The 72,089-nt window shown below is 35.4% G+C and overlaps 3 protein-coding genes across 4 annotated transcripts in view; 2 read left to right on the top strand and 1 right to left on the bottom strand.

The window, feature by feature from the left end:
• Nucleotides 1-7,161, top strand: part of LOC110447242 (activated RNA polymerase II transcriptional coactivator p15-like) — a 9,694-nt gene extending 2,533 nt beyond the window's left edge. The window contains exons 2-5 of the mRNA XM_021492796.1: nucleotides 462-523; nucleotides 1,450-1,566; nucleotides 2,095-2,200; nucleotides 3,792-7,161. Of these exons, the coding sequence (XP_021348471.1) occupies nucleotides 473-523; nucleotides 1,450-1,566; nucleotides 2,095-2,200; nucleotides 3,792-3,871 (354 nt within the window). The 5' untranslated portion in view covers nucleotides 462-472 and the 3' untranslated portion in view covers nucleotides 3,872-7,161. The remainder of the gene's footprint in view (nucleotides 1-461; nucleotides 524-1,449; nucleotides 1,567-2,094; nucleotides 2,201-3,791) is intronic.
• Nucleotides 7,162-24,565: 17,404 nt separating this feature from the next.
• Nucleotides 24,566-52,431, top strand: LOC110447207 (acid-sensing ion channel 1-like). Of its 2 annotated transcripts, XM_021492747.1 has the most exons (12): nucleotides 24,566-24,619; nucleotides 30,045-30,214; nucleotides 35,116-35,600; nucleotides 37,461-37,824; nucleotides 43,956-44,062; nucleotides 45,758-45,921; nucleotides 47,378-47,594; nucleotides 48,171-48,237; nucleotides 48,991-49,048; nucleotides 50,096-50,163; nucleotides 50,625-50,703; nucleotides 50,862-52,431. In XM_021492747.1, the coding sequence occupies exons 2-12, from the start codon at nucleotides 30,183-30,185 to the stop codon at nucleotides 51,096-51,098; spliced, it is 1,878 nt and encodes a 625-aa protein (XP_021348422.1). In that variant the 5' UTR covers nucleotides 24,566-24,619; nucleotides 30,045-30,182; the 3' UTR covers nucleotides 51,099-52,431. The 2 variants fall into 2 exon arrangements, with proteins under 2 accessions (XP_021348422.1, XP_021348423.1); XM_021492748.1 differs by lacking the exons at nucleotides 24,566-24,619; nucleotides 30,045-30,214 and adding an exon at nucleotides 30,614-30,651.
• Nucleotides 52,432-53,569: 1,138 nt separating this feature from the next.
• LOC110447206 lies at nucleotides 53,570-61,918 on the bottom strand. Its single transcript, XM_021492746.1, has 7 exons — nucleotides 61,913-61,918; nucleotides 60,353-60,476; nucleotides 57,712-57,861; nucleotides 57,294-57,384; nucleotides 56,368-56,512; nucleotides 55,302-55,480; nucleotides 53,570-54,434 (listed from the first exon to the last, which is right to left on the bottom strand). The coding sequence occupies exons 2-7, from the start codon at nucleotides 60,452-60,454 to the stop codon at nucleotides 54,370-54,372; spliced, it is 732 nt and encodes a 243-aa protein (XP_021348421.1). The 5' UTR covers nucleotides 60,455-60,476; nucleotides 61,913-61,918; the 3' UTR covers nucleotides 53,570-54,369.
• Nucleotides 61,919-72,089: the final 10,171 nt, after the last annotated feature.

Genomic DNA, 72,089 nt, shown 5'->3' with positions numbered 1-72,089 from the left:
ATACACAATAGTGACATTACATGGTCAGTGTTTTATACTTTTTGTTAAATATACGACCTTCCTTGAGGTTTACGTAATCACAATGAAACACAACCAAGGTACTTTAAAAAAAAAATAGACTCGTATTGATACTGTCCAGGTTTCAGACCCTGTACCTTCAGACTCTAAAGAAATGGTCCCCAGTGGTTAATGAAATAAAACTAAATAGGTGATGATGGTTCTTCCCTTTTGCTATTAATTCAAATGTTTAATTTGGATATCAGTTTCTTGTTTGCAGTATAAAGCTTTGAAATTCAGGTAAATTGAATTGCAACTTCAACTTTAGATTAACTGTTCAAAAATTGCAATGTTTCATGAAGTTGTTGAAAAATGTTTTGTATTAAAATGTATATTTCAGGGTGTTTTTGTTTATTTTGGAAAGGGCCTTTTTTGTCATTAATATCTTTCTTTTCCTTTGATAGCTACTGGAAAGATGCCGAAATCTAAAGAATTTATTTCGTCATCAGAATCAGAAACAGATGAGGTGAGTTTGTGTTCTGATTATTAGTGTTTAGTGTTATTTATCGGTTACAAGACCAAGAGGTCCAAATGATATTTTCAACGCTGCAGCATCTATTTAAATTGTCTTTCATTAAAGTTTAAATTTATAAGACTACTACATGTATTCCTTAACCGTTGAAGATTTTTTGGACTTAATTTAGTATAGAGCATCCTTAGGCTAAGGTAATTTAGTTGAATGAGGCCCAAAGTCATTTTTCTGAATGGATTTAAGATGTAAAATTTGGGGGTACACCAGAAAGTTTTTCAAGATTCTGTACCTCCAGGTCCTTTGTTAATTTGTTAATTAAACAGTCTTTTAAAATAGTCGGTACAATAAACTATTTTGAGGTAATAAAAAAAACTCATTTAAGGGTTTTAGGGAACATTGAAAATGGGAATAAATATATATATTTAAAAGACTACTCCTTAATACATAAAAAGGGATTCAAAGCTTAATGTTTTTGGATCATTTATCCTAGGCCATGGAATGCAAAGTCGTATAAATGAAGTATCTGGCCTTCCTATGGTCAATTAGTGTCCAAAAAGGCAAACAGAGGGGTGCTAAGTCTTTTAAAAGTCTTATTCTGTTTAGGGATCTTTATATACATATATGTATCCTTTTGTAAGGATTATCCCTAAACCAAGGAAAGGACTAGGGGAGTTAAGGGCCATTTCTGGCTCTGTCCTAGTGTGGCATCCATTGTCTTCTCTCTGACTGCTGAACTACTGAACTTGAATATCTAAAAGTGGTGGAGATCAAAAGTTGAAGGAGGCTGTAAGGGGAGGAGTCAAAAGGGGGTACTTTGGCCATATTACTGTGACTTCTGCTGTGGAGCTATGCTACGTGACTTCTGCAGTGGAGCTATGCTACGTGTGTGACAAATACATCTTTGATACATTTCTTTACAGCCAAAGCCGAAGAAGAAGAAAGAAGCTAAAAAGCCTAAAAATAAAGAAGAAAAAACAGAGAACAATTCTAAAGTGGTGCCAAAAAAAACAGGAGCCGCAGGAGAACAGATGTTTCAGGTTCATTCTTTTCCTTTTGATAATCATGACAGAAGATCTTCTATTATTATTATTATTAGTCTAGACTTATTCCGTCTTTGCGTATTGCAGAGCTATCTTCTCTTGTGAGCAGGTATTGATTGTTACGTCATTTGTTTGTGTGAGAATATTCGTCGTTTTCTCAAAAACTGATGACGTTACTCTCACAAACAAATGACATAACAATCAATACCTGCTCACAAGAGAAGATAACTCTGCAATACGCAAAGACGGATTAGGGAGTTGTGTGATGATTTTTAGACATCTGTACATACTCTCTCTTACCTTTTCTAAATACTAGACAATTTTTGCTTCAGTGTTAAAAGTAGGGTAATGACCACTATTATAAACTGCATTCATATAAATAATTCTTATCTAATAATTATTGTAAATGTAAATATTATTATAAATTTTTATTGCAAATAAGACGTATTCGTTATCTTGACATGTTTTTGTATGTGGTTTAAAAAAAGACTTGTTTTTAAGTCAATGTTATTTAAAATCTTTCAGCTTTCAAAAATGCGGTTTGTTAGTGTCAGTGAGTTCCGTGGAAAGGTCTTGGTTGGAATAAGGGAGTACTATGAAGCTGATGGAGACCTTCGACCAGGCAAAAAAGGTAGGAGACATATTCATAAATAATTAAAAAAAACAATCGGTGTCTGTCTTTTGTTTGTTGACTTTTGATTGAGTAGGCAACTCCTTACAGAGCGTATATATATTTTAGCTCACCTGGCCCAAAGTGATCGGCATCTGTTATCTCTCTGGTGCCAACTTTTTTCTTTAAACCACTTATTCTCAATAACCAAATCTATAGGGTGGTGATATTAGGCCAATAACATGCTGACATGTTTGAAATATAATATACATAGACAAAAGAGTCTCAATATACTACATTGTATGAGGATTTAATATACCAGGGGAGGTAACTTAATGTTAAATGTTTGTAATACTAATCAGTTATCTTTCATTGTATGGTTAAAGGGGCTTTTTAGTCAAATGACACTCTAAAAGTCAAGTATATACTAAAAAGATATATCTCCTAACGAAAGTTTACATAGTTAATAATGACAAGACCTGAAGCCAACATCCAGTGTGGTCAGTTTCATTCTTTGGGAAAGCCGGTGATAAATATAGCTATGACCGAAATAGCGCAATATCCAGGCCTTTCAGTGAGAAGAAAACATGTAAAGTACTAAGCTTTCGACCGACAACACTGTCAGTTATGAGTCTGAGTTCACACATAACACGTTCTTGAATTTACACAAATATATCGCGAGTAAAAATTATAAGTATCATAATATATACCTCTAATCAGATATTTCTGTTCACATTTGGATTTGAATAAAAACAAACAGGTTCACTGAGAGGGTGCTGCAGGGAGAATGTCAAACCGCGGAAAGTATGATATCAATGATTTAAACGGAAACTATATCACTCATTTATAACGATGTTTGAGATGCCATTGGAAGATGAATAAATGCATGTACTTGTATTCTAGAGACGCTAGATAAATAAAGTGAGAAGTTACCATATCTCTCCTTGCCTGCAATGACATTTTTGTTTGCTAGAAATTCACCGACAGCTGCCGCTAAAACGTATGGCTGTACAGTTAAGGATTTCTCCTTTACTGATTAAAAACGCCAAGAAAACATAGTCTCTTATCAATTTCTCGACATGAATTGTTCATAAGCAGTATCAAACTATATAATCATGTACTTATAGAATTTTGTGACAAGGTTATAAAAAAACTTACTTCACTAAATTATCGCTTTAAGAGATAACTAGATCATGCTGTTAACTATTTTGGATGTACTTTTGTATGTAATTATGATCAAAATCAAAATGATGAAACATAGTATTAGTTCTGTGCATTTTGTTATGTTGATTCCCTAATTATATTAAAGTGGGGATCTGCTCTGTTGCTGCCTTTCTATATTGTCTTTCAACATGGTCGTCATCATATGACTTGAACATGTTACTTGAATCCCTACACACATATTCAAGGGACTGAAGTCCAAGTATCTTTTATTGTAACACCTCATTTTTTGGTATTACAAAAATAAATACAAAATAAAAGATTGCAAATTATAACGGGATTATTAGGATTTCGTGTTGAAATGCAGTTCACAATTAATATTTCACTTGCTGACTTGATGATGTAAGCCTCTTGGAATAATACTTAATTAGTGTGTCACATGTTTTCTAAGGTATATCCCTGACATTGGAGCAGTGGAACAGCCTGAAGGATCAGATGGAAGAGATTGACAGAGCAGTCAAAGAAGTCTGAAGTACGGGAAATACCTAAAGTTGGAACATCTGCACAGAGGATCTTGTGAGGAATGCGAAGGTCTGGCCACCATTGAAAAGTGGACAATGAATGGTGATGCAGAATAAGGCAAAATTAAAAAAGGAAACTAAAACATTATATGTGTTTCAGGTGTCCTGACCTTATCTAGTTTTTTCTGCCAACCCTAAAACATTTTATCACTTGCCGTACTTGTATCCAAGATGGATTTATTAGCCAGACAAAGTGCACAGTCACTCATTAAGATGTGCATTCTTCCTGCCTGGCCCCGTACTTGACAACCTAAGGGCAGTTATAATGTGTAGAAATCAAATACATTGTAAAATAGGGTAGAAAGCATTATATTGATCAATGAAAATTAAAAAAAAATCAAAAACATCAAATTATTTGCCAACCAATCCTCCCTTTTTATCTGGCATGGTAGCTGAAACACACATAGTTTTTAGTTTTAAGGAATTTACTCCGTTAAATGTATTTTGATCATGAGTGCTGTATATATAATCTTGAAGATTTAATTATTTTTATCAGTCAGACCGATGAATAAAAGTTGATAACTTGATGAACAGAAATGATATAATTTATTATAAGATTTAAATATAGGATTTAAGTTTTCAAACAAGGTCTGATGTTCTTTTCATTGTTGGAACACCAAAGTTGACAAATGTACATGCATTTAACATGTACCATTTAATATGATAAACCTTACTTTTAAGAAAAAATGTTTTCTTGTCAAAAGCATATTTTGAAAATGTACAACTTTTGTAAAATTATTATTTTATAGCGAAAATACAGTGCTGGTTTTGAAAAAATTGTGCTTTCTGTGTATAACTATTTCAAAAATGGCCAAATAAAAATTATTGTTTGTTTCTGATACCCTAACTACCCTGTTTTTGTGCCGATTCTAAACCTTTTGGGGGCAATTTTCAAGAAAGCTTTGTTAAAGTAAAGACTTCTCTCCTATAAAAACCTGAAAACACGTTTAAAAGGGTAAATTTAAAATCTACCTACCCATTCTATTTTTTTCAGACATGTAACATGAAACTTTGGGGTTTTTTTTGCCAAAAAGAAGTACAGGAACATATGGCTTCAGAGAGGAAAATATAATGATAAAATTATCTGTATATGAGGCATATTATCATATTTTTTTCTCTCAGTCACGATATGTACCGTAAATTTGAGGGTATACCCGAGTGCGCAGGTACATTTTTGGGGTCAGATTTGAAGAGAGAAAAAATTGAAAATAGAAATGATTTTTTTTGTGTGTTACTTGTTAAAGAAGTAGTAACTTCGTTTTGAAAATACAGTGCTGCTTGTTTTGTAAAGCTAAATGTATTATTGTATGGGACTTGATTATTTCAATGATACATTAAACTAGTTTTCAAATTAGGTATCTTTGTTTAAACAGTATGTAAGAAGAGCTAGTGAGTATTTTGTGTATATTTTAACTTAAAGATCCCAGTCCAACTGCTGGCAAAAAATACTAGAACATTCGTCTTTTTCTACATACAGTAGCCTCCCTTTAATTTCTTTTCTCATGTTTACTACCGTTGACCAGGTAGCTCATTGTGTTACTCCAATTGTTTGATAATCAGAACTACAGAGTTCAAATCCTTTTCTGTCTCTATTTCATTTTTACACTCGGAACACTGTTGTCAAATTATTTGCTTTCAATCTTATTATTATTGTTATTTTGCCCCCCATAACAGCTCTGCAGGGTAGGAGTTGCTTTTTACAAATGATTAATCAATGCTGTGGTCATAACTGAATAGAAAATCTTTTGATACTGGTAATTACATTTTCTGGCAGTGGTACAGGGATTCTTAACGTGTTGCTGGGTCCAGGACTGTGAATTCCGGAATAAGATTATTGAAGAGACAGACGAATTATTTTGTTGAATGAATGAAGTCAAACAGTTGTAAGTGTTCACTAAATATACAAAAAAAATAAAAACACTTAGATTAGCTTTACCATTTTGTTTTTGCTTTTGTTCATTAAAAAACACTGCAGAAGTTATATGAATCACCTTTAATTATATAATGAAGTTAGAGATATTAAAATAATCAAACTTTCAGCATTTGATCACAATCACATGCATTTTACTATCCTTGTATTGCATTTATATGACAATATTTACTTCCCAGTTTTTACATCATCCTCGATATTCCAGGGGCTACGCTTACTTTGGTTGTTGCAAAGAGAGATACTAATAGGGTATCGAGGATGATATTGTATTGACATTATGAAAATCATCCTTTTGTGAAAATGATGTATAAAAAATACATAATTAATAATCACTCATCAGTAAATGTCTTACGTTACATAAAAACTAATATTTTGAATCTATTTCCTAATTTATTATGCGATGCATGTACACCTTCAGCCCTGACTTAAACTGACTGATGATCTTAATCACTACTTAAGATATTGAGATATTTTCATAGTACTTTTTAGCATCCATTAGGTATAAGTCGCTTTGCTTCAGTCTGTTACACTCCATTTGGTTTTGGTCTCTGAGGTATCAAGATTTATTATCGATTTCATTTGTTACCTAATTTTATGCATGAACTCGAAATGTTTTGACATCAATAATGTCCAGTAGTGCAAGTTGAACTGTATGTGTAGGAAATTGATGTATGTATGGGGCAAGGAATAATTCCTACAGTACGGTGTACACAATATACAATTGTCTAATGTTGCTATGTCTGAGCACATAGAACAACATAATAATGCTGGTTTGCTGAGAGTTCTAGATTGAAGAGGTTCTATTGGTTAAAGAGTGTCATTGTTGGAGCCAAATTCTCTGGTTGGTTCTGACAAAAAAATCTGAATTTGACAGAGCCAGGTTTAGACAGAGTACATGACTATTGTATTCATTGTCCCGTGAGACAGAAACTTCTTAATAATTCTAAATTAAGGACACTAATTATTATACGATAAGCTGCTACTATTACAGCACACTCTGTACAAACTGGACACCTGTAGAACCACTGTTGGTTGGTTTGCTGATAGTTCTGGATTGTAGATTTTTTGTTGAACGTTTTTGACAAAAATCCGAATTAGATAGTGTTCAGTTTGGATGGTGTTCTGTACTCTTTTTTCCTAAGTTTTGGTTCATTAGTCTTGTAGTTTTCATGTATCATGTATATCATTGCTCATCCATGCAAGCACTAACATTTTTTTGTTAGAAATAATTAAAGATGTCACGTCAGTGTTTAAGCTTGACTAGCTGTTTATAATTGCTTTTTATTTTTCAATAAATACATTGCAATTGGTATAAAGGTGTTCGTTTTTCATAATCTTTATGAGTGATTTTAGCTCACCTACCCGAAAGGCAAGTGAGCTTATGTTATAGTGCGGCGTCCGGCGTCCGTTCGTTGTTCGTCAACTTTTCCTTTAAACAACTTCTTCTGAAGATTTGACTGAAAGCTTCGTTGGTAGGAGCGAGTGTCAAACACTTCGAACAACTTCTTTTAAAGAACTGAAAAGTATAGATTCTTCATATTTGGCTGATGACTTCCTGGGATAGAGCCCGAAACAGTTTGAGAATGAAAATGACCTTGACCTACTTTCAAGGTCACAGCGGTCAAATAAGTCAAACGCTTCAAACAACTTCTTCTGAAGAACTGAGAGGTATACAATCTTCATATTTGGCTGGTGGCTTCCACGGATTGAACCCGACAAAGTTTGAGAATGAAAATGACGTTGACCTACTTTTAAGGTCACAATGGTCAAATATGTCAAAAACATCACAAGACTTTTGAATAATCGAAAGGCATAGAATTATAATATTTGGCTGATGGCTTTGACCCACTTTCAAGGTCACAGGGTTCAAATGTCTTAAAATCTTCAAACGACTTCTTCTCAATAACCAAAAGGCCCAGGGTACTGAAATTGGGCCTGTAGCATGCTGGGATGAAGGGCTACCAAGTTTGTTCAAAATAATGACCTTGACCCACTTTCAAGGTCACAGGGGTCAATTATGTTAAAAACCTGTAATACAACTTGTGAATGACCAAAACGCCTAGGATGATGATGAAAGGACTCACGAGTTTGTCCAAATGAAAAAAAACTTTTAACAAATTCTTCTGAATAATCAAGAGGTATAATGTGATAATATTTTGTCAGTAACATGCTCGGATAAAGGGCTTCCAAGTTTTCTTAAATGAATGACCTTGACTTATATTCAAGGTCACAAGGGTAGGATATGTTAAAAACTTTTAAAAGAACTTCTTTTGAATAACCCAGAGGCCTAGGGTGATGATATTTGGCTAGTAGCATGCTGAGATGAAGGACTACAAAGTTTGTTCAAATGAATGACCTTGATACATATTCAAGGTCGCAGGGGTCAAATATGTTAAAAACCTTTAAACGACTTCTTAATAAGCAAAAGGCAAAGGGTGATGATATTTGGCCATTATCATGCTGGGATGAAGGAATTCCGTCTTTGCGTATTGCAGAGTTATCTTCTCTTGTGAGCAGGTATTGATTCTTACGTCGTTTGCTTGTGAGAGTAACGTCATCAATTTTTGAGAAAACGACATAATTTTCTCAATCAAACCAATGACGTAACAATCAATCCCTGCTCACAAGAGAAGATAACTCTGCAATACGCAAAGACGGAATACCAAGTGAATGACCTTCGCCCATATTCAAGTTCACAGTGGTCAATATATGTTTAAATCTTTAAATGATTTGTTCTCTATAACCAAAAGGTCCAGGGTAACGATATTTTGGCAGAAGCATGCTGGGTTGGAAGACTAGGATTCTTATGAATCAAACACTGATATTCTGCCTGTAGCTGTATTTCTGTCCACTTTTAAGATTACAAGTGTTATATTAATTCCAGGTGAGCGATGCAGGCCTCTTGTTTTTGCAGATATGGTAACTGCCCCCTGACATTGTGCATCCATGTAGTACTTTGCCATTCCAACCCTTTTAAAAGGAGTTATGGCCCTTTGTTGAATAAACCTTTGTCTGCCTCATAAACTACTGGGCCGATTTCAATGAAAGTTTACAGATATTGCAATTATCCCCTGATGTCGTGCATCAGGCTCGTATTTTTTTTAATGTCGACCCTTTTTAAGGAGTCATGACCCTTTGTTAAAAATCTTTGTCTTGATATCTTTTCCTTAACTAATAGGACAATTTTAGCAAAACTGGTTCATCTTGGCTAGCAAGATTTGGTATGTAAGAATGTTTTGGCATGGGGAGGGAGGGAGTACAGGAAGTATGTCAGTGACCAGTATACTGAAATAAGTGTACAACTCACTCAATAAAGAAATCATTACTGGTGGGAGACTGGATTGCTTTGCAATGCTTTGCCTTAATAAGCCATTAGCTTACAGTCCTGGTTTATATAGCAGCCGGGGTATTAGTTAGCCTTTGGCTTACAGTTCTAGTATTTAGCTGGTACATGTTTTATAGGTAAAAAGGAAAAATATATGTAAGTAATAATCGTTAACAGTAAAAAGGAGAATTTCCAGACTTGCTTTTCAAATTTCAAATCGCAAACATACCGATACATTGTCATTAATAACAAAAATATATTCATGTTAGATATATCGATTAATGAATAATCTCACATTGACTAGAACCCACGACTCAATTAAACAGGGCGGATCTGTCCTGAAAACATTTCAAGATTTAATAAGGGAATGCCCAACTGGTATTAATTGTTACAAATTTAGAAACTTACAATGGTTTAGTTATACTCTTTATTTCACAAAAGTGGCGAAGAACACAATAAACGAGACAATATTTACACGCATTATGAATGTAAAACACTTAACGATTATTACATAACTTATATTTATACAAATATGATACTAGGCGAGCATATCCTACATGTAGGGTGTGTGTCCATACAGAATATACTCTATAGCAGTGGTGTTGGAACTGTTAGATACTTGGGCCGTTTTCGTTTAAACGGTCGGACCTCAGTAAAATCTGATGCTGCTTTCAGGCGAGCCTTGATAAAGCCTTGCAATGCCTGCATATACTCGAAATTGTTACCTTTATAAACGGTCACACCGGTTGTTCCGCATAAACGAACAGGCCCCTGGATCCGTGTTTATGAAACCATTCTCATACTCAAGTCGACTTTCTTGTACTGTTACTGTCAACAAGTCAATTTTAAACATTGAAAACGGTATGCGGCTAAAAAGGTTCTACAAAATTCTTTCTTATCATTGACAAAATATGATAATTTTATTTATGTATCACTGGCACACGATATTGGACTTGAGACACAGAATCTGGCTTTGAGCATGATAACCGTTTCAAGGATACGGTCCCTGGACTCGAGTTTCATGAAACCATTCCAATACTCAAGCATGCATTCCGTGCTTAAGGCAACCCTGTAATTCCTTTAAATCATGCTACACATTCATAACTGTAAACATTGAAAACGGTTTTCGGCTTTTATTGTCTCCAAAATTCCTCAAACTCAATAACAAAATGTGATTTAATTATGAATTTATCACGGGAGCAACGAGTAAGGCTTGCGAGAATCCGAGTTGGAGCATGAAAACGGTTTCATGATAAGAAACCCTGTACTTGATTTCAAAGGTTTCTGATTAAAACAGATATGTCCTTTTTATGCAATCTATTCTCATCTGTAAAGTAATTATATTATTGATGAAGAAATGTCTGGGAATCACGTATGAAAGGCATTTTTTAAAGTGTATTTGCTCTACACATTACTCATGGTGTATGGTCGGGTGACATTTATTTATTCAAACCACCAAGAACTCCCATAGGAGCGCCATCCGATACCGTTACACCCAATATAGGATTATCCTAATGAAAGAAGGAAATAATTGTGTTGACATTTGTATTCCCTTCGTTCAATAATGTGTTTATGGTTATATTGAAACGTTTATTATCAGACATAACATCACGGTTTCATGGATGTTATTCAGGAGTGCATGGATACCATTATTTGATGAAGAAGAAGGTAATGAATATAAATGCAAGATCAGAAAGCACGGGTATATTGCGCGGACGAATATATATATATACGTCCGCGCAATAAATGAGTGCTTTCTGATTCGTTAGAAAAACACAAGTGTGTGGTCTTGGTTTTATCACATACCTGCCGTATCTGGTAGAGATCGATACAAAGAGTTTATAAACTTCGATTCTTTTTGCAAATACCGGGAACCTTTCAGGTCACCATGACAAAGGGATTCCCATACAAAGTAGTTCAGGCTACAATACAGAACGTTGTATTACCAAACAAAGATTCAACAGGTATGTGATAAAGGGTTGTATCCCTAACGGAGGGACGATCAAATAAATAGGTTATTGCTTTACACTAGTATTGAAGGTGTAAGGACGACTGAAGGGCGGGCGACTTAATGAAATGGGCTGATTACAACGTAGAATTGTTGCAAAGAAATGCATGAAAAGTAAAAAATAAAATAAAATGTTAGGCCACCATTAAAGACTTGTCTGTTGGCGGTTTAGGAAGGTGCGTAGATCAGAATATTTTGTTTATCTGAAAGGTACACATAGGTCTGCAACATTAGTATTAGGTAATCTGAGAAAGCGTGAAAAACATTAACTTCAATCAACTGTTATAAAAAGAACAATTCAACAGTGGCAGTGCGTCCATTTTTTTAAGCCACATTGACGTAGTCACACAAGTACTTTAAAAAAATACTTTCCATATCTCATTTCTAAAGTGAAAGTTGGGAACAGTAGATATTGTACCTGAATTTAACTTAAAATACATTTTGGTAGAAAATATTGATATGTTTTGTTGTACATGGTCCGGTTTTCCTGGGTCGATCTCATAGCGCCAAACGTACCTAAGTTTTGTTAAGACATTAGCATCGTAGAAAAGGAAGTGAGAAAAGAACAAACCCACAGATCCCAAGCATTGCAATAGGGGCAGCAGATCAATTTTAATTTCTTCACTGTCTTCTTAACAGAAGACAGAAGAAAAAAACCCCCGACTTTACAGGGGTCTACAGTCAGTCGCCTAATATGGCATGGAGTTTGATACAGCTGACACTTTGTTTCCCTGAACCTGCACAGGGCAGAAAGGAACACACTTTCATTTAAACATCATTCCATTATCTTTTGATTTAAGGTGGACGCCGCTTCCCACTGTCCTATCATAAACAGGCTCTCAGAACCTCTAGTCACGTTTTATTCCTAAAAAGTAGAAATAAAAACAGAAACAAGCCCGGAGGAACCACCATGGTTATCTAACAGAAACAAGCCCGGGAGACCATCATGGTTATCTAACAGAAACAAGCCCGGGGGACCACCATAGTTATCTAACAGAAACAAGCCCGGGGGACCACCATAGTTATCTAACAGAAACAAGCCCGGGGGACCATCATAGTTATCTAACAGAAACAAGCCCGGAGGGACCACCATAGTTATCTAACAGAAACAAGCCCGGAGGGACCACCATAGTTATCTAACAGAAACAAGCCCGGGGGACCACCATAGTTATCTAACAGAAACAAGCCCGGGGGACCACCATAGTTATCTAACAGAAACAAGCCCGGAGGACCATCATAGTTATCTAACAGAAACAAGCCCGGAGGGACCACCATAGTTATCTAACAGAAACAAGCCCGGAGGGACCACCATAGTTATCTAACAGAAACAAGCCCGGGGGACCACCGTGGTTATCTAACAGAAACAAGCCCGGAGGGACTACCATAGTCATCTAACAGAAACAGCCAACTCAGATTCGATGGATTTACTCAAAAACTTCGTACAAAGAAAAATGGCCAGGCATGTTAGATGAGACAAGAGCACTGTAAAGCTGACACTGCTGAGACCAGTCGTGGTGTACAGTACCGGTGTGTTACATAAACCACCTGAGAACTTACAAACAAACCTTACAGTTGACGGCTAAGACCGGTAGCCGGTACGTAGCTCACCACCAGTCGTCGTATGGCCACGATTGGTACTTCTCTTAAAGAATCACTGTGAAATAACAGGTAACCCAAGCTATTAGCGAAGAGGAACACTCATAACACCTGTCGTTGTTAATGTTAGCAAATACACGGTTTGTTTCTGTTCAGGGTTTTGTTTCCTCGAAACAGATAATCGGAAATAGTAGAAAGGTTATATAACACAACCAGTAAGTGTTTATGTGTGACGATTCGGTGACTAGTACGATACGTACCCTATCACCTTTTTAATATGACCAGTGAAGCGTATGCACACAAAGGTGTAAATTGAAACATACACGAGTTGGAAATCTATTTTCGGATACGCTATAAGCGTTTGAACACTTGGTTTTTATACATGTGCGAAATAACGATTTTGAAAAGATAAGAGGGAAATTGTATTTAAATCTTCTTTAAACCGTATTGAAGCCAGTAATTTTTCCTTTTTTTCCCCTTTTAAGAAAAGTCTAGACAATCTTCGGAACCCATTGGTACTGCGCGCGATACACGTATCTTCTCTGTACCATCCGATCGGGATATGTTATGAGAAAAAATGATTTTAAGTTAAAAGTATGACCAATCGATAGGCCAGGAGCTACAGCAAACTTTTGAACCTGTCGATTTTATCGTAACGCTGCCGGGCAATTCCTTTGATCTTCGTCGAAGACATTAGGCTATTCTAATAGTAACATCCGCCGTGTAAAGAGCCTTTGTAATTGTTATGGTCGATATTCCGTCTTTGCGTATTGCAGAGTTATCTTCTCTTGGGAGCAGGTATTGATTTTTACGTCACTTGTTTGTGAGAGAAACGTCATCAATTGTTGAGAAAACGACGTAATTTCCTCACACATACCAATGACGTAACAATCAATATCTGCTCCCATGAGAAGATAACTCTGCAATACGCAAAGACGGAATATTCCAAGGGTGCAGAGAAGTACCAAGAACGAAAACCTTTGGATTCAGGGTGGGTATACATATGGATAATGTAACTTGTTTATGTCAAATCATTTGGACCCCACATCAAGCCAGTTTAGGGTTAAAGTGTACTATACATATATACTTTTACATATCTAGAGAAAATTACATAAATTGTTCTCTCTATCGAGCTATTGGCAGCAAAACGTATTTAATGAACTCATCCATATATTACTATTTATACAGCACAGGCTCCTGCTAATTTGTTTCAGCTATATTTTGACTTAAGCTAAGGTGCTCAGAGTAATTTTACACGTTTAAGGTGATTAGATCAACTTTAGGTAAAACTGCCAGCCCAAGTGAGGATATTATATGAGTTTTGGGGTGGCATTTTTACCGAAAGTCGATCTTAACCTCTAAAACGTGTACAATTCTACTGAACGTTCTCCTTCAAGCAAAATATAGCTGTAACAAATTCTCAGGTCCCTGTGTTATACATAACAATTGAAAAAAAAAAAATCCGCTGAAGAAATGTATGTAGAGAGAATACGTTCGAATAGCATATACCAGTATATACTATATATTTCAGTGTATTTCTAATTACAAAATTTATGTTTAACTCATATCATAAAGAGGTATGGCGGAAAACTGCCCGTATTTCCCTAAGTCGGCATTTATGAAAATGGGAAAACAAATTAAGGAATAAAACATTTCGTGTATCAAAAATGCATACAAAAGATATAGAACCAATTGAATATGAATTTTTAAACTGCTGAGAAATGAGTTATTGCTAATATGATACTACAAATATAGCCATATACACTTTATCTATGAAAGTGATGGGGTTTCCCGGACTTAAAAATAGTACTTTCAACACTTTCCCATCTGAGGACCAACTTTGGAATAAAATTTTTGAGACCGTGATGTAATATGCAAAAACAAATCGTATGTAGCCGAATGTGTAACGCAGTTTACTTGTGACTTTTTTTAAAAATAATTTCGTTACTATTTAGTGCGACATGCGGATTATCGCCCGAGACCGGATACATTCTCAGAACTCATTCTGAATGCTACCGAGTTACCGAACGCAGATAGTAGTGATGAAAATTAAATCCGTTTAAAACTGTTTCGTATAGATTGTACAATCTTGTATTACATATAAGCGTATAATTTGTTATAAATCAATATAAAAAAAACGTGAAATAAGCATTGTGTTTAGCCTTTATCGTTAAACACATGTATTAATATCCATGGCCTTAAATTCGTCTGTTTACAATAATCTATTCTTAGACACAGGATTCCGATATAGCTACGTATACCAGCTGTATACAAATACCTGAGGACGCGTCATAACAGTGCACGGTTGGATGCGCGCACTAGCGTAACATAACTTTGGGGAAATGGGCATAGCAACCCGCCATACCTCTTTAAATAAATATAAAAAATCGTTGGTATCAATATTACTTAAAATCAACATTATGGCGCATTATTTTTTAACCACATAACCATATTTGAGAATCGATCGTATAGCTAACTGCATGTTGTCCGATCCCACAATTCTCCACATGATGGAGTACGTAGACGTGCATTACCTCCGAGGTGTAGGTCAATGTTGTCATGTTGTCACGCTAATAGGGCGGTGTAGTTAGGGTAATTACACAGGAAAATACCATTTCAAACTTTCAGAAAAGGAATAGATATCGGATGACAGTTAAATAAAGCTCGTTGTTTAAAAGTCACGATTCCACTTAGCCTAGTCATGCAATAGTAACACAATATACGTAAACATGACTGCCGTGTTTGCTTTCCTCACTACCATGATTGTACTATACCAATAGACTGTGATGCGGTAGTGTGAGGAACTATTGATGTTAGTAGATACAGCGTCACAGCTTTGTCTCGGTCGCGCTGTGTTGTATTTCCCCTATCGTGCTTGATAAAGTACATTTGCGTAACACTCATATTGTTTTAAGATATAGAAGTTGAAAAGAGATTTCATGATTGATGATTCTCAAGCTCGCCTTGAGGCATTTTGCATTGTTTTTATCCATTAATTTTCTTAATATGTTAATGCAAAACATTTCAGAAATACTTTAATATCTATTCTCAGAACTAAACACCTTGTTTTGCATACACTGGACTACCGGATTAAAGATGTGTTTTTTTTCTGTACCAGAGGAAAACAACCTCTGCTGGGGGTCACTGGTCACACGAATCACTGGTCCAAAAGCCGTTGCTTGAGTGTTTAACGTTTGTTAACAAGGCAACTGTTGCTTCGTAACAATCGAAGAGTCAAACCGATAACCTTTTTTAAAGAACAGTGTGCCTGGTTAAAAATGAAACTATTCGCTACAGTATATCTATTTCTATCAATTGTCTCCATTTAAATATTTCCTTTGTTCATATTTTGCCCTACTAGTTTTATCGATTTCGGGTTCTAATTATGTTTTTGTTACACTTTGGTTTTCTCTTGTGTTTTTCAGTAACCAACTACTTGGCGACGTGAACACTAGCCAGTATTTCCTCTAAACAGCATCACATCCCAAATTTATGTTTACGGCATAATCTGTAAACTCCTCCAAGTGTGCAATAAACACAAAATCCTGTTGTAAAACATGGAAAAGACCTAAAACAATTGTAATCCATTTCCTTCTTGACCCCTTATTCAATCGGATGTGGTGGTTTGACCAGGTATCACTTAGTAACAGCCCATTCAACCTCCTGGCATTACTCTGGACCCATGCATTGCTTTTATCTTAAAACTTTTAATTGTCCTTTAACTAAATTGTTTTTGTTTCTGAAGTCCTTCATTTCAAATTGATGTAATTTAAAAAAAAACCTTAACTCTGTTAAGAGATTATTTGCTTCACAGTATCTATTCTTAAACCTAGCATTACTAAAGAGTTACTAGACAAACGCAATCTTCTCTTCTCACGAACGACTTTGTCTCCCAGAAACAGTCTTAAATCGCTTAATACTTTATAGCCGTGATGAAATCATCATTATCCGTTTCCCTAGCAAACACCCCCCGAACGAGTCATGCTTAAATGTTTGGACTTTCCGGGATACCATGAAACTTGAAACCACTCTGAAAACTTTCTTTTCGCTCTTGTGCTATTTCTTTCTCAGGATATAGTTCTAAATATTAATCGAGTACCGTTTTGTTGATCGTGATTGTTTTGAAAGCGACCGTTTCTGCTTGGAAACGAAAAAGTTCCTTTTCAAGAGATATGTCTTTGACCTGTGTTGTGACCCTAAGTGACCTTTTGAACCTTTTTGCGTTCCTGCAGAAGATATTTGTATTTTTTAACAAGAAATCTATGAATACACAGCTCATCATTGCAGGTATTTAAGAATTTATCCACATTATATACTATCACAAACTCTTTTCAAATTGTACTCAAACCTACCCCTACCCCTTGCAGCCAACAAAAGAAAAGTATTAACTACCCAATTAGCTAAATTACACCGCTGCTCAGATCGACAGAAATGAATAAAATCATCCTATGTCACTCAGTATGACTAAATGATTTAAAGACCTTATAATTAACATGTAAATGCATTCCTCAGTGTTTACATGTTTTTGTGTACATTATAAACACATCCACCGCTGCTTCAATTCCATATCTTGTGTTTTGCCGATTTATTTCTCTCTGAAAGCTACGTTCTTCATATCTACTCGATATATACAAGACAACTATATTCAAATTATCGTCTTATGATTTCTTTTCGATACCGAAATATATCGACGAATACTGATTTCGTCTTCTTCCACTGTGACGAAAATTTTCCAAGAAAGGACCACTTCTGGTCATTTGATTCCTTAATGCGATCGAATAGAGGATATGCATTCGAGGTCAGACAATTCCCATTTAATAATTATTCTCAATTAAACCGGTCCACAACTTACAATAACAAACCATCAATTATGATATCTAATTCATTGATCCTCCAACATACAAGTTATATGAGATGAATGAGTTACATTGTTAACGGTTCTAATACCTTTTAGACAAGCAGTGCCATATATATATACTCAATACGCCTCAACTGTGCCGGACGTTTGTTTGTTTTCCTCTCAACCATTGTTGTTATATTGATTCTTTCCTCGTAAGTCTTGGAATTCTTGAGGTTTTGTTTCGATACGAAAATGTACACACTTGACTTAAGATATTTATGTAATCGTCGATATGAGATAATCCTTTTTTTTTTTTTTTTTTTTTACAGTTTCTAAGTTGTTTCATTAGATGGAAGAAAATATCAACAACCTATTAGTCAGTAACACTTATTATTTATATGGGTTGTATTCATACGAGTTTGAATTAATAAAATGGTTATTAAAGAAGGTAGTTATAATACATGTAATAGACCGATTTTTCATATCACATTCAGGTATATTGAGGATGTTTGTTCTTGAATGACAAGAACTTCGACAATTACTTTCAACTCGTTTAATAAAAAATACATGTACATTACTCAAAAACTGCAGGTAAATTACATGTTTCATAGTTTGACTGCTGCGAAAGTATTACATAATTTACACAACACAGAAAAAAACCAAATCTGTTGAAAAGAAATGTGTGCTGTTTTTTCTGTAAAAATGGAGGTAGCTACTTGAGATACAGATTAGCTGTTGATTATATTGAGCGCTTATAATAAATGTGTCTACTTATTACAGAAGTGATCATTTGTAGAATTAGCTAGGCCTATTTATGATTAAAGTGGCTGTTTACAATAAATATCATTTAAATATGTACCTGCTTAGGGGATAATCCTACTGTAATTTAAAATTTGCAGCGGTATGTCTTAGTTATCCTGTGGCAAATTTAATTTTACTGACGACCAATCATATACCGTGTTACATCTCAAAATGTATTAGAATTATAGGTATATAAATAATGAAATGCATTTAAAATTGGCTACGTCAGAAACAAATGTTTGCATGTGATCATAAGGAACTGACTTCCTGCAGTTGAAATCATGAACCCATGACATCATACACGCAAAGTGAAACAGTAGAAATAATGCTCACTGATTCAGAAACACATATGCTGTATAACTTTGAGTGGATTAATGTTAAATCTCTCATTAGTCTGATTTGGGTTTAGTTTACATATTTACATGTTATATTACTATGCATTTGTAATATTATACACAACAATACTAGATCTCTTGTGTGTGTCTGCTTAGATTATATTTCAGTCGTATTTGGCAGCAGATTTTGTTTTAGGCGACCTCTAGTAGGTTCATGTGCTATTGAAGTTTCTCTTTTACTTGAGCTCAGTCAGTAAATGTCCTGTTAAGTGGATCTTTTGATCATGTATTATGCCAGTTTAGATTATGTATCAGTGAAACTTCTAGTACTCTAGTATGTGAAATAGAATATTCTGTTTTTGTGGTTCTCTAGTATGTGCCAGTTTAGACAATATTTTAGCGGTCTTTAAGTACATTTATATATGTCAGTTTAGATTGTGTATAAGTGACACTTCTAGTACTCTAGTATGTGCAATTGAATATACTGGTTGTTTTTTGTGTTCTCTAGTATGTGCCAGTTTAGACACTATTTTAGGGGTCTTTTAGTACATTTATTTGCCAGTTTAGATGCTATTGTATTGGACCTCTATTATGTGCCAGAATATATTTCTTTCACTGAACTCTAGTATGTGCCAGTTTAGGTTATAAGAGTGTTATGAGAAAGTTTAAATTTCAGATCATTCAAGGCGAATTCCGATTGGAGTAAACATTTTTATATCGATACTACTTAAACCCATATTTTATCAAATAGTCCATTTCCGACAATCGATGACGTTCACAGCAAACTGTCTTGTTCAATAATGATCCACGTGACAGACTACGATGACGCACATTACCTCCGAAGTCTATGTCAATGTTATCATGCTAATTGGCACAGTTGAAATGTTGTGTGATTAGCGCCGTTATACAAACAAATACCGTTTTGTAATTTTAAAGAAGGAACGGAAATCAATGACAGTATATTAAAACGCATTGTTTACAAGTCACGACACCTCTTAGTCTAGTCATGCAATGAGCAAGTGTCACGCCTAAATGTTGCTAAACCTTTGTTTGTCTCGTCAACTAGTCATTACCGTAATGTATTGAACTGCATGTCACCTCTTCAAAAGTAAATAGACCATGATACGATCATGTGATAGGCGAAGTTACATAACGAGAGTTTTATTTCAAAAACTAGCTTAGCTTGTTAACGCTGTATGTATGCCCCCCTACTCATTTACATGGTAATGCACATTCAAATGGCGGCTTTAATATAAAGAAGTTGCATGAACTGAGATTTTATGTTTTTTACTAATTTAAGAGTATTTTTTACGCAGAGGCTTTGAACTGTTGAGTTATTCTTTTGATATTGCTATCAATTAGCTAATTTGGTAGAAGCCGTAATATTATCTAAAAGTCGCGGCCTACATTACAATTCACCTATTTCAATTAACCCCATAACAGACGATTGTCTAAGTGCTTCTCTTATATTATTTCAAATCCTTCCTTTTGGATTTGACGAGGTATTCACTGAAACTAAGTTTTGTGGTGACATTCTGCTTTTTAATCTTACCAAAACATTATAAGAAAATATAATTCCGAGATTAATTTCGTCCAAACTGAAACAAATAATCGGAGAACAAAAAAAGAACCCATTAAAAAACAATTAACAAATTTTTGATAGAAAATAATCGCGAGGGACCATTTCAGTGTAATTCGGCGCGTGACTGTACACGGATTCCACATTGAGTGTTACCAATCTGCTACTATGGTAAGTACCACAAACTCGAGGTCGATCAGGTTTGTAAGTGAATTAAAACCATCAAACACCTAGTTGTGAGCCTTTGAGTTTTCTTGACATACTTCAAGAATGCAGCGAAGATATGCGATAAAGTTAGAAGATGCATGTGAGTAAAGAGGAAAAACACCCTCTCTGATATTGTTGGACTAATTAAAAGCGACGAATGCTTGAGTAAATTTATAAAGTGACTTAGGTGATAGCCTATATGGAGACGAGATTTTTCTTTTTGTGAAGGGACTTTATATGTTATATCAGGTATATTATGAACTCTTTATATCTAAACCGTATTTCATTGTCAGTGGTTGATGTATAACATCTCATCTAATTACCGAAGTTATCATATCCACTGCTGGTTATATGGCCTACTGAAATCAATGGAGATGTTTGTTAAACCTTCGATCGTACAAATCGAAGAATGATAAAAGAAATCAATATACGTACTGTAATTTCCATTGATTTTATGAATTAAAAAGGAAACAATGAATTGTAATTGCATTCAAAGATGGTTAGATGAGGCAAACCATTTGCTAAGCGAATAAAAGGCGATGCTGGCTGCCAATCGGTCCACGGTGAGCATAGGTCGTTCAAACTTCCTGTTGGGAAACCGCTTTTGTCATGCAGCTAAACACAGCAACATCAGACACTTCAAAGGTTTTGTTTTATAAAGATTCTGCAAGCAGATTAGCCACATGCATGGCAGAATTCCTGTTTCCGCCTATCTAACCTATATAAATAAGCGTAAAAAGTGTAAACCAAACCGTAAAACGAAATTAAAATAAATAAAATTAGGGCAAATGATGAACAAAGGGAATACTAACGTGGTAGCACAGATCAGGTGTTCCAGAAAGGTGGACGTCATTACTGACACTCGTCATGTAAATCTAGGTTAATTGGTAAATCCATGTTATGTCATTTCCTCAACTGTAACTATCAAGAAAGTGAAATATCTCAACAGGAAAATACAAATCGACACGGTTTTCCTTCGAAGTAAGCCGTTCCTCTTGTTGATGTTGTAAGTGAAGATAGAGAAAAGCTGTCGTAAAGAAGATTATGTAGTGTTCTTGATTTCAAGTTTAAGAAGTTAAATACAATCGGCGTCCTCGATAAATTACTTTTTATTTAAAGAAAGCATTTCGTTGATGTATCGGAAATGAAATAAAAGGAGTATTTTACCAGTCCCGATAAGCTCATCAATACAATTAGCTTAACATGAAAACAAAACAAAGTTGGTCAGAATATTGGCACAGTTTGTTTCTATAAGAATGCCCGTCAGTTTGCTGGGGAATTTTATCACTTAATTCAACAAAGATATTGTCAAGCAGAATATGCTTGAATACGGTTTACGGAAAAAACCTTATTACAACTATTCAAAATCCAAATTCCAGTAAATCAACTTCTGCTTCTACTCATTAAACGGAGGTGAAACAAGCATACCACGCAATGTTGTTGTCTATCTGACGTGTTAAACAGAAGTGAAACAAGCATACCACGCAATGTTGTTGTCTATCTGACGTGTTAAACAGAAGTGATGCAAGCATGGTACACAATGCTGTTGTCTATCTGACGTATTAAACAGAAGTGATATAAGCATGGTACACAACGTTGTTGTCTATTTGACGCATTAAACAGAAGTGATACAAGCATGGTACACAATATTGTTGTCTATCGGACGTATTAAACAGAAGTGATACAAGCATGGTACACAATGTTGTTGTCTATCGGACGTATTAAACAGAAGTGATACAAGCATGGTACACAATGTTGTTGTCTATCGGACGTATTAAACAGAAGTGATACAAGCATGGTACACAATGTTGTTGTCTATCGGACGTATTAAACAGAAGTGATACAAGCATGGTACACAATGTTGTTGTCTATCGGACGTATTAAACAGAAGTGATACAAGCATGGTACACAATGTTGTTGTCTATCGGACGTATTAAACAGAAGTGATACAAGCATGGTACACAATGTTGTTGTCTATCGGACGTATTAAACAGAAGTGATACAAGCATGGTACACAATGTTGTTGTCTATCGGACGTATTAAACAGAAGTGATACAAGCATGGTACACAATGTTGTTGTCTATCGGACGTATTAAACAGAAGTGATACAAGCATGGTACACAATGTTGTTGTCTATCGGACGTATTAAACAGAAGTGATACAAGCATGGTACACAATGTTGTTGTCTATCGGACGTATTAAACAGAAGTGATACAAGCATGGTACACAATGTTGTTGTCTATCGGACGTATTAAACAGAAGTGATACAAGCATGGTACACAATGTTGTTGTCTATCGGACGTATTAAACAGAAGTGATACAAGCATGGTACACAATGTTGTTGTCTATCGGACGTATTAAACAGAAGTGATACAAGCATGGTACACAATGTTGTTGTCTATCGGACGTATTAAACAGAAGTGATACAAGCATGGTACACAATGTTGTTGTCTATCGGACGTATTAAACAGAAGTGATACAAGCATGGTACACAATGTTGTTGTCTATCGGACGTATTAAACAGAAGTGATACAAGCATGGTACACAATGTTGTTGTCTATCGGACGTATTAAACAGAAGTGATACAAGCATGGTACACAATGTTGTTGTCTATCGGACGTATTAAACAGAAGTGATACAAGCATGGTACACAATGTTGTTGTCTATCGGACGTATTAAACAGAAGTGATACAAGCATGGTACACAATGTTGTTGTCTATCGGACGTATTAAACAGAAGTGATACAAGCATGGTACACAATGTTGTTGTCTATCGGACGTATTAAACAGAAGTGATACAAGCATGGTACACAATGTTGTTGTCTATCGGACGTATTAAACAGAAGTGATACAAGCATGGTACACAATGTTGTTGTCTATCGGACGTATTAAACAGAAGTGATACAAGCATGGTACACAATGTTGTTGTCTATCGGACGTATTAAACAGAAGTGATACAAGCATGGTACACAATGTTGTTGTCTATCGGACGTATTAAACAGAAGTGATACAAGCATGGTACACAATGTTGTTGTCTATCGGACGTATTAAACAGAAGTGATACAAGCATGGTACACAATGTTGTTGTCTATCGAACGTATTAAACAGAAGTGATACAAGCATGGTACACAATGTTGTTGTTTATCTGACGCATTAAACAGAAGTGATACAAGCATGGTACACAATGTTGTTGTCTATCTGACGTATTAAACAGAAGTGAAACAAGCATGGTACATAATGTTGTTGTCTATCTGACGCATTAAACAGAAGTGATACAAGCATGGTACATAATGTTGTTGTCTATCTGACCTATTAAAAGAAGTGATGCAAGCATGGTACACAATGCTGTTGTCTATTTGACGTATTAAACAGAAGTGATACAAGCATGGTACAAAATGTTGTTGTCTATTTGACGTATTAAACAGAAGTGATGCAAGCATGGTACATAATGTTGTTGTCTATTTGACATATTAAACAGAAGTGATGCAAGCATGGTACATAATGTTGTTGTCTATCTGACGTATTAAACAGAAGGGATATAATGAAATGTATTTTCAAGTCGTTTTAATGTTTTTACATCAGTTTGAAAACATATATGTGCAGTACATTTGAAAGTGAATGGAGGATGAAGAGAAGGAGGAAGAGGACTGGAGCAGCAGCAGCAGCTAGCAGGAAAAGAATGAGTAGGAAGAGAAAAACGAAAAATAAACAAAATGTAACTTAATTCTAATTTTTTTAATTTTATTTTGTAACACGTTTTGCCTTACAGACACATGAAATACCTAGTTAATTGTAATATGTAATGATTTAATTATTTTGGAATCAACGCTATTGATGTAGAATATAACGATGCAAAGTAACGTTATGTGTGTGTTTATTTATTGTTACTGACGTTGTGGGAACCATAACTTCCCTTTGTGTAAACAACAAAGGACAAATGTCCTAACGCATGGATGATTCTCTAATGCAATACATACACAGCACAAAATCATTTTTTCTAACCATAATTTTCATTTCAACACAACCGGAGTGAAGTCCTACGGACCTGTTCCAGAGCGTCGAGTTGTGTTTTACGATGGTAAGTACATATTCAATATAACAGTTGAGAGTTTTCATTGAAGTAGTATCATGATGGTAAGTATAAAATGTAGTTGTTTTATAACGATAAGTGTATACTGCATACCGGGAAATTTTCGAAGCAGTTTAATTTTCCCGGTATGCAGTATTGTAGAATTTCGTTGTCAATTATATGTAGCAGAAGTCTTACCATTTTTGATATATATTGTAAAAGTATACCAATGGTAAGTATATGCTGTAGAATTACGGTGACAGCGATGTACTGTAATCCAAAGGTTACCCTCAGAGAGTGTAAGTGAGCGTAACATCTGGGGTATCGAGGATGATTATGTGCTAGTGTAACGATGGCTTTAGGCAAGCAGAAGTATTGAATGTCTTATAAATATCTGGTATTTTGAAATACAAACTTCTCTGTTCGATTTAGAACTGTAAGTACAGCTGCAATTGACAACAGGATTTATTGCACATGAAAAGTGAGCAGGTGATAAAATTGATAAGTGATAGTAGAAAATCATTGGACACTGAGTACTGAATACTGACCAAATAATACACACAGTTGTCTGCCGAAGAAATAAATCCAGTTCATGTTTTACAACTTTGAGATCTAAAAATGTATTGCTAAGATTTTTGAGTCACACCCTTTTCTCTTGTATGCTAATTCGCTCTATTACAGCTGATTGTCGTTGGTTATTGGCATCTTTTCTGGTAATGAACTGAAAATGAATAGATAAACTAATGGTACATGTAGTTAAACACATGACTCAATGACTCAATACAAAACCTTATCTCGATTGGTGGTAAGCTCTAACCTTCAAAACCTTATCTCGATTGGTGGTAAGCTCTAACCTTCAAAACCTTATCTCGATTGGTGATAAGCTCTAACCTTCAAAACCTTATCTCGATTGGTGGTAAGCTCTAACCATCAAAACCTTATCTCGATTGGTGGTAAGCTCTAACCTGCAGATTGTACGACTAGTCAACTTCCGAATTCATGAAGCACAATCAGTAACTTATTTGTTCGCATGAAAATCATGACAGATACATGAATTTGACTAAAAAGTTAATTTGATTACGGTATAGTATAAATAAATAAGTCTTATCACGGATTCAAGTTAAAATATCAAGCTTTATCAAGGATTCAGGGTAATTCAAGCGTCCTATCTTTTCAATACCTAAACAGGTATATATATATATATATATATATATAAAATAGAACAAAAGACAGAGATAGCGTCTCTAGGCCTTTCTCGGGTTGTTTCCCCGTTCATCAGGACAGGAGACTGTTACGGAGTCTCCTGATGAACGGGGAATCAACCCGAGAAAGGCCTAGAGACGCTATCTCTGTCTTTTGTTCTATTTTTTATATTTAATTCCAACACAAGAACTTCTCAATGTTTTATATATATATATATATATATATTTCACAGTTTTTGCTATTAACTAAATTAAATCAAATTGTCTCCCGACTTTATCACCTCATAACCGTCATTATCGTGTAGAGTTTTTTTTTATTCACACAATTTCAAAAGTAATACGGCAGAAAATACCACACATACGTCTTTTTCTAAAATGTTATATTAAGAAAGATGATGTACTTGGTCCAATTTGATATAATATAACATTATCTGTTTTCATGTTGTAGCAATTTTGTATTTATATTAATCACAGTTATGTTCTCCGATTCATTCAAGTTATATCATGCGGTAAATAAAGTACGATTTAAAATGAATAGCGATATTGAAAAAAGCAATTAACGCCCAACTTATACTTAATTGTCATAGCAACGCTGATATTGATGATGCGTGTTTGGAAACATTCGAACGTGATAGCATATACACTCTGATGTTTCTGGGGCGTTTATGGTTAAGTATTGAGGAATCATTGCTGCAAAATTGGTACCGAGGGATATGGATATGTACAATTAACACATATGTTTGAAATACTGGAACTAAGCAAACATTTATTTCCTTCGTAACGCCACTGGAACAATGTACTGACCTTTATAGCGGTTTTTTGTAATGAAAAAGACACCCTCTCACGAACACAAAGTATGTCTGTTTAAACACAATATAATTCCCTAGGATAAATGAAGAAAATTCAACTTCTGTTTTAGAAAAAAATGACAACGAATTATATATATATATATATAAATGCAAACCATTGCTTTAACCAATGGACATCATCATTTATATGTGAAAGTGATTTAGTTAAATGTCTAAGAGAGAAATATATACCAAAATATTATTTCACTTATCCAAGTCAAATACAAATGCAAGGGTTGTTTAATATATTTAATGTAAAAATGTACACAAAAGTTTGTAGATTCCTAGAAAAGCTTGAAAAAATATTAACTTTATTTCTGTACAAGGTTGTGCTCCTTCTGTATGTAACTATGCTATATACAATGTTGTAATTGTGTACATCACACGCCATGTATCATATTTACTATATGTATGTGACCTCTTGTTACACACGTAAGTGTGTCGGAGTGAATAGATAAAACAATAAGATCGTCGTCATTCTTCAAGAATTGGCATTCCGAACGAAACACCCTCCAAAATGATATCTCAATGTAACATTTCATGGATAATTATTCTACACGAGAAACTTAAAATGATAAAAACATAACATTTTCAGTTAAAATAATCCTTATATATACTTTATAAAGCATATAGTAAAAAATGTACAGTTTCTTGCCCTGGGACAATTACTGAATGTTGAGGATATTAAGCAATTACTATGTGTATATGGTTTTATCATGTCATTTTTTATATCGTTTACAGAGAATTAATTTTACACAATTTCAGCATTTATTAAATTGATATACATTAATGCAACACTAATATATGTCAGTATCCTTTTTAATGACTTTATTTTGTAAAAATATTGTGTCTTTCATTTTTTTTTCAAAATTCACTCCTTTTTACATAAATTTCCATTCAAAATCATATATTTTTTTTGTGGCAGAAAATTTTCTTTACTTTAAAGCAACATAACTACAAAATTTGAAGAAATTCTACTGAGAAATGGTGACACAATCCTATTACCTTAAGAGTGAACTGAACATTCTCAACGTTTAAACTAATGCCATTAATATCCTAAGAATAAATTCATGTGTACAAAATCTGTTCCTCGTTGTTGGTGGACTGACAGCTAGTGAATTTTTGTCAAAAGATCTGGTGTGCAGCAGCTTTGCTGCACTTTCTTGTTGAAGCTACATTATTAAAAACACAACAGCAATTTAATAACAAGTGATATATTTATCTCCAAGAAGAAGGAGTGGACTGTAAGGATAGAATCTGGGCTCAAACCCAGACTCTGTGTTTCATACACACGGGCTCTGAGTGTATAACTAGGGTTGTAGCCTACACCACACTTCTCAGATTGATACCACCGTACTAATTAGTATAGAGATGAGATGCTTATTTATCGCTGAAGAGGAACCAAGAACTTAATAGAAAGTATTGTCATACTTATTAACCCTTCTTGTGTATGCTATTGATGTTGGCGAAAGTAATACTAACGCTACTGTCTCCTTGTGTAACGAAAATGAACGATGTGCTATACTTTAATAACTGTTTTAGTCTTGTAGATGCCATGCTTTTAACTATCGACACAGCTAGAAAGCTGCAAAATAAGGAAGAATTCGTTATTTAAAAAAGGGAAAATTAAATAAATCATAGTTTCAAATCTATGAAGTAGTACCTGTTCTTCTCAACATTTCTTATAAATGTACTTATGTGTTATGTTCAAAACATATTAAAAGGCTAGGGGAATAACTCCGAGATATCAGTTCATTTAAAGGAAAAGTGTTTTGTTACCCATACATGGAACCACTGTAATGTAGAATTTTGATTACCCTAACAAAAATTTAGTACAGTTTGAAATTTTGAATATATTTTTTAAGATTCATATGCTTTATCATTGAAGCAGTAATGCAGCCATAAAGTCATTTCAATGTTTCTTTCACTTCTGTCAATAAAAGGGGTATATACAATTTTGGAAAGGGCTTTCTATTCCCAAAATGTTTTTCTCTCTTTCAAAAAGGTATTCGAGATGTTAATTCGTAAGATATAGAGAAACCCATCTACTAAATAAACAAATATTTGGAAAAAAAAAATGTCCTCACTGAAACCATTAACCTTTCTACGTCAAGTTGGAAGTTTTATCGCAGATTCCTGTCTAATATGCCTGATTAATTCAAAATGATCGAGTCCAGCCCACGCATTCAATACGTCAATACTTATTATTGAGCGTAGCGCAAGGTGTAATTACATAACTCCAAAACAAATATTGGCTATTAGATCTTCGTGCATGAATGTATTTTCCGTATAGATATGCTCTTTTTTTGCTATCCACAATTGAGCATTAAATTACTTTTCATTTCCCCAATGAGTAGAACATTCTTCTTACCCAACCTAGCGTTACGAAAGCATCAATCATCACATTTTTCTTATCAGACGACTTTACAATTCAACAAGAAATCAAACAATACAGGCTTCAACTGAGTAATGGAACGCCCAGGTACTTTAGGTAAGGCAAAGCAATACACAGGTGATTTAGTTGAGAAATCAACAAAGGCCATATTACGTAAGCTATTGATTAAGAGCTTCGTCTCAATGTATTGATAAGCACATGAACAATATTTCTTTTTCGAAAATTTTCCCAGAATTTTATTTAAATTAAAAGAGGTAGTGACGTAGTGATGGTAATAAAAATAAAATACAATAAATAATAAAAAAGAAATGAAAAAAAACAGAAAAAAAAAGAAAAAAACCACTTTTTTCTCTTCCCGCAATGAATGGCTTGTTTGCGCATGAATTCAATACGATGATATGTGATCGACCAATATACCAGTCCCTTTGTACATGTAGAAATATATTAAGGTGATTCGGATGTAGTTGATTATGTTACCAACTCCTAAATATATTATTATTTGGTTTGTTAGTGTACTGATCACCGTATGATAGCGAACTGTGGTTGATCGGTTAACCAAGGCATACAAAACAGTTTAATTTGGTTAATTAATTTACCAATCCCAATATACAATTGCGTTGTATTTTGTTATTTCGACAATCCCTACTTTTGTTTCCTTTGTAACGACTGCTATATACAACAGTACACGAGAACCCACAATTTCTTCTCAAAGTCTTCAAATAAGACTACAGGTACATTTGTATCACTTGCGTAATTAAATATGGCAATCGAAAGCGTACCGGAGGATAATTAGCGAGTCTTTTCAAATATGAATGGTTTGTGATTATCAAGAAACCAAAGGTTTGACATAATGACAAAGAGATTATATTATTTATCAAAGGAACATCTTAATTGATTCTTTGTGTTGTATTTAATTGGAAAATGAGCGTATTGAATAAATAAGTGATTATCTGTTTACTAATGGAGGCTATACATTGATTTTCCTTTAGATGACTGGCCCGATCATAAGAGAGAGTAAATAAACTTATTTACAGTTGGTGCTCAGAAGAGATGTAGAAACGCGTTTGGCTGGTATCATGTCAAATCTTTAATGGTCCATCAGTGAAGACTTATACGGTGGAGACAAAATGACCGTTACCATCAACAAAAACCGCATAAGGTAAGACAATGGTGTTGCATATATTCTTTCGTGTAGTCCATCTTCTGAATTTGTGACCTTGACTGTTAAATGTCATATAATAGACCAGAGCATATGGTTAAACTATAAGTTCATGAACCAAGGAGCAAACTTACTGTTATTTTTTATCTATATTAAAAAATGATTAGCGGCAGTACGCTTGTTTCCGATAAAATATATAACAATATGTATAAACTGCAATAAGTTTGTTTCCTATCATATGTATCATAATGTATCAGCGGAAGCACGTTCTCTTTCTTTTGCGTGAATAATAATGTATTAGCGTCAGCATGCTTGATTAATAGCATGCTGTGTTTCCTATACTATGTATCACAGTGTAATAGCGGCAGCACGCTTTGTTTATCATAATATTTATCACAATGTATTTGAGGTAGAACACTTTTTTTTCTTAAGTACATGTATGTATCACCATGTTTTAGAAGTAGAACACTTTGTTTGCTGTAATATGTACTACAATGTATTAGCAGCAGTAATTTATTTCCTATAATAGATATCACTATGTATTAGCGACTGCACAATTTGTTCCTTTAATATTTTTTACAGTGTATAAGCGGCAGGAATCTTGTTTCCTATAATATGTTTCACAATATATTATCGGCAGCACGCTTGTTCCCTTTATTATTAATCACAATGACTCTATAAGTGGCAGCACGCTTGTGTCTTATATAATACATCACGATGTATTAGTGGTAGCACGCTCGTGTTTTGTATTATATATCACGATGTATTAGTGGTAGCACGCTTGTGTCTTGTATTATAAATAACGATGTATTAGTGGTAGCACGCTTGTGTTTTGTATTATATATCACGATGTATAAGTGGCAGCACGCTTGTGTCTTGTATATTATATCACGATGTATTAGTGATAGCACGCTTGTGTCTTGTATTATAAATTACGATGTATAAGTGTCAACACGCTTGTGTCTTGTATAATATATCACGATGTATTAGTGGTAGCACGCTTGTGTTTTGTACTATATATCACGATGTATTAGTGGCAGCACGATTGTGTCTTATATAATATATCACGATGTATTAGTAGTAGCACGCTTGTGTCTTGTATAATATATCACGATTTATTAGTGGTAGCACGCTTGTGTTTTGTATTATATATCACGATGTATAAGTGGCAGCACGCTTGTGTCTTGCATAATATATCACGATGTATTAGTGGTAGCACGCTTTTGTTTTGTATTATAAATCATGATGTATAAGTGGCAGCACGCTTGTGTCTTGTATTATAAATAACGATGTATCAGTGATAGCACGTTTGTGTCTTATATAATATATCACGATGTATTAGTGGTAGCACGCTTGTGTCTTGTATAATATATCACGATTTTTTAGTGGTAGCACGCTTGTGTCTTGTATAATATAACACGATTTATTAGTGGTAGCACGCTTGTGTCTTTTATAATATATCACGATTTATTAGTGGTAGCACGCTTGTGTCTTATATTATATATCATGATGTTTTAGTATTAGCACGCTTGTGTCTTATATTATATATCATGATGTATTAGTAGTAGCACGCTTGTGTCTTGTATAATATATCACGATTTATTAGTGGTAGCACGCTTGTGTCTTGTATTATAAATAACGATGTATTAGTGGCAGCACGCTTGTGTCTTATATTATATATCATGATGTTTTAGTATTAGCACGCTTGTGTCTTATATTATATATCATGATGTATTAGTACGCTTGTGTTTTGTACTGTATATCCCGATGTATTAGTGGTAGCACGCTTGTGTCTTGTTTTATAAATAACGATGTATTAGTGGCAGCACGCTTGTGTCTTGTATAATATATCACGATTTATTAGTGGTAGCACGATTGTGTCTTGTATAATATATCACGATGTATAAGTGGCAGCACGCTTATGTCTTGTATTATAAATTACGATGTATTAATGGCAGCACGCTTGTGTCTTATATTATATATCATGATGTATTAGTATTAGCACGCTTGTGTCTTATATTATATATCATGATGTATTAGTAGTAGTACGATTGTGTCTTGTATAATATATCATGATGTATTAGCACGCTTGTGTTTTGTACTGTATATCCCGATGTATTAGTGGCAGCACGCTTGTGTCTTGTATTATAAAATGCGATGTATAAGTGGCAGCACGCTGCTTTTGTAATATGTGTCACAAGGTATAAATAGCAGGACGCTGGATTTTGTAATATGTATCACAATGTTTTAGCGGCATCCCGCTTTGTTTTCTGTAATATTTAACACAGTGCACATCTAGTCAGTAGGAGTTTTGTAGGAGTTTTGTTATTGTACACTATTGGTTATTACAGTTTTGAAACATGTCTCTCATTAACTCAGGTTTATATTTCATTGCCGAAGGACGAGAACGCAGATATGTATATTTGATATGTATGGTCACTAATTCATATTTCGTCGTACAACCTCTAAATTAAGCAACGTTATTTAAACTTTGACATCAAAAAACTTTTTCCTATTGGAAAACTACATAAATATAGAGTAATCGGGAACTTCTCATGACATGGGGTCTTACTAAAATCTTGACGGAAATGGCAAAATTAGAAATCAAAAGGCTGTTCCATCATTTGGTAAAACATCTTGTTTAAATGCTATTATAAGCCAAGAGAAACCACGAAAAACATTTGTTTTAAACATTCATGTAAGGTTTGAAATGCATATAATAACTTAAACGATAACGGTATTTTTTTTGGAAATTCATGATTTTTTTTTTATATAATTTTGCCTTAAACAAACCCCAAACAATTCAAAGTATTTTCATTATTGGTGAAAAGTAAGGTCACTGTTGCTAAAATGATAATGTTAGGAAAAACTTGTGATCACGCCATGCAGGGGAGAAGAAGTTTGTGTCCTGCCACTTTTCTCGTTAAATACTAGTACATCTTATATATATATAATTACATATTAGCCAGGTGACATAGGACAAGTAGTTAGCGCCTGATAAGGCAGCTCCTGCGAATTCCTCAAAATTGTATTGATTAATGTATCTATGTACTGCAAAGGGCTTTAGTGTGACTTATGTTAGCTAGATAGGGCACTTTATCAAATGTTGTATACTATTATTTATTATTATTATCTTTTTGATAAATACGAGCATTACAGTAAAAATCTATTAGCGTAAGATGCATGTTACTAGTCGCCACACTTTCGGCATTTCTATATTTCATTGGGTTTATTTCCTCATTATTTTAAATGCCGTTTTCACCTTAGTCAATAGAGATTATAAAGTGTTTCCACTATAGGAAGCCATTAGATCATTAAGGAAACATTAAAGGATTAAATACAAATAAAAAGTACGCAATAGACAATAGACAAACCTCAAAATATCAATGGCGGTTTCATAAGATGAAGGAAAAGTATTTGAAAAAATATTCATACTTCATATTTGAGCCGTTATATATTTTGAGGAACGTGTCCTGATATGACCCTTTTTCACTGCTTGATTATACTTAAACTGACTGTATTCCTCTATTTAGCGTTTTTATGTGTCGATGAAATGAACTGGAACATAACTGGTGGAAACGAACATAATGTTACAATTCGAATATGGCTAGGATTTAGTTTCGTAGAATACAGTACATGCTTAAAAAATCTTATTTGGTTATCTCAGACTAAGCAGCAGTGACCTCATTTTTCGATGCTGGTTACTTAAGAATCCCTGTCCCAATGCACTGTGGATTTTCGTATATTTACCATTTAATGGCACTACCATTATATAACCTTACCGCAGCTAGTTGCGAGTTGTCCAGTTCAAAACTGTCGACAGTGTAGGAATACAAAGTGATGCAAACAAGTTGATGTTATTTAGCGCGCTTAATAGAATTTGTCTTTGTCAAGTTGGCATTCACATTGCCTATGAATGCCAACTGAAAGTAGTTCAATGCTTAGATATACAGTAGCCTCCCATTGTTTCGTTTTGGCATAGTTTTAAAATTACAGGGCACTCATTATTTTATACTATCGATAAGCGTACGTTATTTTCAGGACACCTAAACAAACGTATACAATTAGCTGCTTTCGGTAATTTTCTTAAAACGAATTAACATCAGTCAGCAATTTCCATTTACCATGGATATACACGAATTACAGTCGGTAGGGATGCCCCGTTATACTATGTACATGTGTAAACATATAGAGCAAATATTAACGATACAAAACCACGTACCATGATCTTTCTCTATGTACATTTGGATAAATCTGATTTATAAGACCCATGTTACCGGGGTAAATCTATCCGTGCACCACTGATCGTATTTAATTAAATGATCATATATCTGGTATTATTTTGTGTCTTTATCAACTGTGGAAGGACAATAATCAATAGGACTCTTTGATGCGTTTTTCCGAGCACATTTTCCACAACTCCCAGGGGTCTCAATGGCCAAAAGGAAAGTCAATAGGTTTAAATTGAAGAACCGTCACCAGCGTTGGCTTACGGATAGATAGTATGGATCTGTAGGAAGGTATAAATGAACTCTCGTGCTACAACGTTGTAGGTAGGAGCATTGTTGATGACTATTGATAAATATCATCCCTTCATTATGAGTTGACCAATCGATGTTTAGATGAGACCATTAGTCATGAAATGAGATATCAATAATCACTTCGCCTATTTAAATAAAACTTTAGCAAATAGCGGAGCAATTGAAACCTTTTACACAGTACAGAATCGAGTCATATCCAATGTTAGGCTGTCACTTGGACTTCATACGTGATTCCAACTGTCAGAACAGTGATATTGGTGGAAACAATTTGTTAGATAAGTCTGGGTTTTCGAAACTGAAGACAATTTTGCTCTAAAACTTTAATTGCTATACAATGAAGTTAGTCACTTTATTCCCCAGGTCGGAGATGCCGCCACCAGAAGTGAACGAAACAGAACCCATGCCGAAAGAAGCCACAAAGGCTGGAAAGCTAGCGACTCTTGATTCACCAACGGCAGGATCGGACCCGGAGACCATCACACTTCGTGAAAGATTCCAGATTTTCATGAACGAGACAAGCTTCACAGCACTTACAAGAATACATAAAGCTAACTCCATCATAAAAAGAGTGATCTGGTTTGTCGTGCTCCTTGCTATGTTGGCCTGGCTTAGCATCCAATGTTTTTGGCTTCTTGAGAAATACTTCAAATACCCTGTCGATGTGAAAATCGAACTGGTGTCCGTTGCAAAGATTGAATTTCCAAGTGTAACCATCTGTAATAGGAATCCCTTACGAAAAAGCATTATAAAAAATTCCCCATTTCGTACCATGGAAGACGATTTCCTGAAGGTTAAACAAGATGACAGCCTATACGACAAAGCGTATGATATGATGTTTAAGAAGGGTAAGTACATTTTTACATCACATATTTCGTGAGGTTTTCATGTCAGTGTCACGAGAACAAAAGACATTGAATAAAGTATTTTGCAACTGACTATTTACTCAGAAGCATTCAAACGAAGTATCTTTTGTTCCTTTTCAAACTAAGTACATTACAAATAGGAAGAATGAAGTACAAATCACTAAAGTTTTCTAAAGAAATAGGTAATTCATAAAAAAAACCCAATAAAATAAATGTTCTCAAGAAATAAGTGCATTACAGTAACATATGGAATAATCAATCAAATAAACATTCTCAAGGTGCATAACAAATATAAAAATCAGTAAAGTAACCGATAAGACTAAATAACCAATAAATTAAGCAATTCTCAAGAAAATGTGCGGTACAGTCATACCTAAAGTAATCAATACAAGCATTATTGCCAAGGTTTTTACGCGCTTATAATTCATTTTCTTAAGGCTTTGCATGTCTTCATGTATTGAAACAATGTAATATATGATATATATTTTGTTAGTGTTGACGTAGATACGTACATGCACCTTAGCTGTGTATAATATACGCTATGTTGGTTTTGTACACAAGCAGTATATAAACAAATTAATTTTACCGGCATTCGAAAACACATGTTTCTTTAATGCACCGGAGAATGCAAATGACAAGTGTAACGTTCTTTAATAGCTTTAAAATGTTGTTTATGTTCAAGCAATCTATGTTTATTATGCCGAACTGATGAACCCCATTCTGAAAAGAATCATATATTGTTTTGTGTTTGAGTAAAATAGACACACAGCTGTGTTTATCATTTGATAGATCACAGACAGGTATCTATTGACCCGTGTCATCAACTGCTGCTACCAACGCCTATACATTGTATTTATGCTTTAGTAGCATTTGAAATTCGTTTGTTTCAATATCAATAAACGTTACAGAAAAGTGATAAGTTTTCAGAATTTTATATCACTTTAAGTTAAGTTATCATTGATTGTCCGTTATTCCAACTATTACCAGAACCCGAACTGCTTTGTCGATTCAATAGTCATCTGGTAGTATGTCGGCACCTTAGTGTCAAATACGTTATACTGGATTAAAATCGTCCCTAGTCTTCGAAACGTTATACATGAACATAGTATTGGTTGTACTATATTAACCTTTGGCAATACATGATTACTAATCGATTGTAAATCTTCCGAAACACAGAGAAAAACCTATTATCATTATTTACAATTTAGTTGATTACACCTGCGACAATGTTAAATAAAAACGAAAATTATTAAAGGAAAATAAGAAGAAAGGTTTGCAACATTATTCTTACATGTCACTCAGGTAAATATTGTTTATTTTAGTGTCATATATATCAAAATAACACATGTATACAATCTACATGTACAATTATATAGCACAATATACAGTTATATGGCATAAAAACATAAAGTAGGGATCACTCATCTGTTAAAACAATTGTGATAGCTGATTACATTATGTGTCATAATTACGCATTACAGGACAATAATTAATGTAATGTTTATGAATCGACACTGTTCATACAATTGTATAAAAAACTAGTACTAAAGTAGTTTGCGAAATTATCGCAAGAAAATGTCTTACTTACAAAGTTATCGCAGGAAACAAAACTCTTTTTCAAAATCAGGGAGACTTAAATGGAAGTGTTTATCCTGTTAATACAGGGTGTTTCAATGCGTACAGCTAGAGAATTTTTCATAGTAGAATTAATCATTTTCTAGGATTTGATTTTTTATGTTTTAACGTAACTATGTGACGCAGTTAGTGATTGTTGGCCGTCTAACAATTCGGTATGCATTATATTTGGTGACAAATAAGATATATAATACTGCAATTTTCTAGACAAAGATCAGTGGAATTCATCCCAATCCACGGAGCCCACGGTCACGCCTGGCCCAAATCCAAACACTAACCCTTCGGGTCCATCCCAAGGGTCGAGCGCTGGTACTACAGAATCATCGTCATCTGCTACCACAGAATCTATAATAAGTCAAATGAAAGAAAAGAATTTCAATGTGTGGGACGCCTTGTCAGACCATGAAACGGCTGATTACTTTTATAATAAAAAGAGCTCGGATATCATGAACACCTTGGCCTATTCCGGGTTTGCCGCCTACATAGACGAGAGCGAACTGGAGCAGTACGGACATACCATTGAGGATCTGTTGATGTCCTGTACGTTTGAGGGATATCCATGTTCAACAAAGTAAGGAGGCATTTGGCATAAAAGACACGTGTAATTACAAAAGAAAGGGAGTGAATATGCGTGTAATCGAAAGTATCACGTTTGTTATGTGGTATATTTTCTTGGTGCTGTTAAAGAGGTAAGTGAAGTAGCTAACATAATAAATTCGGATCACGATAAAGGTGTAGTGGTGAACGTGATGAGGTAAGGTAAGTGTTGAATATACTGTTCGGGATTAAAGGTAAACTCTGGTGATTTTGCCGATTCAGATTAAGAGATTAGCGCAGAGACATGTTGTGTTCTGATTGATGGGTAAGATTAGTGGTAAAAATGTTGTGTTCGGATTAAGAGGTAAGATTAGTGGTAAACATGTTGTGTTAGGATTAATGGGTAAGATTAGTGGTAAACATGTTGTGTTAGGATTAATGGGTAAGATTAGTGGTAAACATGTTGTGTTAGGATTAAGGGGTAAGATTAGTGGTAAACATGTTGGTTAGAATTAAGGGCTAATTTTAGTGGTAAACATGTTGTGTTCAGATTAAGAGGTAATATAAGTGGTAAACATGTTGTGTTAGGATTAATGGGTAAGATTAGTGGTAAACATGTTGTGTTAGGATTAATGGGTAAGATTAGTGGTAAAAATGTTGTGTTAGGATTAAGGGTAAGTTTAGTGGTAAACATGTTGTGTTCGGATTAATGGGTAAGATTAGTGGTAAACATGTTGTGTTAGGATTAAGGGGTAAGATTAGTGGTAAACATGTTGTGTTCGGATTGATGGGTAAGATTAGTGGTAAACATGTTGTGTTCGGATTAAGAGGTAAGATTGGTGATAAACATGTTGTGTTCGGATTAAGAGGTAAGATTAGTGGTAAACATGTTGTGTTCGGATTAAGGGGTAAGATTAGTGGTAAACATGTTGTGTTCGGATTAAGGGGTAAGATTAGTGGTAAACATGTTATGTTCGGAATGATGGGTAAGATGAGTGGTAAACATGTTGTGTTCGGATTAATGGGTAAGATTAGTGGTAAACATGTTGTGTTCAAACTCTCACACTCTCATTCCAGAATTTCTTCTTTTTTACCTCACTTTTTACACTCTCGTACAAACCCTCCTCACACGGAGGGAAACAAATATACTTTGAATGCCTCAGTGATATTGTTGTTCATGTTGTGTGACCCTGTTATGTTCAGTATTACTTGACTATACTCAATCGGTTTTGTTTTACCTTGATCTCGATCACATGTTTACAATCTTATTTTTTTAATTCTTTTTAATTCTTGAAGTGTTATTGTTAGATTTAAAGTGAAGTATTATACTACTTTTTAACATATTTTTAAATATAACAATAGTTGATTCTACACTAGTTGTCTTATCTTGATATTTATTTTATATTCCTTACTTTCCATATGCAATATTTTAGTGTGAATATAACAGAGTTCATCACACAATAGCTTGTACTTGTTTTGCATACTCCTAGCATCATACTCTTTTCACATATCATGTTGTCCTCATCCATGTCTGGAAGCTGGTTAAAAATTGTTCCCTGTACTAAATTTATTAAATTAGTAGCTAAGGGACATTGATAGAATTAATGATTGAGGGTTTCTGGGGTGTTTTGACATAGATGACACAGTCCGTCGGATCTGTTCATTAATTGTAAAATGTGTTCTGCATATATGATTCTATGTACACATTTCCACTGAAATTGTTTGATTGTAATAATTATTGTGCTATCATTTGCATTGTTCCTTATTTGATTCAATTCTATTTCTTTTCCAAATTTGTTCTTCCCATTTAGATTCACATTTTGGCCTTAAAGTTGTATTATTATTAAGTATTTTCTGTACTTCTGATAATTTTAATTTTCTCGGTTCAATCAGTTTATTCGATTGGGAGTACATTTTCAAGTTTTTGTTGATTTCTGAGTTGTGTTTTTTTTTGTGATGGTGGGATGTAGGTAACACTTGTGTATAATTGGATGGGATGGCCTTTCTAATTTTAAAAATGTCTGCTATCCAATTCCGCTAATTTAAGGGTTTTTCTAAAATAGTTTTATTATCAAAAAATGTATTTCTGTGCGTGTCCCATATGTCAGCTATAGGTAATATTCCACTTTCCATGAAAGATTGTATAAATAAGGGGTGATTATTTATTTGTATTGATGCATTACCAAATAGGTGTTCTTAAAGTATTTGTTCTATCTCTGTGGGCTGATTGTGTATTCTTGACTGTATCTTAGTCCAGGCTTTAATGCCATTCACATAAACGTTTGTTAGTCTATTTTTCATCATATTGTTGGATAAAATATTTCCCTATACAGCTCCAGCGTTCTGATTCAGAGTTAAGTATTTTGTATATGGTTTTGATATATTTACTTTCAATAAAATGTTCAAGGTCAATCATTCCCATTCCTCCCTTTTGTAGTTCAGTGCAGCATATTTTTCTCTCAACTTGGTTGATTTTATTGTCCCAGATAAAGTTCCATATAAGAGTATTTATCTTTTTCCCATCTTTATTTTTAATTCCTCTCGCTTCAATTTCATATCCTATTACAGATAGTATGAATGTTTTGACAATTAGTGTTTTTCCTTTAAATGTGAGGTATCTTGTTTTCCAGATTTTCAGGTTAGTGCTTATGCGTGTAATTTTATCTCTCCATATGCGATCATCATCAATTATATATATATACATATTCAGGTATTTTCCCTTTCGATTCACCTAATTATATGCCCTCTGTTTTTTCATAGTTCATCTTGGAGCCTGATGCCTTTTCATAGATATCTAAAATTATAAATGTTTGTTTTAAAGGCTCCTCGGTTCTGTTAAATAACTGTGTGTCATCTGCGAACATGCTTAGCTTTGTTTGTATTTGTTCTGGCCCCGGCAGTTGTAATCCTTTTATTTCTTGACAGACTTTGATAGCACAGGTTAAAGGCTCTGCTTGTAATATGTATAAAAGCGGGGTGATCGGGCAACATTGTCGAGCTGAACGTGTTATTCTGAAATATGATGAGGTAAACCCGTTGGTTTAAATGTATGTTTTCGATTTTTGTTATTTTTTTCCCACCCATTCACAAAAATTGTTTCCAAAAAAGAAATTTATTGAGACATTTTAAAATCCATCCCCATTCTATCCTATGAAAAGCTTTTTGTTGATCGAGGAATATTACTGATCCTTTTTGATTATTTATTTCGCTATATTCGAAGATGTCTTGTAATAATCTATTTTCTTCCATTATATTTCGCTCAGGTACAAATCCTTTTTGATCGGGGTGTATAATTTTGTTTAATGTTTTTTTTTAATCTATTGACCAATATCTTAGCAATAATTTTATAATCTGTGTTTAATAATGTTAAGGGTCTCCAATTCATAATTTCATCTCTATCCCCCTTTTTATATAACAGTTTCAGAATACCTTTACTTTGTGATTTAGTAACATTTTGTTTTGGAATAGTTCTTAAATTACTGTCCTTACTTCTTCCCCATTATCAATCACCAGTATTGTTCGCAAAATTCGGCCAATATCCCATCTTCTCCAGGTGATCTGTTGAGTACTTTAACGTGCTATAATGATCTCTTTGTTTTCTATCGGTCTGTCCATCTCTATACTCTCTGCATCTGATATATTCTTTTCTATGAATTGAGTTAATAAATGTGCGCTGTCATTATTCCATCCTTCCGTTGTAAATAATTTAGAATAAAACTTTGTTTGTTCGTGTAAAATGTTTTCTATTCCTGATTTTATATTTTCATCATCCCCTTTCATCCGATGCCACTGTTTATTTTCAGCGTTTATTTTTTTTCTAAATTGAAAAAATGTTTTGTAGAGTTTTCGCGTTCTTCGTATGTTTGTATTCTTGGTCTGACTCTAGTTGCATCAGCTTTATTGCTATAGTAACCTTTTTTTTAATTTGTTGATCCTTTCTAGTGTAGCCTGTTCCTCTGAATTTTTGTTGACAAGATTTTCTAGTGCAAGCTCAGTTTGTTTAAGTTCCTTTTTAGGTATACTTATCTTTCTTCCTATTTCTATAGATAAGGACTTGATCCTGGTTTTTATGATTTCCCTCCAGGTCAATATATTATCATTTTGATACTTCTCTCCAAAAAGTGTATTTTTCAGCAACTGCATTACGCTTTCTCCAAATATCCTCAAGTTCAAAATTTGACATAAATGATTTGAGTTCTACATTACCTAAGTCATCATTGTTTTGAGAAGGGACTCTATCCTTGCTTTTGTTTATTACACAGTTAACGTCTCCCATAACAACTTTTTTAGAATTATATTTTTTTTCAAAGAAATTATGAAGTGATTTGAAAAATAGTTTTCTCTCATGTCCTTTATTGGGTGAGTATACATTGATTATGTTTATTGACTTTGTATCGGATCCTAATATACAGGATATGACTCAGCCTTCATTGTCCCTTTTACCTTCCGTTATTGTTAAATTTTGGTTGTGTTTCCATAATATTGCCACTCTTCTTGATTCTGACGTACCATTATTCCATATACTTTTATTGTTCGACCCGCCAATATCTTTCCATTCTAAGTTCCATTTCACCATGTCTTGGTATGTGCAAGGTGTTTCTTATAAAAAAGAAGGTACTTTTGTGTATTGATCCATTAGAACATTTTGTATCTTTTCTTATAGTCTCTAAGCCCGTTTACATTAATACATGCAATGTAAGAGTTATTGCTGTTCTGTATAGTAGGGTGTATGGATAAAGAAAATAGTTTATATACATACTTACATACATACTATAATGAATATACTATCAATGATCAAATACAGGACTGTTTGGAATCAATTCGTAGGCACACAATATACATACTAATACGAGGTTTTTGTTATATACAAAAGTCACGATGTGTAAATAACGAGGTGGTATCAGTAAGCTCCTGACTCTCATTATCGTTCTCTCGCTTGCTCGTTTTCGAGCGTGGGTTTTCGCTGCCAGGGCGTGTTGATTGACTACTTAAAACTCTCTTTTTAGTTTTACCAGTACGGTTAGGGGTTTTATGCATATCTTGAATACATTCACTGTGAGCGGATTCGAGTAGCAGTCGTATCATTATCTCGGCTTGTTGACATAAAGTGGATAGGAATGTGTTGACAGTCTGCGTATGTTCATTTCTAATGTTTGCATCGTTTCCTTTGCTGTAGCGCGGGATTATTGCACACACTTCTATTTCTTTTACATCTGGAAATGCACTTTCTACTTTTGTAAGCGTCTCTGTGACATTGATTACTACGTTCCCTAGGTGTTGTTTACTCTTTGTAATATCGTTGGTACCCAGTGATATTATAATTTTGTCAACAATAGTGTTATCATCTAATTCTACTAACCTTTTCGCGTTCTCTATGTCTTTCTCGATATGTCCAAACAATACACCTGATACCGATGCATTGATGATGCTATCCGTAGACGGACGGAAGCCTCATACAGTTTGATGCACCTAACAACACGCACTTCCCTGAGTCTGTCTGTGTCTCAGTGTCCGAAGCAGTTTGAACGACTCCGTCCTCATGCTCTTGAGCTGTTGTGGTAATCTCTTCCTCGTGTGCTCCTACGTCTTCTTCCTCATCCTCCCGGTCGTGTGGTTCACTCGCTGATCGTGCAATATGTTGTTGATTTAACTGGCCCTCTAGAATCTCTGAGGCATATTCACCATATCTCTTCGATGCGCCACCGATTCTGTCTGATCTACAATCTCTCTGTATATGCCCTTTCTCTTCACAGTTGAAACATTCTCTGTCGTCTTTCTTGGTACAGTCTCTAGCAATATGATCAGGTGACCCACACTTGTAGCACTTCCTCGCTGTGGTGTCTCTGTCAGGACATCGGTAAGATGGGTGATCAGTCCTATTACACCTAATTATTATTATATTATTATCTCCGAAAAGACTGATTTGAAATCTTCCCAGGTAAGTTGCTTTTATATTAAGAAAAAGTCACAATAGTAATTATAATGGTGCGTTAAGATTAAGAGGTAAGTCAATGATGAACATGCTGTCACAAAACAAGAGGAATGTAAAAGAACTTTTAAAAAGAATAAAAAATGACAGCCGTGCAAGTACTGTATTTCGGATTTGTTAATTTATTTTATCTGTGCCTCTTTTGATGAGTTTAACTTTTGTCTTTTTTATTTTAGGAATTTTACGTACTTGCACAATTCAAAGTACGGCAATTGTTATACATTTAACCACCACAAGAACAACCTATCGGCGATCACCAGCTCCTACGCGGGCCCCCTCATGGGTGAGACATACTTATTTACACATAATTTGAATTAAACCAATAGGCATCTTCAGTTTAAACAAGTATATAAGCACCATATTGAATAAAGGATAAGGCACAAGTTGTAAAAACTTGAGTTGAATGTTTTTAATATTTCGTCTGTCAACGTTTGTAACAAAAAGTTATATTTACTTCTGAGGATTTCATTTATTTCACAATAAACCGACATGATTTTTGTTTGTGAGGAAATATCAGTGATTTATTTTCATACATATATTTATGGGACCTGTCATTATGATGCAAATGTATCTACCTTATTTTTGGTTTTTGCTTGTTTTAGTTGCCTGAGACTAAAGATAGATTTTTTCTTGTATCAGATTATAAAAAAATGTAGCACACATTTAATCACGATATCATTCTCAAAACTTCATTTATGGAAATAATCTAACGCAAAGCCCAACCTGTATCTGGACGTGAAGATTCACTTAATAGATATGCAAACAGCCTGTCCTAGAAAATCAATTTTATACTACTTTATTATATTTACTTAGCGTTCATCGTTTCATTAATTATCCATACAAATAAGAGTACGTTGGTTTGAAAACACATTAGAGGTTTTCAAAGCGGTGCACATATTTACTCAACCAGGTGAGACTTAACGAAATATCGGACACTGTAATTGGTGTAAACATAAATAACGGCCATTATTTGTCCGCTCTTGATGGAGCCGTACTGTTTCTAACGTCTATACATACAAACTAATTCTTAATATTGTTCTTATTGATTGGTTAACAGGTTCCCGTAGTAATGATTATCACATTTTATTTAATTTGATGATCAATGTGACTTTGCTGAGTACATTAAACAGTACGAGTTACAATATGTAATACACACTATATTATACATGCGGTTTATAACGTGTATTTAACGTTCACCCAATATTACACAGTAATTAATAAAATATTTGATCCGATGTGATGACCGTGTGGAACACATTGTCATGCTTGGTTACTTATTGGGGCTAAACGTCCTTGCGTCCGGTTATTTCCGAACCTAGGACAATCACTTTTTCCACTAGCTGTATTAAGGGGCAAATGTTTGCACAGGAACATGTTGCTCAGACAAATGAACAACTCTATTTTGGATCTATTGGAAAATCAGAAAAAGTTGAAATTAATGTAAAAGACGTTAACGGATCAAGTTGTCTCTGACCGCCTGACAGACATTAACCCATTCACCCCTGAGGACACATTTGAAGTCTTCCAATTCAAAGGCTGAAAAAGTTCATTGTGAAATTTCAGGGGTGAATGAGTTAAACGGTTAGTTATACGTATCCCGATATATACATTTAAATTAACGCATGTGTTGTTCCTTTTCGACAGTATCGCCCTAAGATTGTATGGACAATATAACATTGGAAACCGAAAGTCTAGTAGATTTAATAAACGGACAAGCAAAAAAAAATTAAAACTTTTGAACAAATTGATTAATTCTAATGAAAATTGAAACAAAAGTTTTTGACCATTCGAATAACTGAAACATTTACATCTTTTTACACAACATTGTTTCTTTAATTTGAGAATGACAAAGCATTCAAACCCTTAAAACGAAAAACTGCAACAGCACTCGACAAATCATAACATATCTCTATAGTTACTACCATGTTAGCAGATAGTTTATCTCATTTACTCAGGTTATTAATTTTGTTTGTTACAGGCCTGGTAATGGAATTTAACATAGAACAAGGCGAGTACGTGGAGTCCCTGGCACCAGAAGCTGGTGTTCGAGTCCTCGTCCATGAACGGGGCACATTCCCGATTCCGGATGATGACGGGTTCTACATCGCTCCGGGATTCGTTTCTTCTGTCGGTATACAAGAGGTACTTCCTTATCACGTGGGAAAGTCAACAAGGGACGGCATGGAAATGGGATACTCCTAAAACATAAGAGGCCACTGATCGGCCTTTTGCCGACTGCGACCTCTTATTTCTGAAGCAATCATTCGTTGATGCAGATTCCGCCCGAAATCCGGGCGGAGCAAAATTGGCTTGAAAAACTCACTTAAGTGGTTAACATTTCATGACAACGATGTCTACTCGCGGTTCATATAATATAGACCCCATATTTATGCCATAGACACAATAATGTAGTATATTACGGAATAGAACACTCAAAATACATGTCCATGTCGTTGTAGCACTTTTAAAACATGGCTTCCTGGATTAAAACAAAATAGCAGGGGCGATTTCAAACGGAACGAAATGATACGGAGTGTTTGTATTCCGCGTGTGACCCATTACATGTAATCCGTTTTTGTATTAACCTGAAAATCATGGCAAATGTTGTCTACTTCACTTCGAAAGAGAAAAAAACTCATTATTTATGTCTTTGACACGAAATTTTCTCATTTAATCATGGATTTATGGAAAGGAATATTTGTTTGTAAACACGATATCCTTTTTCTAAATCCGAACAATGAAAATTTGATCGTTAGCATCGGGAAAATCAGCTATGGGTAGTTAGAGGTTACACGGCGCCTGTCAAATGTATCTCGCCGTGTAAACTTCTTACACTATTGGAGTAGGATGTGGGAAAACGTTGTTGGTCTATGAATATGGGGATACATTGTGTTAGTTTAGGACGCTGATCGTTGATATTGAAATACCCATGTCCTTATATGCCAGACTAGGTCGAGACCATTACTATCAGTCTTACGTACTAGATTGTAGTATATGTATACTCGGACAGTTTGAGGGGTAGATGGTCAGTATTAAGAGATTCAGACCAGTCTGCCCAGACCATGGGATATGTTCGAGAACTTGTGAGATTTTAGCGTATTAAACATCAAAGTTAGAGAGGCCATGGTTTTAACATCATTTCTCAGGCAGTGTAGTCTGTTATTGAAAGACGTGAATGCATGCAAAACGTGAAACACATTGCTAGCCTAGTCATAGAACTACAGCCTGCGTTGTATACAATGCACTAATGTTATCTATCCTATACAACATTACAGTATTGTTTTAAGTTTTTCACAATTTCAGAATAATTGTATTACCGAATTTCATAAACCAAACTTCATTTTGATATCGATCTCTCAGCTGTTTTATGACCCAGTCAAATAAAAAAATAGTTACCTTAGTTTGCGAAAACGTCTACCTACCAACATTGCCGACTTTGCTATTACAGGGGAGATAACTCTTATAAATATCAATGTAAATTGACCACTAGAACAGTTTCAAGTAGTAGTGATTTCGTGCAGATTAATTTGATTATATTTTAGTGGGTTGTCCAAAAGATATTAAACAGAGAGACAATGTCTTTAATTATTGTTTGTAGATTCAGATCACCCGTCTGCCTCCACCACACGCCAGCTGTGCGGATCATGGCGTGAAGACGAACTACTATCAGGAGAAGTTTGACACAATTTACACCAAGCAGCCATGCCTCAAATCGTGCTACCAGGATACCATCATAGCCCGATGTGACTGTGCAGTGCCGTACTACATGATTCCTGCTGGAGCCAGCGTCTGTGACGTATCCAACCACAGCATTGGTATGTACTGGCTTAGTGGGCACCTAGTAAATACTGGCTCTCATGACAACGTTTTTAACCAAATTGCAAATTACAGTAAAACTCTTTATAAAGTATGTGTGCATGCACGAATTCTATGAAAGTCAACATCATATCGAACGCAATACGTTTGCATTTAACGCGTCAAACCACTATATGAATCCGATACATACATGTACCATCGTGTTAGTGGATCTTGTTTTTGTCAATAACAACTTTGTTTAACCTAAAGACATAGTTATCAGCAAGATGCACATTTATGCTCTGCAGTATTGTTGGAAAAGTTAGTTATGCTATTAACTAACATGAATGTATTTTCAAAAACTGTTTTGTTAGTAAGAAAATTCCCGTTTGAGCTAAAGGTTTTTACTTGTCTTTTGTTTTGGAATCTGAGCGATTACAAGTACGCATTATGTGCTTATAATTTTACGCAGTCTCTTGTTTTAGCATCTAATTTTATTAATTGTATTGTCCTGTTTTCTGAACTTTTAGTTTTATACTGTTCTGATATGCTGCCGTCTTTTTCAGCTAATTGCCTTGCCTCTTCATCTTTTTCAGCTAATTGCCTTGACTCTTCAATAGATAACATGGTAGTGTGTGATACTATGTGCCCGGATCCATGCAAGTACGTGTGGTGTCTTTTCATTTTTTTTTTTTTATACATTTACCAGAATAAGACAGTAAGTGGGTTGGTGATATAATTAATCAAGTCATTACTTATTTATTAATTACTTCAGAAGCCCTGTTTTAATTTCAACCAACATGCTGATACTTAAGTCCCACTGCACTTTTGTATATAGAGTAACCTCCCCTTAATTGTGTTTTAGATATAACAGTAGCGCAATTTGGTCAATCTACCTCCGTTGACAAGGTAGATCAGTCGGTTAGAGCGACAGTATAATAATAAAAGGTCAAGAGTTCGAATCCTGATCCGACGGAACATTGTTGTGATTATTGTTGTCTATTTCATCTCAATCAAATATTCATGAACAAAGCGCAAGATATTTTCTTCTCGGACCTGGTTTATAAAATCTATAGTCTTGCTGGAAAAAGCAATAACCAATGCATAGTTTTTAGCAGTGGGATCATTCAAATAATTGTTTTACTTAGAAATAGTCAAAGGTCAACTTATACTCTAAAAAACAATTTCTTATTACATAAATCGCTTATGTCTAAGATCCCTTTAATTTTGACCTCGTTCCGTTATTTGTTCGCACTTATTTTTTTTATATGACAAACACGGAATAGCAAAAAAACCTGACCTGGACATCATTTGATGAATACAAACTACAACTATTTATTCCGAAGCTTGATTGCAACAATCGTACCATAATAATACATCAGCGCCCAATTACGCATTCGTTATGTGTTGTTTTAGTGAGAGGAAGTATCAGCCCTTCGTGTCCATGGCTTCTTGGCCTTCAGATGCATTCTCGGTAAGTCGACCCTGAGCTTTTTTGAAATTTCAAACCAAAGAACTTATGCATTAGGGGAATTCAATGTTTACTTTTACTTTCAAAAGAAGTTTAAAATGTGACGCTAATTGTGGTCATACAGTTCATATATCTAATTGGATATTGTTTAGATGAACGCTAACATACCTGAGTGCATACTCCTCATCTGTTAAAACAAAACAGATTTGCACATTGAATAATACGTTACCAGACTCCTCGGCTCGGCTAACTCCTAATCATGGTAAAACGACCATTAAATAGGACAGTGTTCGAAAGACTAGGGAACACTGAAAAAACAATTAGGGCTGAGGACACATTTAATGACAAAATATTAAAATGAATTATGTATAAGTAATTTCCTTTTTGTTAGGCGTAGGGACATGTGAAACATCCGTCATCGTGTTTTTTTTTCTAGCAAAAAAACATGTTGAAGCATATTCTCTTTCGGTACAGTAAAATATCCCAGTGTAAGACAAAGAGATTGGCATGCATTGGCTTAACGCTTGCTTCAATACATTAATTGCGAATGTGTTAGTATTTTTTATTTATATATTTATATAAACCAGGGATACGAGAGTGTTATACAGTATCTGTCACACCTGATAACATGTTATACCGTATAACCCTCTGCGAGAAAATGTTGAAAATGAAATTTTTGTAATAACTTTTCATCCTTTTTTTGTTGTTTATTAATTGTTTTGAAAACCGCAAACCTTATGCTCAAAGACAACATAACATAAACTAACTTCATATAGCCCTTCCTTGAAGTTTGGACAATTTTTCAAATAATACTTCTTACACACAGATCAAGATTAATCTTCAAACAAAAAGGTACTTGAGAAGAAACAATTATACACTGAATGAAGTCAAATTGAATATTTTTACTTGAAATATAAGTTATATTGAATTTAGATTTCAGTTGGCAGAAAGGGATACTATTGAATGTTTGTAGAGAAGCACTTTTGTCGATGTAATAGTAAAGTCTAATATATTTCACATCTCATATTTAATATACTCTCATTCCACTAGAAAAGCCTTGAAAAACGACTCATGCGATCCTCTACCGACTTCATGGAAGATGATCATCTCGAAAGCAAGTGAGTCGACAAACTAATCAAGTGTTCTTCACGTGGAATATCCGTTTGTTCTTGTGTCTTGTTTCTTAAGTAACCTTTGTTGTCATTTTCAATTCTTCTGATGTCTCCTCAGTACCTGTTGTTGTCATTTTCAATTCTTCTGATGTCTCCTGAGTACCTGTTGTTGTCATTTTCAATTCTTCCGGTGTCTCCTAAGTACCTGCTGTTGCATTTCTGTTTGTTGCAGTGTCTCCCATGTACCTGTTATCAATTCCATGACACACTGGCCTGAGCAAGTTGTGTAGAAATTGATTTAGTGAGGAAAGAATGATCTTTTCCACCAATCAAATGCGATTGAATAGTTTCATCTCATCACTTAATATTTAAGAGGCATACGGACTTTTGCATGTATTACAGATGTACATGTACTTAGGATTGCATGAAATATTTTGCTAACTAAAGTACGTACGGTTTTTTAATAGGTCCAAGAATCTGGCGAAGATTGAAATCTTCTTCAAAGAGATGATCTACGAAAAAATCGAACAACAAAAAGGTTACGAGGTAACTTTTTTTTAACTTAATTGATCAATTTCAATAAGATATTGTTTCATTGGAACATAAGAAATGGTGAGAGATATTGTCGAAAGTTGACGTGGAAATGTCCCCAACGTTCCTATTATTTACTTAATCCGTACTATTTTTTTCTTATCCTATCACAGTCCCAGAACTTGATTTCTGACATTGGAGGACAGCTAGGCCTGTGGCTTGGACTATCAGCCATAACTATTGGAGAACTGGTCGAGTTCTTTGCCGCCATCTTCAAAGCTGTCACTGCGAGGGCGGTCCGTCGAAAGGACAGGGAACCGGCAAAGGTGTTCCGAAACATTGCCACTCATGTTGCGAGACGGTCACGTGATGTCTCTGACAACACGCGTGTCGAATCACTTACAGGGTGATACTGTACCAGTTGTGTTGACAATGTTACAAAACAGTTAAGCCGAGATTTCATGTACATATACCAACTGTGTAAATAATTTTTATATTATGAATATTTGACAACTTATCCCATTATTCCTCACTCATTTCATATAACATATAATGCTTATTTTCTATGTATTATTACAAATGGCCCAATTCTTACTCCTGTACATTTTTTATAACCAAACATTCATATACCACCTAACCTCCCATATAACGCACTCCTATACAACATAAAATCCTTTACAATACACAATATCATAGATCACGTTGTCTTGTATAAAACATAGGTCTTAATACATACAACACGTTCTGCACATAAAACACATATAACACATACCACACATACCACACATTTCACATAACACAAGTCATTTCAAACATTTAACACAAATAGTTCATTATGTATATATCCAACAAATTACAAATAGTGTAGCTTGTGTAAACGTTTGTAATTGTTCGATTGGTTAAATGCTTCTCATTTTCTTAAATATCAACGGTATCACATCCTTCCACATAAAGTTGGTACTTTTATTTTCGTTTACATTTGGATCTGTTCAGAAATAAGACGAAAAAGAACATTTTGAAATTCAGCAAAATCGAAAATATCATTAGAAAATATTATGATGACTTTTTCCGTCCACTCCTAAATATCGGACAAAAAGGAGGATGTTCAGTCCCATATATGTTATGTCAATATTTTATTGTTAATATTGTATACATGTACATACTGAACGATCTTAATGTTATTTTAAATACATTTGGAAATAAATAATTTGGTACCTTGAAATCAATTGGTGTATTATTTTTATAATAAGGTGACACTTTGAAAAGAATCACCCAATATTTGAAAATGGTGTAAAGTTTGTTACTGAATTTGACTGCATCTACTATTGAAAAAAACCCACATTTATATTGAAACATGTGTCTCAATCGACACAAGATAACATGCAACCATGATAAAACATATTGTATTATCTTTATTTGTTTATATAATATGGTTATTTTGTCGTGCTGAAAAAACGGATATTGATCGAAAGCAAAATACAGCTATAGATTTACTATTTTTTTAATAAATTATTTTATTAGTATTTGATGAAGGCCATTAAGATGTTAATGTTCTAGTTTGGGGAACGAATAGACCTACTGTATCTCACTGCATGATCGTATGAGGTGACTAATGTGGTGTGCTGTGGAAAACTAGTGGTTTTATTCGATGTCTTCTGCTAAGGGTACATTGGAGAAACCAAAACAGTTACGTTGTCCCAACTTACACAAGGACCTCTATATCTTATTTATTTTTTTGTCTTTTCTTTCACTTTGAAGTTGACTCTGAAGTCACACATGGTAAGCCCATTGTTGGAATATATCTGGTGGAAAACCATTTTACCGTGTCTAGGTTACGAAATATCAGTGAGATGACACCGAGATGAAAAGCGGCCAGTTGGTACATGTATCCCCATTTTACACACATGGTAAGCCCATTGTTGGAATAAATCTGGTGGAAAACCATTTTACCGTGTCTAGGTTACGAAATATCAGTGAGATGACACCGAGATGAAAAGCGGCCAGTTGGTACATGTATCCCCATTTTCTGTGGACACAGCCTGCACACGACGTGTTACGAGGACGCAAAATCATTAAAAAAACGAAATCGTTCTTAACTGTTGTCGAATGATGCCGATCAACTTACTCACTTGACAGGAATATGAAACCATATCAACAATAGAAAACAACAACATCGTTTGCATACAATATTGCTAAGAAATGGCCGCGCTATCTAGTTTTTGTTTCACCACCATACTTTTTTTATTTATTATTTTTTCCAAAAGGGTGTGCAATTATACGTACGCTAGCCATTAATGTTCCTGTATTCTAGCCATTGAGAACGTATATTCATTGTACTCGATATTGTAAAGTAGAACTGTACGTAGCCATTGCAACGTACCTGTGTGGCATAGGTTGTCGTCAATAAAACACAATCAAAAGTGGTATTTACACTTTCGAAATCTTGGTTGGCTCCAAGAAAAAAGCGATTTAGCAATAATCGAGTGTTTCAGAAATTTGACAGGGACGAAGTGCGTTATGATCATCGACTGAGCGGAGAGAGGGCTTAGCTTTTGTACTGCATTGTTTTACATACTCTTGGCAGTTGAGCGTGACACACCCATTGATTTGTCTACTTTTTAATATTTTTTAACTAGGCATGCATTTTTAAATGTAGTCGTGTTAACCATTGAAATGATAAAAGAAATACATTTACACAAGTGTTATGACAAATATTGAGTATCTTGTGTACTCCGTCACCTTGATCGGACAAAATCACTTTTGCCAGATAAAAGTGCAATGTTTCACCGTATAAGTCATCGAAATATCTTACAAAACATTTCCCTGGTTGTGCTAGCTGTGGATTATAACAAATTGAGATTAACTGAGCAGTATTCGTGGAATAAGTCTTTAATATAAGCATACATTTGTATCAACATAAAGACATATGAACACGAAGGAATCCGCATGATAGCCGAGGTATCAATAAACAGGCATGGCCACGAATGATACTTCGAGATAACCGAGGTATCAATAAACAGGCATGACCACGAATGATACTTCGAGATAACCGAGGTATCAATAAACAGACATGAGCACGACTGATTCCTCTAGATAACCGAGGAATCAATAAGCAGACATGAGCATGACTGATTCCTCGAGATAACCGAGGCATCAATAAGCAGACATGAGCAGGACCGATTCCTCTAGATAACCGAGGAATCAATAAGCAGACATGAGCATGACTGATTCCTCGAGATAACCGAGGCATCAATAAGCAGACATGACCACGAATAATACCTCGAGATAACCGAGGTATCAATTAACAGACATGACCACGAATAAAACAATGAGATAACAAATGTGTCAATAAACAGACATATTACATCAAATGATACATCGAGAAAATTAGGTCACTTTAGACAATACCACAAGCCTACCGGGTTATTTGAGATATCTAAGTTCGTGATACACAAGTTTGGCTAATTGAAGTTGTTTTTTTCCAAAAGTCAGACATTTGTCTAATAGTGGAAACGGGGATAGAAATTCTGCCTTGTCGGTGCAATAAGTTAAATGCTTACGACTTGTTAAAGACAATAACATCTTTTAACATAATATTTTTTTGTCAAAAAATGAAAAAAGTCAAATTAAAGGAGAAATATCGAGCTGATTTCTTCCTGATGCAGCATGATTCCTTCACGACTATGTTGGTAGGCTGTTGTCGACCGAGAACTGTTTGCCGTCACCATATATAACCTTCTCATTAACTACAAAATAAGAACAAGTTGTACGGTATAACAAGTCTTTTAAATATTGATCATGTGTAAGCAATCTTGTCTGTTAATTATTTTTTTAATAAGCGAACAACTTTATAACAAATCTTTAAAGATTTTTGTAAAAATTAGAAATAATGCAGTGTAAAATACGTTTTTAGTGACATTCACAATACATAGAAAGTATATGACTCTTTTAATGCGCATTAAACTCCGAAATAGTATGTTTTTTCATATGTACTTATGTACTTATGTTCGCATTTAATTTTACAGTGTTTAATTCATAACAATAAGATAATAGTAATAACCAAGATTATAGTACCAAAAATCAGCAATAACCCACGTTTTATTTGTCACGACATGGCATGTTAGCCTTAATGAATCAGTGAATTGTTTTAGAATACTTATGTTTGCATTTCTTCTTTGAATAACTTATTTGCGAGGGTTTGAATCCTGAATGTTTATTCAAAATATTTAAATTTGCAATCACTTATAAGCAGAATAAATTGGAAACATTAATCCTCTGTCTTTAAGCTTGTACAACCTCTGTCTGTAAGGAATGTAAAACAACTAAATAATCTTGGTATTTTTTTGTGTATTGCCACAGCCAGGCGTGACAGCTGATAGTAATATTATTGTGTTATCTTGTATAGTACATTTGTTGATTGCACAATTTATGACGAGGAGTGAAATTGTTTTCACATTGTTCAGCCTCCGTTATCTTGTGTATAATGACATGTTACTGTATGTTATGACTCCTATAAGCTGTACTGCTTTTGGAATAAACTGAATTCGTGACCTACAATGCTTTACATTCCACAATGTTTTAATAACTGACGACTGCAAAGCCTTAAGTATTACCTATGTGATCTGTGCCCAGTGTGTCTTCGATGACCTCACCGTTCGCTGCAGTTAGTCTAAGATGTATAGGATACGTCACTCCGGTGGGAAACGATACAGTCCAGAAACCGTCCATCGTGTGATTAAAATGGGACCAGGACATATCCGGCAACTTCACCTCGAATGATGTGGCCGGAATCCTATGGAAATGTATAGTTTTGTGACTTTATTTACATTCTCTGCTACATTACAACACAGTTGGATTTGAAAAAAGTCCTATTTGCCAAACAACAATTTTAAAGCTGTATAAATATATGAACATTTACGTTTCGCTGCAATACCCCTTCTTGAAGTGTTTTGAATGAGTCTGGTGTAGGGAATACATATTTTAGTCCCAGAAATTTAACATTAAAGTCAATAATGAGTCTATTTAATAAGGCAATAAGGACCAAACGGTAGACACTGTTTAAATGTTTGTGTAATATACTGAAAGTATACCACAAGATGCGAGTTAAAAATGATAAGATAAATATACTACCTGCGATATCTGTTGTAACATATCCATGTTTGTATCTTAAATGTAAACACGATTACACAGCGAGGGGGTTTCACATCTGTTACCTCTTATGAACAAACACTGAAATGAGTCAGGCATATCCCCCCCCCCCCCTCTGCAACATGCAAATGACCCCACATTACAAAGGCGGTATTTATCTTTATCCGTGAATTAAAGTACATTGTTACAGATATGGAATCATGTTTCATTGGAACAAAGGAGAAAGAATGAATCGAACAGATGTAACAATTATCGCGAAAAGATCAAGGGACCGAGTGTGTACACACATTGAAACAATGATTTGTAGGGGCGCTTTCCATCCGACTTTTTTTTAGAAACGTTCAAAAATCAATCATCAAAGTACATATATTATAGACAAGACTAATATTGATACTATCAATAATAACACTATGGAAAGTTGAAAGTCATATTGCTATCGAACGCACAGTAACATAGATAATTACTAATCTTATTACTTAACCATGATTGGTTGTACAATGTTTTGTACAAGGCGCATGGAGGATTCCCTACCTTGCATTACGAACTTGGAGTTTTAAGTAATATTCGTTGCTGCCCTGAAATTTGTATTCGATTGATGTATTACCAACCGGACATTGGATAGCCCGGATGGAAATATTCCACCGACCGTCGGCAGTTTCGGAGAAATCTACATCACCTAGATTGAAAAAGAAGTTTCCTCCATCACAAGCAAGAAGCATAAATCGCAGTTTTTCAAATTATAAACATTTGTAGCTGACATGGTTTTACATATTATATAAGCACAAATATGTGTAGGTAATACAGTCCTCAGAACCACAAACAAATGAAACGTAGTTTTTATTTTAATATTAAATAGATGTATCTTGTGGAGTCTTCCACATATGTAAGAGCAAATGTATACTTGGAGGTCATGCATATAACCACGGACAATAGTATCTAAGTTATCCTCCTTATAAACAAACCAGATGTATCTGTAAATGTAATAGTCTTACCTATTATTACAAACAAATGTATTCAATATAGTTTTCTTAATACTTACAAACACTTTTAAAGTCTCCTCTTTATTGATTCAAATGTTCAATTGTGATAAGTAATTGTTATAGATATTCCACTGTAAGTTAAATTTGCAAACATATCTATTAAATTAATAATGTACTATGTACATGTTTAAAACAACAAAGGATGAGTGTATATAAGGCCCTTGTATATCAAGAATCAGAATATCAAAAACTGTATAACAACACATTAACCCTTTCACCACTGTAGACCATAATGGACTCATCCAGATCAATGTATGGCAGAGTCTACTAAAGTTACCTAGTGGTGAAAGGGTTAATATCATGTAAAACAATAACGTAACAATATATAATTTATAACTACATATATTGTAACTAAATAATTAATGTACACACCAACATACAATGACAACATAATGAGGACACTCCTTTAATACCTACCCTTCTTACATTCCGGACACATGTCCTTGACGAACACGATGTGCTGGCCTATGATAGGATTGAGACCTAATCCCACACCTGATCCGTTCACCTACACATATATATATATGTAATAACATAGTGAACTGGTTAAACTTTAAATATAATACATGTATTATTGATATTATGATATGTTATCATTGATCCTTAGAAAAAGAGTTGATATTAGGTCACTGACGCTCAAAAAATGACTTACTTAATTTAAATCTTAGTTTCCATGGGTAAGATTTAATTTACTGAAACTTTTCCTACTGCAAAATTATCACAAAAATAGATTATATGCGTGCAATCATAATAACAGCAAAAAACAACAAATGGAGAATAATATTGCTTTACAGCAATTTGACTGAAAATCACATGCAAAGAAAGAAATATATACCGAGAAACACATGCCACAGGCGTGGGATCCGAAGAATTGATGACTGTTGAGGGCTACGAGATCTGTGATGTTTGGATGGTAAGCTACGGGCGGTAGTTCGGGTGGTGGGTAACTACAGGTACCACCCTCAGTGTTCCAGTAATATGTTCCCTGAAACCAATCACTTAAGTATAGGGTCATCATATCACCACAATAGTTCTATTACAGGTACCACCCTCAGTGTACCAGTAATATGTTCCCTGAACTAAGCACTAAAGTATAGGGTCATCATATCACCACAATAGTTCTATTACAGGTACCACCCTCAGTGTACCAGTAATATGTTCCCGGAAACCAATCACTAAAGTATATGGTCATCATATCACCACAATATCTCTATTACAGGTACCACCCTCAGTGTACCAGTAATATGTTCCCTGAAACCAAGCACTAAAATATAGGGTCATCATATCACCAAAATATTTCTATTACAGGTTCCATCCGCATTATACCAGGAATATGTTCCCTGGAACCGAAAACTAAATTATAGAAATATGTCCACACATGTGAAAATAAAATCAAGTTGGCCTATCAGTTACATACTCCCGCGCTATTATATTGAATAAGGTTTATAACACAATACATCTCCAAACACGCATGCAGGCATACACACATAGGGAGATATTAGCCAGGTGGCATAGGACTAGTAGTCAGCGCCTGATAAGGCAGCTCTTGCGAATTCCACAAAATTATATTGATTAATGTATATGATAATTGTGTTGATTGTGCAAATTGTATATCTATGTATTGTACAGCGCTTTAGAGTGGCTTACTCTAGCTAGATAGGGCGCTTTATCAAATTGTGTAGATGTATAACCTCATCGTTAACATTTAGTGAAACCGTACCTCAACGTCAACGTCAACTCTAACAAAAAACAATTAGAACCGATGTGATACTAAAACAAAAAGGAAAGCCCATCATAACAAAAGGTCAAAAACTGTTGATGACAGACCATTGTTGTTATACTATCGGTAAATGGGAAAGAGTTGAGTAGAGTTCGTACACCCTGTACACGTGAGTTTGGATAATTAGTGTCAGGAAAATTAATCGAAAAATAAAACTTTGTGACAAAATAATGAAACATCGACAATATATATTCAAAATCTCACATTGTCTCGATGACAAAAAAACGCGAAATATCAGAAACAGGCCACGAAATAGATGTATAAGAGTTTGGATCGTCTGTGTACGTAGTAATTGGATACAAATGTGTCATACTGTAGACACATGTAAATATCAAGAAAGGAAGTTTGTTTTAACATTACATTTTGTTATCTGGTAAGAATATACAAAATGTATAAATAACTTCAGGGAATCGGAAGCTAATGAAATGCCGCTGTAAGTAATTCAAACACTTCCAAAGTTAAGCAGACATCGAAAATATAAGTCAAGTCAAGTCAATTGTGTTTATATTATAGTGACAACTATCACAATTTCATCGAAACGTACAGATCTCCGAGGATATTTTATTGAAAGTATCTTAGCATTACTTTACTTATGTGATGTCAATTATTTGGTTCGTGTGTATTTTTCGACCTTTTAACAGCTATGGTCATTTTTAAGGACGTGCCAGGTTTCGGTGGTGGAGGGATGCCGGAGTTCCCTGAGAAATACCACCGACCTTCGGCCAGTACCTTGCGACGACTGCCCCACGAAGGCCTCGAACCCGCGACCCAGTGGTGGAAGGCTAGTGTTAAGCCTTAACCACTTGGCCACCGCGGCCCCTTGGTGTTAATTAACGACGACGGATGACATGTAGATTTACATAAGTACGGTGTAAATATGGTATTATGACGTGACCAGTGTGCGGTAATCCTACAGCTGTCATCGTGTCTAATGTGTGTCAGGACTGACAAATTACCTAGCATACAGTTTCTGTCACTGTTGACATTCAGTACACGTTTAGTTTGCAAGTCGAAAGTCTGATTAAAGCATCATTGGCGGCTGAGCATGCGTACAAAGTAAAAATTGTCTCTAAATGAATATATATATTTGTTCAGAATTTTGCATGCTCGCATGTGAAAAATGTCGTCCACGAATGATGGGGTTACTCAGGGGCAATATCAAAGCGCCATTTCACCGAAATACATAAGTACCATAACATTAACAAGGCAACATGACACTACACATTCTAACATTCTGACAACGGACTAACCAGCAACGATAACGAACTGTAGGCAGGAGAGAATGGGGCAACGAATCAGTTTCGATTTCTAACTTGTTCCTAAACATAAGACAAAGGAGGAACCCCTGACTCTGCAGGTGGTCCCACATATGATGCCTCATACTTTATAATATGTACCTTATTTAATTCTGTAGTAGGTTACACTCTATGTATACACGTACTTAAATGTAATTAATCAATTTCATAAATCTATATATGGTATTGTATAACAGTAACCTTAATTATGAATGAAATTGAACATTCGGACCCGATGAGAAAGGAATCGTACAAATTAGTAAAAATAAGTACGACTTATAATTTCTTACGAACGTTTAACCGTATTTACTACCGTACATATACTATATACATGGCCATCTTTTCTATAGACATAATGTAAACAATCTGAAATTTTCGTTTAGTGTTAGGTTAATACTTACATCACCTGTGAAGCTGTTCTTGTAGAGGTTTAGTATGTCTAGTTTCCTGTCCGCTGTGGTCAGTATCAGCAGGGAGAACACGTGTATAGCCCGCATTGTCATACGTAACAGACACACAGGGCACCTACGTTAATATATACATACATACATAATTATCATAACGTAACTTCCTGTGGACGAATGCATGGGTTCATTTGAAGATAGCAGACGAGTGCTGGAAATACGTCACAGTAACTCCATAATATCTATGGTCAATGAAAATAGGGATGAAACATATAGGAATATTTATTGAACACGAATATACTTCTGTCAATAAGTGATTGAATCGATTAAAGCATACCGCGTTCCATTTTGAATTGTCGGACTTAATACAGGCTAATAATACATGTGATAAAGGCTAATAATACATGTGATAGAGGCTAATAATACATGTGATAGAGGTTAATAATACATGTGATAAAGGTCAATAATACATGTGATAGAGGCTAATAATACATGTGATAGAGGCTAATAATACATGTAATTATGGTGAGTAACCTAGTTTTTTAGCCAAAAGTTGTTAATTTAGAATGTTATAGAGGGCTTTGGAGGCACCTACCCTCTTCACTATATTTCAGTTTCTATATATGTTTTGGACCGCTTTATGAGTTCTCATCATCGACCGTTTGTACCACGGATGAGTAATGAATGCACAAAATGTCCATAAGTTGCAGTAAAATATTTAATGTTCAACAAACGGAATTAGTATATAAGTGTTTCTTTCATATTTCTATTAGTTATCGTGCTCTATTATGAGATTCAATTACTTTTCATGAGCTTTTAACTCATTTGCATGTTATCAAACGAAATGTTCACCAGGAATAGCAAGAGAGCCGACAAATAGAGTGAATCGCCTTGAAAAGAAATCGAAAGAAATGAAGCACGTGTTTGGACATTTTATTTTTCGATGCAGAAAGCAAAAAGAAGTTAGATTCCTTCTATTTAGATATAGTAGCTTTATTTTAAAACGAGCAATTTTAGTGTTTTAAGATCACACATATTTTTTGGAGGGCTGGAATTCAACATGGACTTGTTAAACATCCTAATACATCTAAATATCTAATCATACATCTATTGCCAACTGGACAGATAAATGTTTTAGAAACCGGCGATCAAAACATTACCCGTAATACAATGCTACGAGGGCTGTTCACGAAGGGTCTAAAGCATTGAGAGGGTGTAACTATCAGCTGGAATAGAACTCTCAAGATACAGGATTTCGTGAAAAAAAATGTCAGGCTGTGCTCAAAACGCGAGCATGGGGATTAGGTTTCACGTTCAGTTGAGTTGAACCAATCAGGTCCATCATTCAAAAACGAATTAACAGTTTAAAAAAAACACATCAGCGTGTATTTCTGGACCAGTTGCCAAACAACACTCACCGTATGCAAAATAAGTATGTAGTTGTGTTGGCAGACAAAGGATCTAATAACTCAATACTTGTTTGCAAACACTACAACACATTTCCTGCTTATAAACAGATCTAAGGTTGCTTGACAGCCAAGGAAACCTTACCTTTACCTTTTCCGATTTGTGAAAGACGAATCACGCTTCAGTGCGACAATATTTCCAAAAACCAATTAAAGAAAAGGATGCTGACCTGCCGTGTGTTCATGCTTAATTCCAACTTTTATAAATAGCGTTTTGTCACTATTTCCGCTAGTTGCTCAACCAAGCAATTCTCCGAAATTCTTACTATCATTTTTGTTTTGTTTTCATAGAGGGCAACGCTCGTGATATTGTATACTCCAGACGTGGAGGTATTAGACTGAGGATTTTGAAGACCTCAATAGAACTTTTGATTAATTTTGAGCATCCTCTCCTCAAAGATGCTTCATCTACCAAAACATTTGAATTTCCACTCTTTACACTACCGAGTTTTACAAGGACTTCCTTTTCAAGAAAAGCTATATAGATATACGGTTGTTATTATTTTGAAGCAAATTTTATGAAAACGTTATGGCCAAAATAAAATATATGAAATCGTGAGAACGCTTGAGTTTCTGGTTGACAATATCTTTGTTGAAATATTTTCCGACGGTATGGAGGCTTTTCTGTGGTTATAAAATGTGTTCTTCTTCTGGCCGACCTGTTTTCGTTTTTATATGAGGCTGAATTGATTGAAGAACTTACCAGGTTAAAATATGTCTTTGTTACTTAATAATCATAATTACATGTATGCTAAGTAAAATATGTTAAACTAAATAATAAATAAAGATTTATTTTTGTGAGTTAGCAAACATTGGTAATTTACTCATCTGTTATAAACAGATATTATATATATATATAACCAAATATGTTATTTAGTGAATAACTATTTTTGTTGTTGTCAAATACGTTTTTGGGATTGTGTAATCTGATATGTCCATGCAGGATGGCTCTCATTACCTGCTGGGATACACTAAGATCTAGGTCTAGGTCCTGTACCTTATACCTATCTAGTTCTCCTGCATCAGATCACGGATTTAGATTAATAAGTCCGTGATCAGATGTACGGTTATTATTTTGTAATTTTTTGTTCGGTTTGTGTGTGTTTTAAGTCCTATTAACAGCTATGGTCATTTAAGGACGTGCCAGATTTTGGTGGTGGTGGAAAGCCGGAGTTCCCGGAGAAAAACCACTTACCTGGCGACTGTCCCTCGTAGGTCTCGAACCCGAGACCCAGTGGTGGAGGGCTAGTGGTAGCAGAATGGCAGACGCCTTAAACACTCGGCAACCCGCGACCCCTTATTATGTAAAGCCACATATATAAATAAATGACACTTCAAACTGCATTTATACAAAATTAATCTGTCTATTTTGTAAAGCCATATGCCAGATTAATTTTGTATAAGTGCAGTTTGAAGTGTCATCTGGTTTTGAAGAATTGAAACAATTCGATAATACCGAATTACATGTATGCCTGGAATTACAAGATAATGTACTGTTAACGTTAGCTTTTACGCTGTATCCGTTTTGACTGCATACCTAGATAATAAGATTCTGACTACATTATATATATATGTATCGGAGTTATCTCCCTTCGTACGACGCTTGCGACATGAGATAGTGTTTTGTTGTGTGGCAAAGGTCTATAACGATAAGGTCATAAACTAAATAATTTGGTTTTATCAGTTGAAATTAATGACATCAAGAAAATTTATATATGATTCCTTGAAAAAAATACTAAATGACTGATCAAAATCATGCGACAGGTACAATAAATCGGATAATGACAAGGCCCTAATTAGTAATTACATTTCTTTATCACATCAATATACCGTTGTGAAGTCCGTTAGTCCCTGAGATTATAAGAGCATGCGTCCTTGATATCCAGGTGTTACGCTCACTTTCGCTCACTTAACCCCTGGAATATGTGTTAGGAAAATTAAAGACACGCGGCTAGCTATTTGATTGGTGTCAGGAAAAAAAATCTGACCAATCACTAGACTGATGCGTGTTCTTTGAAGATTACGAAGGAGCGACGCCCGACTTCAAAGCCAGAAAGTTTTACCGTTACGCGACCGCGATATTATTTTGATGTCCATCATCAAATGCACAAGGTGCTGCACAATGACCCTTCGATTTTGCTACAATCAAAATCGTCTCGTGTTGAAAAAGAACACGCCCACAAACGAACGGTTGTTTCAGCGTTTCACGCACTGCATCTGGCTCGTCGATTGGTCGATAGAACGTTTGAGGTCGGTGTCGTCCTTAATTTCAGAAGCAGTGTACAACATTTTCTACCACAATACGCTGCGTTAAATAATAGTGATACACCACACGTGGTATATGACCTTCCGTAGTTTTGATTGGACGAATATTTTCACGCGCCTTTTACCGCGTGCTGTTTTGTTCACGTCGTCTGCTGTCAACATCCGGCAAATGTTGGTGACTTCTGTGAGGTAATACGACGGATAAAGGGGGTCATTAACGCAATACCAAAAGAAGATGATGCTTAAAGATTTGATCGCTAGTTTCAGCCTAAATTGCTACAGACGCTCGATATCGTTTCGACGCCATACCGTCGCGTGTCCAGGTCGTGAAACCCAGAAACGTATCGATAATATATGTCTCTGTGAACCCGAAACAAGATCTGTAACAGTGTCGGAAAATATTTCGTTCTCCCCTTGTCCAGTTATCAATATTTGGAGGGCCTGTCTATGGCGAAACTCTCACTGTAACGTCAACCATAGAACCTCACGAATATGGTTTTGGACATTGATAGCGATTAGTTCGTCTTCGTCACTTGGCGAGAGGCAGACTTCGTACGATATGCTTACGCGCATATAGTCCGTGGTTAATTTATATCAATTAATGCAATATTGCATACTCTCAATATTTAAAGTCTTTCATCTATTTAATTTTTTCACGAAGTTGTTTCCGAAACATTAAATTTGAAAACTATTAAATTTGTAAAAAAAAAAGGTCATTTTGGAATATTAATGAGTGACCTTTTACATATGGGTCATATCACTACGCCGGCCTTGTCAACAAAATGTGTGTATGCTGTTTCTGACTGAGATTGTGGTAGAAACAGATCACACGACTTGTGGTTGTTGAGTATGGTATTTATTTCACTCTCGTTAGTTAATTTTCAAAAAAGTTTCTAAAGCTCGTGTCTTTTGTAACTTTTGAAAATTAACTAACTCGAGTGAAATAAATACCATATTCAACAACCACTCGTTGTTTAACCTCTATTTATCTTTTTCGGAGACTTGTTGTTTGCGCGTATTGTCAACTTAAGATAACGCATACACGTACAGGGAAATGTAAAATTTACATTGCATGTAAATGTTTCAAACCATGTGTCATGCCTTTAATGTTTAGTTGAATGTGTACTTATCAACATTTTTGTTAACTATACTGGTATTTATGATTTCATGAAGGCAAGTTGAAGAATAGTTCACATGTTTGAAAGCTGTCCATACTGGCCGCTGCACTGAAAAGAAATATCATAGAACGGTGCAAGACTCGACAGCTCGTTCACTTAAATAACTTACATACCTGTTTAAATATATTTGTAAATTATATAATAACAATGATGTGCACGAAAACGATAACATTTTATTTTATATTACAAGTAAGTGTACAACATGATATATGTTTACATACATTTCACCAGGACAGAGTACTTGAGAAAACCTGTATTACCTGTGTGCCGATACTACCCACGAATGACAGCTGCAGTGTTACTCTCGATGGAGCGTATCACCGGCAGTTTGAAATTGTCTTTTGCTAGAGCAGCAAACCAATGTTTTAGCATGATCTTGGCTTTTAAAAAGCAATTTTCAACAGTGTTAAGATCCGGGGAATATGTTAGTAGAAATCCGTCGGTTGTATTTGCTATGAGCTTAAATCCCGCTTCGTCCATACATTTTAATTGTCGGGGTTGTTTGGTCTGACAATAATCCAAAAATGCTTGAGTGTATGCCATACTGTGTGGTGTAAATTGGTCACCCCATAGGGTCTGACCATACGTTTGAATGTCAAATATAAATTTGATCTTGCGTTGCGACCAATTGTACATTCGGATACGTTTCCGGAAATTGGAGAAACTCTTTTCAATTTACACTGTATGCAAAATTTCTCTATATGTCATAGATGGTTTCTCTATGTTTGTAGCTTTTATGAAGTCAATATCTGGTCTATTTAATTGTGTGCGCCCCCTTTGTTTATTGGCCGTCGTTTTACTGTCCCTTCGTTGACAAACCTCTTCCAAAGTTTCCACACTGACGATCTGTCCACTTTGAATTGTTCGGAAACGCTTGTTATGCTTCCTCCGCCTTCAGTTATACTCTGTATAATCCGCATATCCTCACTCATTGTCTTTCCATTTATATATTCCCGTCCCAATCTGTTATTAGACAACGCCATTTCCGGTAAGATAAAACACAAGTATGAGTTATTCCCGCCAAAAAAGCATGGGCGGAGCTACCGGGCTCAGTTGTTTAAAGCGTATTGTTAGTTTAAGGACATATTAAATCCATACATTTTAAACACCAGATGCACTATGATTTTAAAATTATTTGACGAAAGCTTCATGTAATATAAAACTATGACACAATGCAGACGTGTAACTACTTTCATAGTTTGAAACAGGTAGAACATTTGATATTTTTCAACATATCTAACTATTCTTTGAATGACTTGACACTATCCTAGCGTACGTGACATAATTTTGGCGCTCATTTCACAACTAGATTTCATAACGTCACACGAGAGTAATCATGGAGAGTGTATAGGTGCAAGTTGAACATACGAGGAACTTAAGTGTGATATCAAAGTGCAACCCTGCATACAAGGATACAAAGTTTGAGTGGTAAGATGTTCGGTTTCCAATATTTGGATAACGAGCAAAGCTGGATTATTGCCGTTTCGGATACATGTGTGACCGAGGCTTTTCGATGTGCATCCTCAATAGCGGGAACACTGATGAAGAGAATGAAGCTGAGGATTTTCGAAGGAGAGTCGCCCAAACCAGTGACACACATTTCTAAACCGACCAGCATGGCACCCAAACATTTATTCAGAGACGAGGTGGAAAACGTGGAATCCCCCACATTGAATCCCGGGGCAGGATACAACTCTCCTATTCCCATATCAGCAAATGTGTATAAATCCCCAATTCCGCTGGCAATCGATGAACTTCAAGATGACATAAATGTCAAGGAAATAGAACTTGAAAGTGCAAAGGAACATTTGTGTCTACTGGAGAACAAATACAGTAACCCCAGTATTTAGATGGCTAAATCCAAGTCTCAGTGTGGTCAGTGCCATCTCCGTATGGGTCACACAAAACGCCATTGTGAATTGGGTCCATGCCAGGGTCCCCAATACTGTAACGATATTGACAAGCACGACAACGAGAAAAAACCCAGACCAACGATGACGTTGCGAGCGTGAAAAGCTTAGCAAAAGAGCTAGAAAAACTGCAAACGATGATCGCCGTCAAAAAAAGAGCGCAAGATGAAACATGCAACACTTTCTTCAGCAAAGTTTTGCCGTTTTTGGTCAACATCGACATTGATAGAAACTATCCTGTCGGCATGTTTGGTGTCCCGTCGTTGTGCATGGGGGCGATTCACCTGGCAATACTTAAAAAGTTGTCAGGTGCATCAACATCGTTTAAACACGTTTTAAAGATCGGGAGTCTACAAGACAATTCTGGGAAAACACACCGGTGGCAACCCGATTAAAAATTTCATGGAGGCTCGGGGTGTGTCATTCCCCGGTTTCAAATGTTGACTCCCGGAAACCAGAACATTTATGTACCTCTACCTCGGAAATCAGAACGTCACTTCACCCGGTCTTGCCCCATCATTCATTCGCTACGGGACAGACGCACCGGGCGTCAACCGGTCATGTCCCAAACAACGTTCACTGCCGGACAGACACCATAGCCAACGGTAGTCATGTCCTCCTACCTAACATTCACTGCCGGACAGACACCCCACCAACCGGTCATGTCTTATCCAGCGTTCACTGCCGGACAGACACCCTACCAACCGGTCATGACCTACCCAAAGTTCACTGCCGGACAGACACCCCACCAACCGGTCATGTCTTACCCAACGCTCACCGGACAGACACCCCACCAACCGGTCATGTCCTACTCAACGTTCACTGCCCGACAGACACCCCACCAACCGGTTATGTCTTATCCAACGTTCACTGCCGGACAGACAACCCACCAACCGGTCATGTCCTACCAAAAGTTCACTGCCGGACAGACACCCCACCAACCGGTCATGTCCTACATCCCATATGTGTCATCTGCTACAGCGCCGTCTCCAGACCCTGTTCCAAATCAGCCATGCCCAGTTCCGCTAAAAAAACCGCCGCTGAACAATACTGACCAAATACATACAATTGTGGTAAACATATTTGAACCTCCCAATCAACTTTTCTTTAACTTTCTTTCCAAGGGGAAAATGATACCTGATTGTTTTCGTTTTTGTGAAGTTTTTGTTCAATATCGAATAAATATTGCAATTACAATTGAAAATGTTTAGTTTTTATCAAGACAGGAAATACTTATACCAGCAATAATACGCAAGCAGGGGGAGGGTACGGAAGTGGGGTCCCCCCCCCCCTCCTTTAAGGGGGGCCTGTTTTCTAGAACGTTTCAGGAGCCATTTCCCACGTCCTGATGTCTGTTTTCTCGTTTTAATCCGCAAGAAAAAAGTCCAATTTTTTGTATATATATATACCTATTTACGTGGATCCAGTGTAATTCTGAAGATTAACCGTCGGTATTGCTTTGTACACCCTCCATACATACATTGTCTGGTTTTTACCTAATCTCGATAAATGCATTGGATACTTCTGCATTAGTGAACATGCAATTGGGTTTGTCTTTCTGATCCGGGTTAATTGGGAAGCGAGGTTACCCCCAATGTCACTTTTACTCAGTCTCCCACACAGTTTCGTCTTCTGTTTGTGCTTTGTGACTGGTTTCTCATACTTGCTCCTGTTATTTGTTGGGCATTTCGAGAAGCGAGGTTGCCCCCACTATCATCGTCATGCCAAGCTGTGCAGTCTCCCACACCGTTTCGTCTTCTGGTTTCATAAACATTTTGTGGACATGGAAGAAAATTAAAGTTTAGTTTTATATACGTCCATTATAGAAGGTATTATTATGCGCAATCAGACAAAGTAAAAAAATACAAAGCACCGTGATTTTTAAAAAATTCTGTTGTGTTGTAATTGGGCAGGCTCCAGAAGACAGTTTTCGTCATTTATTTAGATTCCAAAGTGTCCTTTCCTACGTTTGGCAGCAAGGAACTCCTCTATCGCAGCATCAATGTCAATTGGCATATCTCGGTGAATATGAAGAATTGACAATGACGAAAGACGCTCCTGTCCCGTTGTGCAACGTAGGTGCGTCTTCACTCTGCGGAGGGAACTGAATGAACGCTCTGCTGACGATGTGGAGACTGGCATGGTTACCAGTATTGCGAGCATCGTCCAGACACAAGGGCACAGCTCGCGGTTAGTTAGTGGAAGCGTTTCCTGCAAAGAAGCAGGTTTGATGGTGTTTTGAATGTTCCATCTCACAGTCCATCGCCTAATCTCCTCTTCAAATGTCTCACGACCCTGAAGATTGAGAATATGTCGGGCGTGATTTGTTGCAGACATGTGGGCACGAGAAACTGGGCAAGGAATCTGTCCTGCACCTCCCCGCCAAGCAGTCTGCCGGTCAACTCTTGAACCAAATGGTCAAGGAAGGGTAAGTACAGAGACCGTTTACAATACTCATTTGGATTGTCGGCAGGAACATTTGCCCTGTTCCTCTGTCTGCCGGCCATTCTGGGCATAGACGGTTGGACGTCAAATGTGTCTGCCAAATCTGATGCCTTTTGAAAAAGTGCATCCTACACTGCCGGGTCCTCCCTCTCATGTTGCAACACATTAACAACAACCTCACTTTCCTTGGCAGCTTCCATTAGGTTACAGTTAACTTTCTGCAGGAATGTCTGGAGGAATGTGTATAGAGAGTCGGCTCTACTCGTCCAGCGGGTTTCACAAAGAGTCCGTAGTTTCGTTCTCTGTTCCATTTGCCCCCTAGTGTCTGCATCATTTTTAAGTTCATCAACGAAGGCATGCAATCTTTTGGATGAATAGTCAAATGCAAAGGCGATCTCTTGAACTGTGGCCATGACGGTCTGCACCGCTGGTTCTTTACAGCTATGAACAAGGGCAAGATTTAAGCAATGCGCTTTGCAGTGAACATTTACGGCCTCTGGAACAACCTGGCGAATTCTAGCCTGTACTCCTCGGTATCGTCCCGACATGTTGCCGGCACCGTCGTATCCCTGGGCACACATCTTATTGACATCAACCCCGTACTTCCGGAGTGTCGACAACAGTAAATCTGCAAAGGCCTCTCCAGTGGTCCCCTCCGTTGCTTCCATAAATGCCACAAACTCTTCCCTCAGCTCATGTCTATTACCCGGGTAAAAAACCGGACACAAATTGTGACCTGCTCCTTCGTGGATTTATCTGTTATCTCGTCAGCCAATAACGCAAAATGTCCGCTTTAGTTGCAGTCTACAACAAGCTTTTTCTGGATTTGAGAACCTACTATCTGGATTATCTCATTAATGCAATGGTCATTTCTAATCTTCATACATTTTTGTACTTACTATTAACACTGTATCATATCTGAGGAATTACATATGTATACTATATATCCAAAACCTAAACTCCACTTTATAGTATCAGCAAGAAAAACAAACGTCATGAAAATCTAGACTTGTCAAAATCATGTGCACGCCCGCGCTTATTGGCTTACATGGTGGCTACGCGCCTGTTTATATGCCATAGCATGTGCATATGCTCAACGAAACAGTCTAATATGGCAATTAATTGATATAGATATACATGTATATAGGTATGTGGCTTAAAATATTTAACGCGAAAGTGAAGCGAATGAGTTGTCGAATTTCAGTGCAGATGCCGGTATGGACAGCTTTCTAGCATTTGTAATGTTCTTCATTTAGCCCTGTTGTAATCATAAATACCAGTATAATTCACGAAATTGGTGATAAGTACACATTCAACGAAATATTCAAGTCATGACACATGGTTTGAAACATGTACGTGCAATGTAAATTTTACATTTCCATGTACGTGTATGCTTAATCTTAAGTTGACAATGCGCGCAAACAACAAGTCTCCGAAAAAGATACAATGTTGTACACTGCTACGACACCGACCTCAAACGTTCTATCAACTGGCTCAGATGCAGTGAGTGACTCGCTGAAACAACCGTTCGGTTTGTGGGCGTGTTCTTTTTGAACACGGCTTGTTGACGCCGTGACGATTTTGATATTCCAGGGTTGCAGAAAGCGAAAGTGAGCGTAACCCCTGGTATCGAGGATGAAATGCAAGCAATATCTTCACTTTTAGGCGTTTTAAAAAAATCTTTCAGAAGTTTCCATTCAGAACAAATCGGACCGTAGAATCAGTTTTGCTATTTTGCTGTGTATAATTCTTACATGCACAATGTGCAAAATATTGAAAGATTTACCCATCATGACATGACAAAACACGTCTTATTTTCCATCATTGGACATTTGCTTCAACAACCTGTTATAGAGGCTAATTTAATTATATACAGTGTAGTTATATTAAATATTAGAATAATGTTTGCCGACATGCTCTAGGACAAATTACTGAAGAAAAAAACTTTGAACAGAAATGTTTAATCTGAAAATTTATCGTTTATACAAATTTAGCATACAATTGGGCAAGACTGTATTCATACATAGAATTGTCGACATACAATTTATGGCAAGTCCTAAGTCTAAGTCTCAAATGTGTCAATAATGTCCAACGCAGGAAATAGATCTCCATTCACAAACTCTATATTTTGACGTTTGATCGTATTCAGTATTAAACCATTTTTCTGCCACCGCCACATATTTGCACTAAAATTAAACAGAACAAAACTGGTCTATAGAGCCTTCTTTTATTAAATCGGAAGTTCACGTAAAGAAAGCTGGAGAACATGACAGCGAAAAATGTATCACGCGCTTGCGTGTTAGTGCACTAAAAAAAAATAAAAAAAATACTCAAACTTCTATGAACATTGATTGATGTATTTATTTAACCTTACATTTACAATTATGTTATTAAATTATAAAGTAAACTAGTACGGTGTACTGAGTTTTGTGGTAATGATACGTTAAAACTATGGCCTTGTCAATATATT

This window comes from Mizuhopecten yessoensis, unplaced genomic scaffold (assembly GCF_002113885.1).
Source record: "Mizuhopecten yessoensis strain PY_sf001 unplaced genomic scaffold, ASM211388v2 scaffold3235, whole genome shotgun sequence".
Classification (NCBI taxonomy): Eukaryota; Metazoa; Mollusca; class Bivalvia; order Pectinida; family Pectinidae; genus Mizuhopecten; species Mizuhopecten yessoensis.
Note: the sequence above shows the minus strand (reverse complement) of the source record. Positions and strands in the feature narration are given on the sequence as shown.

What these genes read in the sequence shown, in the direction of transcription:
- LOC110447206 (XM_021492746.1), bottom strand. Translation starts at nt 60,454, where the DNA reads ATGACAATGCGGGCTATACACGTGTTCTCCCTGCTGATACTGACCACA. An exon ending in CCTGTGGCATGTGTTTCTCG is followed by an intron (nt 57,385 to 57,711) that starts GTATATATTTCT and finishes ATATATGTGTAG; the next exon opens with GTGAACGGATCAGGTGTGGG. An exon ending in GTGTCCGGAATGTAAGAAGG is followed by an intron (nt 56,513 to 57,293) that starts GTAGGTATTAAA and finishes TTTTCAATCTAG; the next exon opens with GTGATGTAGATTTCTCCGAA.
- LOC110447207 (XM_021492747.1), top strand. Translation starts at nt 30,183, where the DNA reads ATGACCGTTACCATCAACAAAAACCGCATAAG. An exon ending in CTTCTGTCGGTATACAAGAG is followed by an intron (nt 45,922 to 47,377) that starts GTACTTCCTTAT and finishes TATTGTTTGTAG; the next exon opens with ATTCAGATCACCCGTCTGCC. An exon ending in ATGTGCCCGGATCCATGCAA is followed by an intron (nt 48,238 to 48,990) that starts GTACGTGTGGTG and finishes GTGTTGTTTTAG; the next exon opens with TGAGAGGAAGTATCAGCCCT.